The 72,089-nt window shown below is 38.9% G+C and overlaps 1 protein-coding gene across 1 annotated transcript; it reads left to right on the plus strand.

Moving 5' to 3' along the window:
* Positions 1–15,041: 15,041 nt before the first annotated feature.
* On the plus strand, positions 15,042–54,034 carry TNS4 (tensin 4). The gene is made up of 13 exons (XM_081932881.1): positions 15,042–15,092; positions 21,998–22,585; positions 30,631–31,033; positions 32,713–33,137; positions 34,817–34,903; positions 38,118–38,225; positions 40,579–40,671; positions 42,004–42,081; positions 42,391–42,459; positions 47,312–47,480; positions 49,185–49,253; positions 52,485–52,511; positions 53,315–54,034. Exons 2-13 carry the CDS (start codon positions 22,114–22,116, stop codon positions 53,442–53,444), a joined length of 2,130 nt encoding a protein of 709 aa, XP_081789007.1. The 5' UTR covers positions 15,042–15,092; positions 21,998–22,113; the 3' UTR covers positions 53,445–54,034.
* Positions 54,035–72,089: the final 18,055 nt, after the last annotated feature.

The raw sequence follows: 72,089 nt of genomic DNA on the forward strand, positions 1-72,089 counted from the left end.
TCCAAATGGCTCCTTGAAGATATACAATTCCATGTGCTCCCGTTTATTTATTAGGCACAGCCTTGGTCTCCAAGGCCTTGGTATCTCACCTGTCCTATCTTCAGCTAGCGATATCAGATTGGATAGTTTGAGAAAGATAAGAGTTGTCATAAAACAGCAGATTCATTTTCTGGGTTTGGCTTCTAAATCATACAGTTTAACGATGTTGGCTGTCTGACTGTTTCTGGCTCAGCAAACTGGCTGAGGAACTCTGGGAGTTGAAGTCCACAAGTCTTAAAATTGCCAAGGTTGTAGACCCCTAGTCCAGATCACCCAGTCAGAACAGCTTTTTCAAGCATAAAGTTCTGTTCTGTTTTTACCTGTCCCAAAGTCCATCAAATGGTATTAGGCATTTTTTTTAAAAAAAAGATACATGCATGTTGATAAAGTTAACTAAAACTAACAAACATGTGAGCAATTCATACCAGTAGCTGGAATCAAGCTCACAAGTGACTCAGTTCCTGGCTTTCTTCCAACCATTGTTGTTTAGTAGTCAATTTTAGGGAAAGGCACTGCTGCTTTTGTTCATGGACTCTGAACCTCTGTAAATCCTCCTCAAACTTCAAACTCCCTACAGCAACCTTAGCAAATGGCTATCCAGACTGAGGAAATGCTTGCAATGGAGAATGTACCCATTCCCCCAAAAAAATCTGGCCCACAATTTAATATTTCATATACCTAGAAACATTCTCACGATGCTAACTCAAATCTCTATTTCTGTGCGATTTCCATTTACCGGTTTTTATCTTGTTCAAAGGAGAACAGTTCCATTTCATCCTCTATATCAGTATTTCACAATCTTGGGCACTTTAAGATATGAGGACTTCAACTCCCAGAATTCTCCAACTAACATGGCTGGCTGGGGAATTCTGGTAGTTGCAATCCATACAACTTAAAGTTCCAAGGATGAGAAACACTGATTTACATTATGATCCTCCTGATATTGGAATGCTGATTCACCTCTTAATCTTCTATTCTTCGGTCTAAGGATACTCTATTCTTTTAACCAGGCCTTTTGGTTAAAACAATGAGTAATCTATACTCTCCAATACAACCACTCCACTACTCTCTTGCTATGGAATGTGTGCCCAAGTCATTGTTGATTCTTGACTAATGCCCAGGCTAGTCTTTGCAGTTTTCGCAAGATTCTGGAAGTGGTTAGTCCTTTCCTTCTTAGAACTGAAACAAATTGAGCTGACATGCAGTGATGCAACTGTTGGAAGAAATGACTATCTGGGTTCAGTTCTAAGTGGGAAGAAAGATACTGGAAAGATGATGGCTGTTTGGAAAGATGGTTTAGTGATGAACAGGATCACATGGTTTGAGGCAAAAAAAGGAAGAGAAGAGATGCTGAGAGTGCCTGGGTTTTATGTCCTCTCTGGGCTTTTGAATTTGAGCTTGTATTCTGATTGGTTGTCAGACTCCCATGGAGTCATGCAGAGGTAACTTTGTCAGTTGTGTTTGTGTCCCAGCTTTGTTGAGCCTTGCTGGGTGATGATGTAATGAAGGGGCTTTGGGCAATTTCTCCTATGGCTCTGCCTGAAGGAGGTAGATCTTTGTTATGTAGAATAGACTGGCCCAGGCCTTGATGGCCCATTGACAAAGGTCGGGGGGGCTGAGTTTCTGCCTCCCTTATAAGGGACATATTCTGCCCTTTTAATATTTCTTAAAATATCTCATTTTTCTAGGAGAGGGGAGGGTGCTAGTTTCCTACACAACTTTATACCTAAAGTGGAATTGGAACTCACAGTCTCTTACTTTCTAACCTGATGGCTTTAAAGTGCTACACCAAACTCTTTTCCTTTAAGAATAATTCTTTTTTTGTCCCCAAGAAGATGTCCTCTTTGCTGCCAAAAAAATGGGAGTTATAATCATAGCAAATCTGAGGGCAACAGACTGTGCAAGACTGAATTATTCAGATACTTAATCATACTTCACAATGATTTTTAGGTCCTTCATTAAATAAGTTTATTTTTAAATATTGTTATGGTTGGTTGCTTCAAACAGGCAGCAATAAATTTTCATCAGATAATGAATATTACAGTTTCAAACTAACCCCTTTTTTCTTTGTGAATCATTAAAATAACTCCCTTTATGTTCCCGTAAAAAACTTTTTACTTCCTTTATAACCTAGATTTCCATGGAATAGGATGATTTGACTGGGAGCACAGAAATGGGCAAAAGACGGAAGCAGCTTCCAGTTTTTTTAAATTATGGAATTAACTCACTAATAAACTTTGACAGGAGGGGGAAAATCAGAGGAACAAATAAAACCATGTTGTTGAGACAGAGTCCTCCACCCATGCTGAGTCAACATGGGTTTTTCTTTTAATTATCCAGAGTAATGTGACTCACTTGAAGAAAAGAGATTAACAAGATTCCTAGGAACACCGTTTGTTAATTTATAGCAAAAAGGAGTTAAGGTATAAGAGAGACCTGCAGGATCTAACAAAAGCCTATCTAGTCCAGCATCCGGGTTCTGGAACAGTTAATTCAGTGCCTATATATAAAGACTTTGCCCTGGGATGGAGCACTGAATATCAGGATTTCATCAGAAACACAGAATTTCATGATGTAACAATGCAACTCCATACAAACACCTTCTTGGATCCTTCCAAAGCAAACTCCTCCCCTTTCGTATGATGGACCTTAACAAAGGGACTGAGCAATGCGCCAACTCCAGAACAATTTTAGGAAGCTTTTAAAAGTGTAAAACCAAGACAAAGAATAAGAATATCTGGACAGAGCACACTAGATACACCCCAAAACACAACCAAGAATACAACGTTACTTTCATTACATGTTCATGCTGAGTCCCCCTGCAGCATGCCTCCTTATATATGTGCATGCAATGTTTCTGCGCACGTACCACAGAAGCAGAGTCTATATCTTGTATACAATGCTGCTATTCAGTGAAGGGACTGACTTAAAGTATGGCTCCTTAAAGAAAGGCTGAACCAACTTTCAGCCCTTAGCTATCAAGCAATGTAGGGCTGTGTCTTGAAAAGAAGTGGGAGGAAAGAGAGGGGTAGGGTGGAGAACAGTCAATTCTCTATCCCATGGAGAGATCATAAGTGAAGTAGCACCAGAGGAGCCATTCTACTTTCGCCTTTCTACTGCTTCCCAAAGCAGCAAAGGAGATGGAAGATAAGATATGCACTCTTCCCTTCTTTCTTCCAATTTCTCCTTTCATCCATAGCAAGATTTCCTAGCTTGTTTCTGCCACCAACATCAGAGAAGGACTGACTTGATGTTATCATTTCTTCAACAGGGCTTAGTGGGGGAATTCCATAAAGGGGTGCCATGGGGCTTGAATCTTTCCCCTACCCTTTTTATCTTCTGCATGAAATTATTGGAAGAAGTCCCAAAGGTGCTTTTTCCAAAAGGCAACTGGACTTTCTTGGTTTGGTATTTGAGAATGATTTGCTTCTCATTCAAGAAGCTTCTTCGGTTCTTCAGAAGCGAATCATTTTCAAAGAAAAAAAACAAGAAAGTCCAGCTGTCTTTTGGAATAAGTGCCTTTGGGGCAACCATAACCTGGATGATTGAGAATCTCCATAGATATTGAAAGAAGTCATCTGCCAGTTAAGGATGAAGTATCGTTAATATACAGATAATACCCTATTGTGTATCTTCACCACTGGCTGAGAAACTCCAAATAACCCTTCCCTGATTTGTCTAGCATAAATGGAACAGAGAGAAATTTGGACATGCTTTCCAGATCCTGTTATTATACCCTAGAAAAATAAACTGGAATCCCTGTAGTATCTGTTTCTTGATCTGGCCAAGCTTGAAGGGCTGATGTCATCTTAAGAGCCTGTCCAAGTTTCTCTCTGTTCCATCTTATATCAGACAAATCAAGGCAGGTTTGTTGGAATTTCTTATTTCCATCTCTGGATTGCATAATTGCTTCTCTGCATCCCTCCTGAATAGCCCATTGCTTTTTATCCATTTGAATGGCTCTTTCATACCTTTCCCCAAGTCTATATTTCTTTACAAGCAAAACTGCTCAGGTGGTGTGTGAAGACTGCAAGTGGATCTGCATGGATTTGCATGTGAGAAATCAGGCTCAGGCTCAATTATTAATTTGGAGTGGCTTTTCATTCAAAAGCCTCTAGATTCTAGATTAGTAGCAACTTGGTTCTTCAGTATCAAATGTAGACTTGCAAGTTGGGTCTCCTTGGATTCACAACCATTGCTGGAAGAAAACCATGCTCAGGAGGCCTTTTACTTAGCACTGGGAAATGCACCAGGAAACTTATCTTGAGCTGAAGATACTAAAGAAGATCATTCATGCCTTGCATCTTGCATCTAGATTACTATAATTTGCTTTATGTAGAGCTGCTCTTGAAGACCACCCAAAAACTTCCAGTTGTACAGAACCACAGTCTGCATATTTAGGGATAGTTCAATCAGAATAGAACTGGAAGGGGCCTTGGAGGCCTTCTAGTCCAACCACCTGCTCAAACAGGAGACTCTATACAACTATTCCAGACAAATGGCTGTCCAGTCTCTTCTTTAAAACCTCCAGTGATGAAGCACCCACAACTTCTTGAGGCAAGTTGTTCCACTGATCTATTGTTCCTACAATTAGGAAATTTCTACTTAGTTTTAGGTTGCTTCCCTCAAGAAATTGTTTCCATTCATTTCTTCTTGTTCTGCCTTTAGGACAGGGGGTTGGAGAATAAATCAAATTAGTAGAGTTGGAAGGAATCTTGGAGGTCTTCTAGTCCAACCCTCTGGTCAAGCATACATGTGGCTGTACAGTCCCTTCTTTAAGTCTTCCAGTGTTGGAGCATTTACAACTTCTGGAGGCAAGTTGTTCCACTGATTAATTGCTCTCACTGTCAGGAAGTTTCTCCTTAATTGCTTCTCTCCTTTTTGTTACTGGCATACTGGTATCACTATTACAGGAACTGCACTGCTTGGCAAGATGCTGCTCTTTACCTATAATGGCAGCATATCTGCAAGACTGCCTTTCCCAAGTAGATTCTTCCTGCCCCAACCAAATGTGTATAGTATGACAAAAATCTTGCCAAGAAAACTGCAGTCCAGCTAATCCCACTGTCAGTAGTCAGTACTGACTCAAAGAAAAAGAAAAAGAAAGAGGGGCATTGCCCAACTGGAAACCATATAGCTGAGCCATGGTTTTGTTTTTCCTTATTATGTGTGGATTAGAGGTTTTAACTTGGACCAAGCATTTTTGTGCAATACCATTCTTGTGGCCTTTTGAAGACTTGATAAGGCCTGCTTGTTTCTAGTAGTCTCAGGAGCCTTGCTAAAGTTGGGATAGCTTGCTTCAATTCACACAACTTTCTGAAGATTTGTTAAGACTTAGGTGTTTCAAAAGGAATTTTATGGGTTATTTTATAAAAACTCTTATTTGTGTATTATGCATTGAATGTACAATTTTTATTAATATTACAGTAGTAAATGGTTACTATGCTCCTATTTATATCATTTACAAGTAGTCCTTGACTTCGACTGGTTGCTTAGCAACCATTCAAAATTGCAACGGATCCAGAAAGGGGATTTATGACCTGGATCCAAAGTTCTGATGCTGGTCTCCCCCCACCCATGGTCACATGACCACACTTCAGGCACTCAGCAGCATGGGTGCATTTATGGATGTTTGCATCATCCTGCTGTCATATGCCCTCAGTTTGCAATGGTTTTGGTGAAAACCAGCACTTACTTTCATTTTTCAGCAAAATGTACCCTAGTGAACAATGGGTTCACTTAATGACCACAGCATTCACTTTATGATCACTATGTTTGCTTAACCAAAACCATGAAAAAGGTAATAAAACTAGTTGGTCACATGACCAAACCATTTTGCAACTGTTACAGCTTACAACCATAATGGGCAGACTCTATTATAATCTTAACTTGTAGAGTACATGGGCAGCCATTCAGGCTGAAGTTGTACAGTATATATATATATAAATAGTGGGATGAAATGGTGGGATGGTGTGATGATGGTGGGATGAAACCGACAAATGGAACATACAGCTAGAAGGATTTAAATTATTTAAAAGAAATAGACCAAATAAAAGAGGAGGTGGAGTTGCACAATATATAAGAAATAACTACATCTCTACAGAAATAGAGCACAACAATGATGAGAACTATCTTGAATGCATTTGGGTCAATATTAAAGGTTGTGGAGGAAATGACATTGCCATAGGTCTATACTACAGGCCACCCAACCAAGCAGAGGAAGTAGATGAACTTTTTGCTAGTCAGCTAACTAAGGTATGTAGGAAGCGCACCACAATAGTAATGGGAGATTTTAACTACCCTGACATCAACTGGGAAACAAACTCTGCACCAAGTGGAAGATCCAACAGGTTCCTAACAAACCTAGCAGACAACTTTGTTTTCCAAAAAGTAGAGAGGGGAACAAGGGGATCGGCCACATTAGATTTAATTCTCACTAACAGAGAGGAAATGATAGAAGGTGTTGAAGCCACAGGAACCCTGGGGGCAAGTGACCATGCAATATTGCAATTCAACATTATGCAAACACAAGTAGTAGAACAAAATCAAACTAGAGTCTTGGACTTTAAGAAAGCTAATTTCAATAAACTTAGAGAGAGCATGGAAAAAATTCCATGGATGAGAATCCTCAAGGGGAAAACAACTCAAGAAGCTTGGGAAATTTTGAAAAATGAGATTACAAAAGCCCAGTCTAGCACAATACCAATGAAGAAGAAAAATAACAGCTCCCAAAAGAAACCAGCATGGCTGCATAAAGAACAATCTGACAAACTGAAAGACAAAAAAGTTAAGTATAAAAAGTGGAAGGAGGGGGACATAACTAAGGCAGAATATCAGCAAATAGCCCGAGCCTGTAAAGATGAAGTGAGGAAAGCTAAGGCTCATAATGAAGAAAGGCTTGCCACAAAAGTAAAAATTACCGTATATACTTGAGTATAAGCCGACTCGAGTATAAGCCGAGACCCCTTATTTTACCCCAAAAAACTGGAAAAAGTTATTGACTCGAGTATAAGCCGAGGCTGGGAAATGCAGCAGCTCACGGTAATATATATATATATATATATATATATATGTATGTATGTATGTATGTATGTATGTATGTATGTATGTATGTATGTATATATATATATATATATATATATATATATATATATATATATATATATATATATATATATATATATATATATATATATATATATATATATATATATATATATATATATATATATATATATATATATATATATATATATATTGCTCGTTTGCGTCCGGGTTTCATGCTAGTCTTTCATGCTATGAAACAGAGCATGCGCAGGCTCCTTACCTCTATTGCGTTTAAGCTGTACTGCACCTGCGCGGTAGGACTTTCTTCATTCGCAGCCCATCCGGATGACGTGTCACGCTGGGAGCTGCATCTTCTGTGAATGGCGATCCCGGAAGCACCGAAGCCTCGGCCACGCGCAAGTAAGTTTTTTTTTTTTTTTTTTGTTCACTGGAGTATAAGCCGAAGTGGATTTTTCAGCCCAAAAAGTGGGCTGAAAAATTCGGCTTATACTCAAGTATATACGGTAACAAAAAAAGCTTCTTCCAACATGTTAAAAACAAGAAAAAAGTTAAGGAAACAATTGGTCCATTGCTAGGAGAAAGTGGCAAAAAGGTGACAAGCAACAGGGAGAAAGCAGAACTATTTAACTCATGTTTTGCATCTGTCTTTACACAAAGGGATAAAACAGTCCAAACTATCAAAAGCAGCACCACAAAAATCAGATTAGGAACACAAATTGAAATAGGGAAGAAAATGGTAAGTGAGCACCTGTCTACCCTAGACGAGTTCAAATCACCAGGACCAGATGGATTACACCCCAGGGTTCTGAAGGAACTCACAGAGGAGATCTCAGAACCACTGAATTATATCTTTCAGAGATCCTGGAACACTGGGGAACTACCAGAAGACTGGAAAAGAGCTGACGTGGTTCCCATCTTCAAAAAAGGGAAAATAATAGATCCAGGAAACTACAGACCTATCAGCCTGACCTCAATACCAGGAAAGATTCTGCAAAAAATAATCAAGCAACAAATTTGCGAACACCTAGAAGCAAACAAAGTAATAGCCAAAAGCCAACATGGATTTGTCAAAAACAGATCATGCCAGACTAATCTTATTGCATTCTTTGATAATGTGACAAAATTAGTGGACCAGAGGAATACCGTCGATATAGTTTATTTGGACTTCAGTAAGGCTTTTGATAAGGTAGACCATAACCTACTACTAGATAAAGTAGAAGAATGTGGGTTAGACAGCATCACCACCAGATGGATTCGTAACTGGCTGACCAACCGCACTCAATGTGTAGTCCTCAATGGAACTGCATCTACATGGAAGGAAGTATGCAGTGGAGTACCCCAAGGCTCTGTTTTAGGCCCAGTACTCTTCAACATCTTCATCAATGATTTGGATGAGGGAATAAATGGGGAACTCATCAAATTTGCAGATGACACCAAGCTGGCAGGAATAGCCAACACTCCAGAAGATAGGCTTAAGATACAGAAGGATCTTAACAAACTTGAACATTGGGCACTATCTAATAAAATGAAATTCAATGGTGAAAATAGTAAGGTTCTACATTTAGGCAACAAAAATGGAATGCACAGGTACAGTATAGATGATACCTTGCTCAGTAGTAGTAACTATTAAATGGATCTTGGAGTCCTAGTGGACAACCATTTAAATATGAGCCAGCAGTGTGCAGCAGATGCCAAAAAAGCGAACACGGTTCTAGGCTACATAAACAGAGGGATAGAATCAAGATCACATGAAGTGTTAATACCACTTTATAATGCCTTGGTAAGGCCACATTTGGAATACTGCATTCAGTTCTGGTCGCCACGATGTAGAAAAGATGTGGAGACTCTAGAAAGAGTGCAGAGAAGAGCAACAAAGATTAATAGGGGACTCTAAACTAAAACATATGAAGAATGGTTACAGGAACTGGGTATGTCTAATTTAATGAAAAGAAGGACTAGGGGAGACATGATAGCAGTGTTCCAATATCTCAGAGGTTGCCACAAAGAAGAGGGAGTCAAACTACTCTCCAAGGCACCTGAGGGTAGAAAAAGAAGCAATGGGTGGAAACTAATCAAGGAGAGAAGCAACTTAGAACTGAGGGGAAATTTCCTGACAGTTAGAACAATTAATCAATGGAACAGCTTGCCTCCAGAAGTTGTGAATGCCCTGGAAGTCTTTAAGAAGATGTTGGATAGCCATTTCTCTGAAACGGTATAGGGTTTCCTGCCTAGGCAGGGGGTTGGACTAGAAGACCTCCAAGGTCCCTTCCAACTCTACTATTGTATTGTATTAAATAAATCTTATAAATAAACAAGATTTTGAAATTCCAAAACAATTTCTTGCCTTCAGAAATATCAGAATTTTGGTGCCAATATGACCAATATTTCTGCAAGTCCAAGGGCAACTGCTCTGGACTCATACATTGAGAAGGAGCTTATAAGTAATGCAGAAATAAATTTTGTTCAGCAGATTGCTCACATCTATTTCAAGCTGGACTCTACACTGAGAGTCAAGTATGTTGAGAATATTGAGGCTGGCATGCATCCAATTTTAATGGATGAGCTTCTTTTTGTTCAGTCTCATACTTTTAGACCTGTAATTATCTTAGTTTATAAAAGGTGCCAGAGGCAAATTGGTTGATTAAATTGCAGAGATTATAATCCATTCTTTGAAGGAGGATTATATTTCATTTCCACTGAAGGAAGCAATTATAAATTCTTTATTTTAAAACCTTCCACTGTCTCCTGATGACTAGACAACTATTGAACCATTTATTTATTTGTCTAAGGCCCACTTTTCTATTGAAATGAATTCTCAAAATGGCTTCAAATTTCCCTTTCATGAATGGTGATGGTGGCATAACTCCAGATTTATTGGATAAGGCTGATTATTTGAATCTTTATCAATCTAAATTTATATTAATTATCAGTCAGTTTTGGCTTTCTTTGCAGATGACCTACATTGAGAATTAGACATATGCTTCTCAACTGTATTTATAACATCAGCTAGAGAATAATAGAATAACAGAAAAACAGAGTTGGAAGGGACTTTATTTATTAGCACTTATATACCGCCCCCTCTCCCAAAAGGGACTTTGGACATCTTCTAGTCCAACCAAGTAAGAAACTGATATCATTTTAGATAAATAGCTGTCCAATCTCTTCTTAAGAACTTCCAGTACAATAATAATACAATACAATAGTAGAGTTGGAAGGGACCTTGGAGGTCTTCTAGTCCAACACCCTGCCTAGGCAGGAAACCCTATACCGTTTCAGACAAATAGCTATCCAACATCTTCTTAAAGACTTCCAGTGTTGGGGCATTCACAACTTCTGGAGGCAAGCTGTTCCACTGATTAATTGTTCTAACTGTCAGGAAATTTCTCCTCAGTTCTAAGTTGCTTCTCTCCTTGATTAGTTTCCACCCATTGCTTCTTTTTCTACCCTCAGGTGCCTTGGAGAATAGTTTGACTCCCTATTCTTTGTGGCAACCCCTGAGATATTGGAACAATGCTATCATGTCTCCCCTAGTCCTTCTTTCTCTTAAGGTGACATACCCAGTTCCTGCAACCGTTCTTCATATGTTTTAGTCTCCAGTCCCCTAATCATCTTTGTTGCTCTTCTCTGCACTCTTTCTAGAGTCTCCACATCTTTTTTACATCGTGGCGATCAGAACTGAATTCAGTATTCCAAGTGTGGCCTTACCAAGGCATTATAAAGTGGTATTAACACTTCACGTGATCTTGATTCTATCCCTCTGTTGATGCAGCCTAGAACTGAGTTGGTTTTTTTGGCAGCTGCTGCACACTGCTGGCTCATATTTAAATGGTTGTCCACTAGACTCTAAGATCCCTTTCACAGTTACTACTGTTGAGCAAGGTATCATCTATACTGTACCTGTGCATTCCGTTTTTGTTGCCTAAATGTAGAACCTTACTCTTTTCACTATTGAATTTCATTTTATTAGATAGTGCCCAATGTTCACGTTTGTCAAGATCCTTCTGTATCTTCTGGAGTGTTGGCTATTCCTGCCAGCTTGGTGTCATCTGCAAATTTGATGAGTTCCCCATTTATTCCCTCATCGAGGGGCGGCGCCTAGGAGTAGAGCCTTCTCTGTGGCGGGCCCAGCCCTGTGGAATGACCTCCTCCCGGATATTAGGAATACCTCTGACCTCCGCTCCTTTCGTGTAAAGCTCAAGACCCACCTTTTTCAAGTTGCTGGCCTGGCTCAACTTTGATCCAACTATATCGCTCCTGACGGGTTTTTTATTTGGGGTATTTTAATTGCATTCAATTTATTTAGGGGTTTTTAAACATTGTGTTTTTACTTGTTTTTATCTATCAGTTCACCTCCTCCTTGTATATGTCGTATATATGTCTTGGTATATGTTTTGTTATATGTATGTCGATATATTTATTTCCTATGTTTTGTTGTACGCCGCCCCGAGTCCTTCGGGAGAGGGTGCGGCTAAGAAATAAATATTTATTATTATTATTTTTTTATTATTATTATTATTATTATTATTATTATTATTATTATTATTATTATTATTATTATTATTATTATTATTATTATTATTATTATTATTATTATTATTATTATTATTATTATTATTATTATTATTATTATTATTATTATCCAAATCATTGATGAAGATGTTGAAGAGTACTGGGCCTAAAACAGAGCCTTGGGGTACTCCACTGCATACTTCCCTCCATGTAGATGCAGTTCCATTGAGGACTACACGTTGAGTGTGGTTGGTCAGCCAGTTACGAATCCATCTGGTGGTGATGCTGTCTAACCCACATTCTTCTACTTTATCTAGTAGTAGGTTATGGTCTACCTTAACAAAAGCCTTACTGAAGTCCAAGTAAACTATATTGACGGTATTCCTCTGGTCCACTAATTTTGTCACATTATCAAAGAATGCAATAAGATTAGTCTGGCATGATCTGTTTTTGACAAATCCATTTTGGCTTTTGGCTATTATTTTGTTTGCTTCTAGGTGTTCGCAAATTCGTTGCTTGATTATTTTTTGTAGAATCTTTCCTGGTATTGAGGTCAGGCTGATAGGTCTGTAGTTTCCTGGACCTTTTTTTTCCCTTTTTTGAAGATGGGAACCACATCAGCTCTTTTCCAGTCCTCTGGTAGTTCCCTGGTGTTCCAGGATCTCTGAAAGATATAATTCAGTGGTTCTGAGATCTCGTCTGTGAGTTCCTTCAGAGCCCTGGGGTGTAATCCATCTGGTCCTGGTGATTTGAACTCGTCTAGGGTAGACAGGTGCTCGCTTACCATTTTCTTCCCTATTTCAACTTGTGTTCCTAATATGATTTTTGTGGTGCTGCTTTTGATAGGTTGGACTGTTTTATCCCTTTGTGTAAAGACAGATGCAAAACATGAGTTAAATAGTTCTGCTTTCTCCCTGTTGCTTGTCACCTTCTTGCCGCTTTCTCCTAGCAATGGACCAATTGTTTCCTTAACCTTTTTTTTTGTTTTTAACATGTTGGAAGAAGCTTTTTTTGTTAATTTTTACTTTTGTGGCAAGCCTTTCTTCATTTTGAGCCTTAACTTTCCTTACTTCATCTTTACGGGCTTGGGTCTATTTGCTGATATTCTGCCTTAGTTATGACCCCCTCTTTCCACTTTTTATACTTAACTTTTTTGTCTTTCAGTTTGTCAGATCGTTCTTTATGCAGCCATGCTGGTTTCTTTTGGGAACTGTTATTTTTCTTCTTCATTGGTATTGTGCTAGACTGGGCTTTTGCAATCTCATTTTTCAAAATTTCCCAAGCTTCTTGAGTTGTTTTCCCCTTGAGGATTCTCATCCATGGAATTTTTCCCAAGCTCTCTCTAAGTTTATTGTGTTGGAGGACCCACAAATTCTGATGGCAAAACATTCCACTGATTAATAGTTCTATCGGGAAATTTCTCCTTAGTTCTAGGTGCTTCTCTTCTTGATTAATTTCCATCAATTACTTCTTGTCCTGCCTTCAGGTGCTTTAGTAGCAGCCCCTTAACTATTAGCTATTGCAACAATGTTATTATGTCACCCCAGTTTTTCATTTCGTTAAATTACACATACCCAATTTGTGCAGCTGTTCGCATGTTTTAGATCCCAGTCCCCTAAGAATCTTGTTGCTCTTCTCTGCACTCTTTCTAGAATCTCAACATATTTTTTTTGTATCACGGTGACCAAAACTGGGTGCAGTATTCCAAGTGTTGTATTGGATTATTTGGCATTATAAAGTGGTATTAACACTTCACACGATCTTGATTTTATCCCTCTATTAATTCAGCCTAGGACTACGTTGGGTTTTTGGTAACTATAGTACACTGCTGGCTCATATTTAAGTAATTGTCCACTAGGACTCCAAGATCCATCTTGCAGTTACTACATACTATTGATACTATTCTATACCTGTGCAATTGGTTTTTCTTGCCTAAATGTAGTACCTTACTTTTTCACCATTGAATTTCATTTTGTTAGATGATTTTGTCTTCTGTATCTTGAGCCTATTTGGAGTTTATTTTCTTGAGTGTTGGTTGTTCTTACCATCTTGGTCTCATCTGCAACTTTGATGAGTTTCCCATCTATCCCCTCATCCAAATCATTTGAGGTACCCTGCTGCATACGTCTCACCATGTAAATGCAGTTCCACTGAAGACTACAAGTTGAGTGTGGTTGGTCAGCCAGTTACAAATCTGGTGATGATGCTACATAACCCAGATGCTGAATTTAGATAGAGTTCAAATTTCATGATGGTTTTAGTCATATTTCACAGAATGTTTCCAGAATATTGATGGGTATATATTGCTCAAAGCCAATTTTTCTAATCCATGTGGATTCATCTGGGTTTTACGTTTGTCCTTTACCCAGATTCTATGGAGAATTCATCCACAATTTTTGGGTTCAGTTATATCACTATATTCATGGTATTATGTGTATATCTATATTCAAGATACTAAAATTCCTGAACCACTGTTGAATTCAACATTAAAGTGAATCTGAGTTGTTAAGTGAACATGGTTGTTAAGTGAATCTGGCTTCCCTATTGATTGTCAGAAGGTCGCAAAAGGTGATCACATGATCCTGGGACATTGCAACTGTCATAAATATATATCAGTTGCCAAGTACCGGAATTTGATCCCATGTCCATGGAGATGCTGAAAAACGGTCATAAGTCACTTTTTTTCATTGTCACTGTAACTTCAAATGGTCAGTAAACAAGTGATTATAAGTCAAGAATAGCTTGTAAACACAACATTTGTTTTCAGTACAATTTTCTGAAATTATAGACACTCTAGTGTGTTCTTTTATTTTTATACTTCTAATTACAATTGTGAATAGGTTGCTTTACTTTATTGTCATGCTGGTTTTAGTTCTGAGCACATTATGTAGAAGAATGATATATGACTACAGCATATTTGCGGAGGATTGCATGTGTGAAAAATAAAAGGTAGCACACTGCTTTATTGTTCCATTCAGTCTTCTAAAAATTCCAAGCCTTTGTTATAATAAACAAACACTCTATACATGTTAAGGAGAAATTTATGCCTGTCAGGGAACTGAACAGAAAATTGTTTTCTTTCCTCCTCTCCTCATCAGAAATCCAGATAAGATTCTCACTCTTCTTCCAACTATTCAGATTCACTGCTATATTGCTCTCGGTTCATTTTTCTTTGTGTGGAAAGATTTATGTTTTCCTGCCTGCTTAAGGTATGAGCTACGAAGGACAGACTCTGCCTGGCTAATAGCCAGGTCCACAATCAACACTTTCAGTTTTTCCATCACTCCTGGATATAAGCCTAGAGACACACCTAACAAAAATCCAGGTGTGGTTGCCATGAGTTCACCTGGCATAGGCGGGACAGCTCTACCATTAAAGGAATAGCACCCTCAAGGCACTGAGATTTGTTCACACTTTCTTTTTGCCACACTTTGGAGGCTAAGGGCATCAGAGAAAACAGCAGCCACTGAGTTTAGGTAATGGAGAAAATAATTTTCTTTTTCTTTTCTTTCTGCTTGCAACCTGCTTTCTCCTGTTCTTCACAGTGACTTGTCACATCTCACTTTTGCATTTAACAGACTGTATACCACTTCTGTCTAGTAATGATATAAATTCAGGTTAAATGAATTGTAATCTGCAATATCCCTTATTTAAAGTGTTAGCCTTTGCTGTTCAGTATGGAAAAGCATATGATATTTTCTTTGTGAGGGATGTTTTGAATTCAGAGATTTAACAAAACACACTAAAATAAACCTTAGCTGAATGTTTCTCCTTGGAGAAGATCCTGCATTAAATCTATATTGTACAAAAGCAGTACATAAATACTGCTTTTATATTTACTAGACCTAGACATTTTCTGAACATGCAGGTGCCATTCACATGGGGTCAGAGGAGTAATTTTTTTGCTGGACAGTACTTGTAAAACATCTGGATAATACTGACTCATATGCATAAAAAAGTTACCGTATGCCAGTTTCAATGTATATGTTGAATGTGTGAAGAGGACAAGTGAAATCTTAATGCCAGTTCTATCTCTTTTAATGTGGGTTCATTTAACACCAGACATTTAATGAGTGTTTCTGCTCTAGCAATTTGTAGTATCATCCAGCCTTCACTGTAGCATTGTACCACATATGTTGTCAGTCCTAACAACTAATACAAATTATATAATTTGTTCTTTCACAGGATAACATAAAAGTCTTAGATGGCATCACTTGCCCACTTTGATTTTATCATATAATCACTGATTCCCTTACTAAATTCGCAAAGGTAGAAATTGGAGTTTGGTTTATTTTAAAGCATTTTGTTATTATAGGTAGAATATATTCATTCCAATTCATTCAGTGGCAAATTATTTTTTTCTTTAATCATAACTTCAAAATATTTTAGCACCAATTAAAAGATCAGTTTGAAAAGTGGTAAAATGATGCTCTGCAAAGCCATTGGTGAATGTATACCAGTCATACCGATCAATCATACCCTTCCTTTTCCTTCATCATGCATCAACACCAAAAGACTAGTTGGTGGGCAAACTTCATACAAACTTTTGATGATACTAAGCAAAGTTTCTCTATGTGTGTACTTGTCTCTGTTTAACATATAATTCAATTGAGAACATTTGTTCAGGTTCTAATTCTAGTGCAACCTTTTCAAACCAGGTGATTTTCCAAATACATTAGCATATGGACCAGAAGATGCTGAGAAGTGAAGCCCATCTGGAGATAGCATTTAAGGAAATTCGTATTGGTAGTTCCATTTTCCCCTTATTCTCCTGAAACTGGAGCTGCAGAGTTGCACAGATGCATTTCTCAATAGCATAAAAAGAAACTGAATTGGGGGTGGGGTGGGGGATGACTATCAGATTCCTTTGTGGCTCATCTTGCTGGAGAGGTGTGGTGGTGAAATTGAAGAATGTTAGTTACCACAGCTACCAAACCTTGTTTATGTTTTAATAGAAATAATAACTCTGTATGTTATCAAGGATATAGTTTAATTATATAAGCCTTAGAGTCTCACATATTTGGGAATTCAAAGAATATTGAAGTATATGTGTGTGTGTGTTTGTGTAACTGGATGCCAAACTTCTTGCCTGTCTGCCTGCAGATAAAAATATGTTGAGCTAGATTGATTTGTAAGGTAGTCCTGCCATTAAAAACAGGGAGGCTATTGCCTCACTGGGATAATTTGGGTGGTGTAGAAAGGTATCAAATTATCATTGTTTCATTTATTTGGCTTCCTTAGAGGAAGTATCATTTGCTGGACCTCAACTAGTATGAATATGAACAAAAAGCCCTTGGATCTGAAAATACGCATGAAGTGTGTGAAAGTCATGGACGCTGGCTGCCTATGTGTGTCTATCTACTAGATTCCATTGTGCAATTAAATTAAGAACATGTCATCATGAGAATTACAATAAGTATCACCATATCCTCACTGAAATTACTCCACTTTCTTCACACGAATCACTAAAAGCCAGATAGTCAAACATTACAAGTTATAGATAAGTAAAGTAATAGATAAGAATATGAACAAGGGGTGTCTAACTCAAACTTCACCTCATGCTGCAGAAAAAAAATCTGCTCTTCCAACTCAGTCCCCCTATTGCAATATAGAGATAATATTGTAATATTGTGGAGATATCTGTATAGTATAAGCTCCTTGCTTGCATTAAGGAAACTGACCCAACCCATTCCCACCATGGTCCAGACTTCTTCCCATGGAGCCTGTCTGTAAGTATAAAGGGCTGGTAAATTCTTAACTAGAGAAAAATCGTTTCTGATGTTTTTCTAGTTGCTTTTGCCTTCTGCATGAGGGAGGCACCCCAAATGTGATCAGAATTTGGTCTCCATTCATAATGTCTAAAGTGTGAATGATGACATTGAAAATTAGGAATGCTTGGTCCTTTGGTACAATATATTTGCTTTGTTTTCACCTGGAAGGCCACATTCTTCCTGGTACCACTCAAACAACTTAACCACTGCCTCAGACTGAATCTTTTGGGGATCCCATGAGAAAGAGGAAGAAATAGATATCAAAAGTTGTGAGGCCTTCCTTTTTCAACAGCCATATCTGAATGGAGTGAATGTCTAATTAACTGTGCTCTCTTATCTACATATAAAAACTTCAAAAGCAAATTCTTTTATTCCCAAAATGAGATAACCTACAATTAGTCTTTCCCTTGCCTAGCTCCTTCTCCCAAACATGTTTTGATAAAAAAAATAGGAGACATTTCCCAAGGACAAGAATTATCTACACTGTTATGAAGAATGGTGGTTTCCTTTATTAGAGGCATTTTAATGAGGTTGCATAGCCAGCTTGGAGTGTTTCATTATGCATTTAGCATTGGGTTGGACTAGATGCCTCCAAGCGTAACATTCCACAATTTTGTGGTTGCAAAACAGCCATTTCCCATCAATATCTTTCTTCCCCCTCTTTTAAAAAAGCATGTATTCCTTAAGCTTTATTTGCTCTGAAAAATAATACAAAAGTTTCCAAGTAATGATCATTTTCGGTCATTTCTTTTGACCCTTGTATATAAAAAAAAACATTAACCTGGAATTTATAACATGTAGACTAATAAATGTAGTCTCCTTCCAAAATCAAGCTTGACCCCTGGACAGATCAATACAATATTTTTGGCTCCCATTCAGTCTTCTTCTGGAATATTTTTTACTTCCCAGTCTAGCCTAGAGCCTTGGGGTGATCTCCTGTCTAAATGCAAACCAAATCCAGACCTGCTTAGCTTTTCCAGACCTGCTTAGCTTTTTCAAGAACAGCCAAGGACAGTTAAATGCTGCCACCTCTATTCTATTGCCAGGATCTGATCAAAATTCTCAGACAGTTCAGTCTGAAGCAAGTTATTGCATGCGACTCTATACATAAAGCAGATGATCAATTGTTGAGGGGTTGGCAGGGGGGGGGGGGGAAAGAAAGCATAAATTGGAAAGGAGCAAGTTTAAAAGTTTGGACCTCTCCCACCATCACCTCAACTCTTACCTGTTTAGCACTACATACGTAAAAAGGCATGAGGATTATGGACAGCCCTGGAAATGTACAGATTAGCTTTGCAGAGGAAGAGAACAAAAAGGAATTGTTTGTTCGTGGCCAACTGTTATATAATTCCTGGGACATCATGTTCTGGCTGTTTCTCAAAACTTTACATTTACCTCATCTATCAGCCTTCAAAGCAGTTATTCAACTACTGCTAGTCATAACATGTCTATCAAGAGCTTCTCCACCATGGAGGAACTATACCCAATCCATCACTAATTCATCTGCTCCTAAAGAACATACTTAAGTATCTGATTTTTTTTTAAAAAAATCCCTAAATATCATCATTAGATTCCTCTGACATTATAATGAAGATATTTCAAAGATCAAGGGGGTGAAGCAGTAAAGCAATAATGCATACTATGGAAATTGATTAGGGAAATTGATCAGGATAGGAAATTGATTCAGGCTAGTTGTGCTTCTGTCTTTGTCTATTGATGCATCCGCTTTATTTTATTTTATTTTATTTTATGCTGTTTATGCACTTCTATTTTTTTTTCTTTCTGTAAGTATTATTTTATAAACTTTCCAGATCTACTTTTTGCTTACATGACAATTATACATTAAACTCTGAGGTTGAATGTTTAAATTTTGATCTGTCCATCAAGACCTGTCTTGATTCCTCTGAGGCCCTTTATGGTTCCCTTGGGTTTTGATTAACAGTGTTATCTAATGTCTTTGAAATACAGCAATTCTATTGACTCCAGATAATTCCCCTGTGAAGTCAGGATACAATAATTAAGAGATTTTTTTTGTCTATAATAATGGAAAACAGCTGCTTGTTTCCTTATTTCCATTTCTCTTAAGAACTTATATAGATGCAATAACTATAAAACAAAAGCAATATAAAACATAAAACAGCAATAGTTAAAAGCCCAAATAAATAGGTTTTGAGCATTTTTCTTATTTTGAGAATTTTTAAAAAATTCTTCCTAAGCGTCGTAACTTCTTTTATGTATACACTTAAGATAGAATCCCAATAGTAGTTTGTTCCGTAATACTAGCCTTGATATGAATAAAGTAAAATAAAATAAACGGTCACATTAATGATCAGTGGATCTATGGCAAGCAATGAGATGCCCCACCTGACAGCAGGGAGTAGACAGTAGAAGAACAGACAGTCCCCAAAATAACTTGGACCTAAGCCTTACAAGAGTTTATACATCCCGAATTGAATTGGAAGGCCACCAATTATGAAGGAAGCTGTTTGAATACATGGGTGATTTAGGACCCTAAAGAAGCAGTACTTATCGCATGTGATGCAGTGTTCTTGGCTGACTGCAGTTTTCAGAGTATCTTGAAGTGCCACCTTAAGGGTGTATTTCCATAGATCTATCCTACAAACAGCAGTGTTTGAGTTCTTAGAGTGAGGTTTCTCTCTTTCAGGTACAGAAATCTGAAAGCTTGGGAAAGGTTCTCCTGCCTTTGAAAGTATGTGACTGTCCACTGAATTGGGATCTGGATCCAGGAGGTTCTTTGACAAACAAGCTTGTTCCATAACAGGAATTGTAACTCCATGGTGAACAGATTTATCTCTCAAATTGCACACCAGTTCCCAGAATGAATCCCAATTTTGTCTTACTGGAGTTATTGCTAATGTTGCTGTGGCAGTCCTTTCCTGCTCAATATATTCATGACTTAGATATCCTGAACTAGACATAGAAAAATTGCACAGCAGTCATTCAAAATCTAAAACAACCTAAATTAAAATGCAATTAAAAGTTATTTTAGAAGCTTGGGGAAATAGGAAGTCATTCACCTAGTGCTAAAATGATGCTAGTTGTTGCAGTTGACATCTTTGAGGAGGGAATTCCCTAAATGGTTGCCATCATAGAAAAGTTCTACCCTTTATAAAGTCCATCTCATCTCCTTTGGTGCAAGGACCTGGAGAGGGCCTCAGCAGAGGATCTCAAAATCCAAATAGAATATATAGAAGAAGGCACTTCTTCAGGTATCATAGCCCTAAGCTGTTTATAGGTTAATTTTGGTTAAAATCAGCACTTTGAATTGGGTCTGAAAATATAAATGAAAAGCAAATAGTATAATATGTTTATTTTCCTCAGCCCCAATCATTCTAAACTAACAAACTATTTTCAAAAGTAGTCCCATGTATAGCACTTTGCAAAAATCTGCATGGGAAGATACCAGAGCATAAATGTTGTAAGTCTGCTTTTACTCCACATAATGTCACAATTAGTAAATCGGCCAAAGGTGATAAAAGGCACATGGTGCCACCAAGACCACCTGGGCCTCAGTTGACAATGGAGAATCTAGGGCCACTTTCAAAACTGCAAACTTGCTGCTTTCAGGAAATTGCAGACTCCTCTGGAACTCAGCTAGCATAATCCACAAACAGTATCTGTCTCTTTCGCCTGGGTTGAGCCTCAGTTTACAGACCATTTCTGTTCAGGTGCCAATTCTGGGCCTGAAACCAGACTACAAAGCATCAGGATCAGGGATGCCGTCCGGCTGCCATTACTACCGATTCGGTAGTAAACAAAATTGTGCACGCATGCACATTCTCATTTAAAACGATCTGCGCATGCGCACAACATTAAAGAATGAATAAAAATTACATTTTTAATGAAGATAGTTGTGCGCATGTGCAGAACAGAAAATCATAGAGCGGTACGGTCACGTAACCTCTGGAGTTACAACCTATTCGGCCAAACCGGACTGAATAGGTAGGAACCCACCTCTGATCAGGATAAATAATTTTGCCTAAGATCTCCTGAAGCCTCGCTACACTTCCCTTTCTATCAGCTTAGCAAAAAATTGAATACAGAAACAGTTGAAATAGACTGAGTCCAAAGATGGCTCCTTAAGCAAGAATGGATGACAGAGTCCTGACTCCTGACAGTCATCTCAGGCCAGTCACCTCAGGACACTATGAAGGAAACAGTTTCCTTCATAGTACACTCCACACCTCCTGACTTTTCCTTTTGTTGACTTCTCCTTCTGGTCTACATAGCTTCTGTTTTAACATCCTCCTACTTAACATAAGTGCAACAATAATGAGAGATCCTTCCTTTAAATTTTGAACAAAGGGCAGATAACATGCAATTTTAAAAATTTAAATAGCAAACACATAGTGGAATCTTAAACTCCCAAAACTGTAAGGGGAGGAAAAGAGAGAACTTTGACACTTTTTTTCCCCTGTACTTCATCATTAATTAAAAGTAATCTTTCAAATCCATTTTGGCAGAAAATGCATTGGTGCAAATAATTCCTACCCTTAGAATTTATTTGTGAACTATTTTCTTTCCCTCTCCCATCTCCCTTCTCTGAGACTAAAGTGCACTCCTTTCTTTCTTTCTTTCTTTTTTTAAAGGTCCTATGCACATGGGACTTCTCGGTGAATGAATCAGGACCCAACTAAAGTTTACAGGTATTGGCAAAATTGGAATCAATCACAACATAAAGACAAGAAGACTTAATAGCTTCAGGATGTCAAAAGTCATCCCAAATCATGTGGTACGGGTTGGGCAGACAGTATGCATTTCACCCAAAGAAGAACATGCCTGTTTGCAGCATCCAAATGATGGTTTGTCCTGTCACACATTGCCAATGCAGTGTTTTTATTATACAGTGGAAGGCTGGGACAGGAAGAACTTGTTGGCTCAAACCCAAGGATGTTCACCACCTAATAAAGCTGTTAAATCTACTGTAATAGCCACACCTGTGCCCTCTCAACATTGTGAGGACAAACATCAGCAGGAAAAACCAACAGAGCCAAATGAAGAAAGCTATCCAACCTCTCCTACTTTGGATATATCTATTGAGAACTTGAACCGTTTGATCTTGGAAATTGACCCAACTTTCAAGCCACTGCAACAGCCGACCCAGGCAGACAGTCCTCTCCAGGTTGCTCCACAAAGCAACACCAGTGTGGTGGCAAAGCCTGAACTTGATGCATCAGGTAAGATATGGAATCCCTCAAACCATAAGAGATCACTCTAAAAGTAATTCACTTTCCCACCATCTAGAGATTTTAAGCCCAGAGAGCTGAAATTGAGTGCAGAGAATTCAGAAAGCTGCACCCCTTGTTCTTAAGCCCTGAAAATGTATATGAACAATCAAGACCAGTTTCTAGAGGGTGGAGTGGAAGCCTTTCAAAAGCACCGCAACGAATGTACAATTTCTTGCATTAAAAATATGTGTGGAAATGATCTTGCAAGGGATGATCCCGGGGGCTCTTAGATGCCACTAATAAAAAGGCACCAAGGCATATACATTTTTTTCACTCTTAATGGATTTAGTCTTAAAATTATGGCAGATTGGTGAGGGAGGATTACAAATTAAGATTTTGTTGCTTTGGCAACCCATTGAATTCTACAGCTAACGTCTGGCAATCATGTAGTAAAAATTGTCATTCTACCAAAGACTATAAAAGAAGGACTCAAACCCTTCTACTCTTCCTTTAGTCATTTAATGAGACATAGAATGGTTGTTCAGTCATATGTTGGCAATCTTTTAATCCATCAGCTGCCACAAAGCTGTCTCGACTCTGGATGCTATCTGTCTACTTTCTGCCTTTTTAATTATTTTACAAAAGAAAGTGGAAGGAATCAGCAATAGTGTTTTTAGGGTTGTCAAAAGTATATTAGATAGGCATAGGGAAAGGAACTCTCTGTTCCTTTTTCAGGGAGCAGGGATGTCCATAGGTGAGTCAACATTTCACAATACTGTGAAATTCCAACCCCAACCCTTTCCATGGGGAGGTGAAAAGGCTCAGGATTTCAGCGGTTCAAATCTCTAGCACTACGTAATAGAGTGAGCTCCCATTATTTATCCCAGCTTCTGCCAACCTAGCAGTTGTAAAGCATGTAAAAAGTGCAAGTAGAAAAAATAGGGACCACTTTTGTGGGAAAATATCAGCACTCTGTGTGTCTTTGGCATTTAGTCATGCTGGCCAAATGACCATAGAGAAGTCTTCAGACAGCACTGGCTCTTCGGCTTAGAAATGGAGATAAGCACCGCCCCTAGAGCTGGAAACAACTAGTACGCATGTGCGGAGAAACTTTACCTTTACCTATCCCACCTTTATTATTTTCATCAACAACTTAAGGCAACTATATCCAACACACCTTCCTCCTCATGTTAAATTTAATTCGTTCTGGGTTGGCTAAGCAGGATTTTTTTTTACGGGTTAAAGAGTTCATTTGACATGCTGATACATTACATCTCTTGTGTATGACTTAGTCAAGTATTTATGCAAATAGGGCCAAAATGTTCCAAATAATGTGACTTTCTCATAAAAGTAACTCAATCAAATCTTCTCCAGGTGGTCCCATCCAAACTTTGTACTGTATTTGATGTGTTTGAGGGCTAGTTCTGTCGTGCAGTCTCACATGGTTTCCTGTTATGATTCTGTCTTACCCAACAGATTGATTTATTTCAATTCCAACAGATTGGATATGCCAGTTTCTTTGTGTCTTCCCCTTGGGGTTTGGCTGGCCTAAGGCAAGGATGTCAAACTCGTAGCCCATGGACCGGATGTGCATGCGCTGGCAACACCCACGCCTGGTTTAGTGAAGGAGGGAATGTTGCAATACATCACATGACAACGCTGTGACACCATGAGTTTGACACCTCTGCCCTAAGGGCTTGTTCAGACTGATCTTACACAATGAGATCCCAGTTATGCCTCACAGAGTGTTCCAAGTGGCAATTGCCAATGCCAGCAAAGAATTAACTCTTAACTTCCTCCATCATTTATCTATGCATGGACATATTGACATGTAATCCCACAGGTTGGGAAACTCTCCAGTTCATACAATATTTTTGGCTTTGCAGATACAAATATTGCATTAGTTTACTTTTTAAAAAAAAGAAATAGCTAATAAATGCTTCAGCCAAGCAAATTCCCTGTAATTATTCTAGAATGGACTTTGCAATACACCAGAAAAAGCAGAGATTCAGAAAGTGTAACATATTTTATGGCTCATGATTGTACTATTAGAATTTCATCCAAGTTTGGTCATCCTCAGGGTAAGCTCACTAAAACAATCTTGGTTTTCACAAATAAGCCTTACTGATTTCAATGACAATGCAGTAAATGTGATTTTCTTCTAATCAATTAAATTTTACCATTGTTGTTGATCATAATAACATTTAAGAATTTACTGCAGATAAGACAAAAGGTCCAGCTTTTGTCCAGATAAGCAATTCCCATCATCCATTTGTCATTAATAGCATACCAGGTACCCCCCCCCCGCTCCCAAGCAGCCACAAACAGGATATGAAAGCAATACAACCCCAGCTCAAGTACATAACACAGACTGTCAGTAAGATAGTTGCAATATTGCTTTTATTGTTTATCAAAAGGCAAGATGCTATACTTTTTACTTTGGTTTGGCCAGCGTAGGAAATTATTGTTGCATATACCTGAGGGTAGAACAAGAAGCAATGGGTGGAAACTAATCAAGGAGAGAAGCAACTTAGAACTGAGGAGAAATTTCCTGACAGTGAGAACAATTAATCAGTGGAACAGCTTGCCTCCAGAAGTTGTGAATGCCCCAACACTGGAAGTCTTTAAGAAGATGATGGATAGCTATTTGTCTGAAACGGTATAGGGTTTCCTGCCTAGGCAGGGGGTTGGACTAGAAGACCTCCAAGGTCCCTTCCAACTCTACTATTGTATTGTATTGTATACAGTACTTTAAAAGTCATTGTCATTAGGGAGTAATCAAATCTTCAATAACTTAAAGTTTCGTTATGTGCTTTCTCTAAGCAAAATCAATTTCCAATGCTGGAATCCAAGTTTCAGATGACTACAATTCTCATTCTAGTTATATATCAATCCTATCAATCCCCACAGGAGCCAAATCCTTAAGGCTAAGGCAGGAAGATAAACATGAATCATAATGCCATGTTAAAGTTTGTACTTTGGAATGCAGATTGCCTGTGGATCACATCATTTGCTAGGGTGTGCTCTTCTTATAAATAGCTAAGTTGGCCTGCACTGCAAATATATGCAGTGATTACCAAGAAAAGATCACGAACATAGCCACTTCTTTATAGGTGCTTCAGGCAATATATGTGCATACTATTTATAAAAGAATTTTAAAAACATCTTTATATTTTCAATTTAGGATTCTGTTCTCGAGGTTCCTAGCTAATATATGAAACAGATAAACTTAGAGAGGGCTTGGGAAGAATTCCATGGATGAGAATCCTCAAGGGGAAAACAACTCAAGAAGCTTGGGAAATTTTGAAAAATTAGATTACAAAAGCCCAGTCTAGCACAATACCAATGAAGAAGAAAAATAACAGCTGCCAAAAGAAACCAGCATGGCTGCATAAAGAACTCTCTGACAAATTGAAAGACAAAAAAGATTAAGTATAAAAAGTGGAAAGAGGGAGACATAACTAAGGCAGAATATCAGCAAATAGCCCGAGCCTGTAAAGATGAAGTGAGGAAAGCTAAGGCTCACAATGAAGAAAGGCTTGCCACAAAAGTAAAAAATAACAAAAAAAAAAGATTCTTCCAACATGTTAAAAACAAGAAAAAATTTAAGGAAACAATTATTCCATTGCTGGGAGAAAGTGGCAAGAAGGTGACAAGCAACAGGGAGAAAGCAGAACTATTTAACTCATTTTTTGCATCTGTCTTTACACAAAGGGATAAAACAGTCCAACCTATCAAAAACAGCACCACAAAAATCAGATTAGGAATACAAGTTGAAATAGGGAAGAAAATTATAAGCGAGCACCTGTCTACCCTAGACGAGTTCAAGTCACCAGGACCGGATGGGTTACACCCCAGGGTTCTGAAGGAACTGGCAGACGAGATCTCAGAACCACTGAACTATATCTTTCAGAGATCCTGGAGCACCGGGGAACTGCTAGAGGACTGGAAAAGAGCTGATGTGGTTCCCTTCTTCAAAAAAGGTAAAAAAAATACATCCAGGAAACTACAGACCTATCAGCCTGACCTCAATACCAGGAAAGATTCTGGAAAAGATAATCAAGCAATGAATTAGCGAACACCTAGAAGTAAACAAAGTAATAGTCAAAAGCCAACATGGGTTTGTCAAAAACAGACCATGCCAGACTAATCTTATTGCATTCTTTGACAAAATGACAAAATTAGTGGACCAGAGGAATACCATCGATATAGTTTATTTGGACTTCAGTAAGGCATTTGATAAGGTAGACCATAACCTACTACTAGATAAAGTAGAAGAATGTGGGTTAGACAGCATCACCACCAGATGGATTCGTAACTGGCTGACCAACCGCACTCAACATGTGGCCATCAATATAACTGCATCTACATGGAGGGAAATATGCAGTGGAGTACCCCAAGGCTCTGTTTTAGGCCCAGTACTCTTCAACATCTTCATCAATGATTTTGATGAGGGAATAAATGCGGAACTCATCAAATTTGCAGATGACACCAAGCTGGCAGGAATAGCCAACACTCCAGAAGATAGGCTTAAGATACAGAAGGATCTTGACAAACTTGAATATTGGCAATATCTAATAAAATGAAATGCAATAGTGAAAAGAGTAAGGTTCTACATTTAGGCAAGAAAAACAAAATGCACAGGTACAGTATAGGTGGTACCTTGCTCAGTAGTAGTAACTGTGAAAGGGATCTTGGAGTCCCAGCGGACAACCATTTAAATTTGAGCCAGCAGTGTGCAGCAGCTGCCAAAAAAGCCAACACGGTTCTAGGCTACATAAACAGAGGGATAGAATCAAGATCACGTGAAGTGTTAATACCACTTTATTTTGCCTTGGTAAGGCCACACTTGGAATACTGCATTCAGTTCTGGTCGCCACAATGTAGAAAAGATGTGGAGACTCTAGAAGAACTGCAGAGAAGAGCAACAAAGATGATTAGGAGACTGGAGACTAAAACATATGAAGAACAGTTGCAGGAAATGGGTATGTCTAGTTTAATGAAAAGAAGGACTAGGAGAGACATGATAGCAGTGTTCCAATATCCCACAAAGAAGAGGGAGTCATGCTACTCTCCAAGGCACCTGAGGGTAGAACAAGAAGCAATGGGTCGAAACTGATCAAGGAGAGAAGCAACTTAGAATTGAAGAGAAATTTCCTGACAGTTAGAACAATTAATCAGTGAAACAGCTTGTCCCCAGAAATTGTAAATGCTCCAACACTGGAACTCTTTAAGAAGATGTTGGATAGCCATTTGTCTAGAACGGTGTAGGGTTTCCTGCCTAGGCAGGGGATTGGACTAGAAGACCTCCAAGGTCCTTCCGACTCTGCTATTGAATTGTAAGAACAAGTTTAACTGATGTCTTTTTGCAGGTTTTTGAAATCATCGTGTTTTAAAGCTGCCTGATTCCAAACTGAATTATTGATCTGAGTCAGTATTCACATACAGTCAGAGCAGTTGAGCAGATTTCCGACAGCAACTTTTGCCACTTCAAGCTGCAGCTGTTAGGGATTAACCTTGATCTTTTGCATGTACATAATGTGATCTACTGTTGAGCTATGATTCTTTTTTAATGTGGATGCTAAGTAATAAAGGAAAGAAGAGGGACAACATGTTCATGTGTTCTAACTGAATTACAGGTCATTTGTCCCTGGAAAAACAAAATGTCTCTTTGTAGATCAAAATGTGTAAAACCCACTTGGAAGAATTTGAACAGAAGAGCAATGCACTAGGAAAGTTACATATCCCTTATTTTTCTTCTTATTCTTTCTTCAAAATCGTATCCATATAAAAGCTTCTTATATGTATATTATATACATCTAGTATATTATATATTTATGTATATTATATACATCTAGTATAGTATACATTTTAAAATTTAACTGTGCAGTGTGGTGTGTCTTGTGGTATCAAATTTAAATGAAAAGTCTTTTGATGGTTTTTGCGGACTAGTGTTGGTTTTCTTTTCTAAAACTAAATGTTAGGGGAAGTATTGGCAGTATTAGTAGTAATATAAACTCACCTTTTTGCTTTGAAATGCAGTTCCATGTTAGAAAAAATTGAATGCAATATGTGTTATCCTAATTGTATTACACATATTGGTAAAGGTCAGCATGAGATCATTGCTTGGTTGGAGTCAAAACAGCACAGGGAGATGCCCTTGTGCAATCTCCTTTAACTTGTATCTGATATGTTCTTTGGGAGTAACCAGATGTTTCTCATTTGCTGTTAGAACGGGCAAGAAAGGAGAACAACTGAAGCTTGCATCCCCACCCTTTTATACAGGTGCCAACAAGTAATGCACTCATTGACATGAAGCTTGCTTGGATGACTCTACAAAACACATTGTGTTGGGAGGCTCTTTGACTTCCAAGTCTGGCTAAAAGGTTATCTGCACCTGGAAAAAAGAAGAGCTTGAAAATGGTGTTTATCCGCCTAGATAATCTGCCCTTTAGCTCCAGTATTCTTGTGCTGGAATGAATGACCAATCAGAAGCATATAAGATTGTCTCACAATGAATCAGACAAATGCAGTATCTGCATTTACCAGCTTTGTTCCCCCACTAATGATTGTTCTTTGGGGAAAAGGCAGGTTATAGAGTAACTTGAAATAATGTTAGTAGATGTTATAATAGAAATGGTAATAGGGTTTTACAACTCCCAGAATTCTTAGCCATATTTCTGCCATGTTGGAAAGGTGCCATACTATGGAAGTCTGATCTATGTACCAGCAATTATGATAGAGCTGGACCATTAAGCTCTGCCAGTCTGACCAACTGTCAATGCTAATGTGTATGATCCAAAATCTCTGTAAGGTTAGAGCTTCTCTCTTTCTTGGTCTGTCTTCAGTAGACAACCCAATATCCTTCAGCTGCTCCCGCTGCCATTGCCATTCTCACAGTCCCAGCCAGCAAGGTCATGGATAATTGAAATGCAGAACATTTATTTATTATTCCATTTTTAATACCACCATATATTACTGATATATGATTAGTGTAGTGTAGTGTAGTATAAAGGTAAATGTTCCCCTCGCACATATGTGCTAGTTGTTCCCAACTCTAGGGGGCAGTGCCCATCTCCATTTCAAACCCAAAGAGCCAGTGCTGTTCGAAGATGTCTCTGTGGTCATATGGCCGGCATTTCTTAAGTGCCAAAAGCACACAGAATACTGTTATCTTCGCACTTGCATTTTTATGTGCCTTCGAACTGCTAGTTGGCAGAAGCTGGGACAAGTAACGGGAGCTCACTCCATTACGCAGTGTTAGGGATTCGAACTGCCAAACTGTCAACCTTTCTGATTGACAAGCTCAGCGTCTTAGCCACTGAGCTACCACATCCCTGGTATAGCATAGCATACCATAGCATAGCATAGCAGTATACTAATATAAAGTTAGGCAATGCAATACAATATAATACAATGAGTGGTATGCATCTTCTTCAATCTCAAGCCCTCTTCCAGAGGCCTGCAAGCTTGAGGGTTCAGCACAATATCTTAGCTGTTCTCTACCCTCTTCTTGATAGAAAGGTCTAATGCTTTTCCTGGGATCTGTTGGAGCCACTTTCCCAACTTAGGAGTCATAGCTCTGAGTTCTCCTACCACCACTGGGATGACAATTGTCTCTACTTTCCATATCTTCTCCAATACTGCAGCAGGCCCTGGTACTTCTCTGCTAATATCCTTTTTTCCCTACTGGATACTAAGATTTCCAGCATTCTTTTCACGGCGGACTTTTCATCAATTCCACAAGTAAAATCTCTCATCACTTTTGTAGTCATCATATAAAGGGTATATTTTCTAAAGGCTTCTATCATATTAGTTCATTTGTTAATTTTGATTGCTACCCCTCCCCATCCATGTGCTGCTGGTTATAAGGTATTGACACACATTAAATACTATTATTTAAAATCTGCTTTTAAATATCTGTTGCTTCGTAAATGTAGTAAAGAACTTTACGTATGTCTACGGAGAACGATTTAGGACTGTTGAACTTAAGGGTTCTGATTGATTTTGTGGCTCTTGCAATTTGTCTTATTTTCTCTTGTTATTTTTACCAGATATAAAATATATTGAAATGTCACCAGGCAAAACCAAGTATCAAGAGTCTTGGCAGAGCTCAATAAGTCCTTCCAGCGCTCAATTTTCTGTGTCTTCGCCAAATCGGGGGCATTTATTTCCACGTGGAGGCAACCTTGGCTATAACTGTGATGCTGTTGGTAATATTTCTGGAAGTGCACAGCATTTCTCCCCTACAGGAAGGCAGTCACCAACTTGCATCCAAGTATCAGAAAGTATTTCCATTCCACAACGAGATCAGAAGAACTTTGCATCCTATGGTTCAAATTCTTCCCTAGCTTCCTCTCCAGGCATCCTGCAACTCATGAGGATGGCCCAGCGATGCAGTGAGGCTTCAATGCTTTCAACAAGTCCTGGATCAGACACCAGTTACATTTTTGGAAGGTAAATGCATTATATAAAAGGGATTATCCTGTGTGATTATTTGACATTTCTCTGTAGTTAAGTATCATTGCCTGAGCTACTTTGCGGTTACTTGCTTACAAAAATACTATCAGGCAGTAAGGTGAAAAGAGGAAGAAAAAATGTATAGCAATGATGGCAGGAGAAAATGGTAGCAGTAATGAAAAACTCTGTCAGAGCAGAATAGTGCCCTCAACCGACACCTTGGCCTGGTCACACTATCTCTAAGCCAGTAACAATTGTGCACATTTAAAGATGGTGGGTGGAAAAGATGAACTGGAACTGGGAAGTGACAGGATAAAGTAGGTTTCACCTATTGACTTGTTTGGTAAGGGAAAGTGTACCATATTTCAAGGTAGCTGCTATGTTATTTTCTTTGGGCATAGCCAAACTTTTTAGTTCCTCTGCACCCCTCACTATGTCAAAATAACTAAGAATCACTTTTGTAGAATCAAGGCTAGGAAATGCCTGGAGCCAAATCAATACACACCTAAGAAAAATCCATCAAGAATCATAAGGAATAACACTTAATGATATTCATAGGGTACGAATAAGCAATCAAATCATATTATGAAACAATCAATATAAATCGTAAGATACAAGCAACAAAGTTGCAGTCATACAGTCATAAGTGGGAGGAGATGGGTGATAGGAATGATGAGAAGATTAATAGTAGTGCAGACTTAGTAAATAGTTCGACAGTGTTAATTCTGTTCAAGGGCCTTCTCCTTCAGAACGCTGATGGTCAGAAATCCCACTTTGTCCGCATTCACTATGGAATAGAAAGATGTGGTTAAAGCCTAGATCATTTGCACATTAAATGTCATTGGCCAAATCCAGATTGGTTCATCTGTTTTAGGACTGTTTTTCTCACCCCAGGACAAGAGAGTGCTTAGAGACTTATTTGCGCAACTTGCTATTGAACATATTTTTTTGTTTCCTGTACTGAGTTATTTAGTCTTCATAGAAGTCCATAGTGCCTATTACAGCAGAGTCTTTAGAAAAGGTCACAGGAAGTAAATCAGAAACATGAGTTTGATTTTCTACACTGGATTCAAATAAAAGCATTTCCTGTAGATTTAGTAAGCATATCCACTGTGGAGGAGCATATCCACTTCTCTAGGCATTTATTTCTATAGCCAAACACTTCAACTGTTTGGGTTTCTTTCCTAATGTCCAAATGGAATACGAATAATGGTCTTCGTATAACTTAAGACCATTATTTGGTTTCTCACATTCTGGAATAATACAAACTATATGTTTTGTTGATATATTTTCCTGCTTGAATGGGGGGGGGAGGGGAACTCCCTTCCCGCTCTATTCTCGTTGAATCTGATTGATTGATGATGCCCCATTAGTTCAGCAATATCGTAAAAACATGCCCTCCCCAAAGAAATATCATCTACCTCCACTTTCTTCCATTTCTGAAAAGATGGATGTTTAAAAAAAACACTAATTAGCTGGTCACAGGGAGATGGTTTTATCTAGGTGAGTTTCAATTATTCTTTTAGACATGTTTAGCAAAACTGGACACCATCAGAGAGTCCTAAAATCTTGTGTACTTAGCATGCATGATTTGCTCCCATATGGATGTTTAGAACTAACAGTAGTACAACCCTAGTCTTCTCTAACTTTTCTGCATGTTTTTTTCTCTTTTGCAGCAGCAGCAGCCAATCATTATCCAACCATGAATTTGACACACCTCTAACTAGGTCAATAGGCAGTCCCCCCTCCATTGAATCCCTGACAGGGTGTTATGTTACATCCAACAGCCCTGGTTCTTTCTTCCCCAAGGCCACAAGCTCCCAGAAAGAGAATTCTCCTCTAACTCTGCCATACCAGAAGGGACAAACCCACACCTACACCCATTCTCTTTCATCTGTTACAAACCCCCCACTCCCAATTCCTATAGTGCTCATCAATGGTCTCCCAGAAGAGAGTGGGACACCTACTCAACTTTCCAGGGGCTGCTCCAGTTCCTTCAAAGATAAGATGCCTAAGACCAATTCCAACAGTTTTTCAGGAGTTAATGGTCTAAACAATTCCTATTCTGACAACTCAAGTTCCTCCACTTCATCTCTGGATGGTAAGTTGTTCTATCCCCATGACTGGAAGCTCACATCTTTGTTTCTTTATTTCCAATTGAGTGGAATTTTTATTTGAAAAATTGGGAAAGAGGAATACAACTTTTTGGAATAAATGACGTTTTCCAGATCACGTAATATGTGGTTTACACATTCTGAATTGCAACTCCTTATCCAGACGACATGGATGTTGATAAGAATTCTGAAAGCTGAAGTCTACATATCTAAAAAGTACCAATCTAGAGGATGGGTGAAATAAAATTTCTCTGCTGTGAGAAGTAGAGGAAGTAATTCAAATTTAAAAATGGCAGTGTGTCTGCTTATACAAAAATCAGGGAATAAGGCCAATCTGTATATTATACAAGCAAAACATCTATACAATCAGCCTAGTAAAATTTCCTAAATTGATCACATATTTCCTATTTGTTAATTCACTACCCTCCCTCCCCTTTGCCTGTGGGCCTTTTGAAGTATTTCAAGAAACTTAGTGAAGGAAAAAGTACAAATCCAGATGAAGTAAATTCATTCCACTGCCCTTTTTCCTTATATCTTCCATCTGACAATCAGCTTGAGAAAGAAGCTAGTGGGGAACACCAGTATGAAAAATGGATTTTCCTTGCTTTCTCATTCTCATACATGCTTCTGTCTGCTACCATCTGAACAATACTACCTCAATCAAGGAGGAAGGGGTAGTTCCAGACTTGCAGGTTCAGTCTATATCCTCTTTCCAGAAAGTAGGACTATCAGAAAAACAAAGTGGCTGATCAGGGACATCCAATCAATAATTCATCTAGAATGGCATATTGTTGCTTAACAGTAGCCAGATGTTCTAGGAAAATGTAGTCACTCTGTTAATATTAAATCCTGACATGTAATGTTGGAGTTTTGAATGTTTGCTAGGAAATCTAATTGAACAATGTTTACTTTTAAAGGAGAGGAGGGCAATGCAAAATCCAGAAGCTGGGTCCAAAACAGCAAAATTGATTTAAAATTTTGGCATGCAATTTGAGGAGATTCAGTTTGGGGATTCATTAAAGTTCCTGAATATGAAATTGTGTTTTTAGGTTTCACAACTAAGCAGTCACTTTTAAAATTAGTTGTGTGTCATCATGTAAAAGAAAAAAAACTTTGCTAGCCTTATAAAAGTCCAATATGATGACAGCTACCCTCTGGACATTTGTAAAGGATGTCAAAAAAAATCCCTCAAAATGAAAGCTATAGAAAGCTATAATGAAGCAATGGAAGCAAACATAGGGTGTGGTTTTCATTATATATTCATTGCACCATCTTGATTATTTTAACCCCTTCTCCAGATACTCTTGTGTTAATTGCAAAAGAAAATCCAAGGAATTTCAATTAAGTCATTTCTAACGTGCTGTCTGGATTTCAGTGAACCTAGAATCCTGGGAATTTGGAAGGAATTTGGATGTCTCCCATTATCTCAGTGTGGTCCATCCATTTCAGTATTTGTAGACTGAAACAGATGGAAAACAGTGAGATAATCTCTTTTTCCTTTCCAGCTTGCCTTCATTTGTTTTATAAAACCTCCCTTATATGCAGATTCTTTTCTAAAATTAAAAAAATCCTCTATGATGAAAAAAAATCTTTCTGATTTTTCTAATCACTTTTCCTTAACCTTCTTTTTTACTTAGATATATGTATGACTTTTTTTTTCATGCAGGGTATTCCAAAGAAGCCCAGACAACTATGAAGTTTGTGATGGACACCTCTAAATCTTGGTTCAAACCTAGCATCACAAGAGACCAAGGTAATCTAAGGAACAGCGGGCAACAGTATCCAAAATGAAGGAAAGGCAAGAAAGCTAAAAGTCTAAGAATGTGGCCTGATTCAGACACAGAGATAAATATGATTGTTATATGAATGAGCTGCATGAACTGATATCTCTTCCCATCTCTGAGGAAGGTGTTTTATCAGTTTTTATGGATCTATGGTATTGTCCAGCTTTTTAATACATATTATTCCCCTTGGAAAGCAGGCTAGAAATACTTACTTCAAAGATCCATTTCAGGAAAAAAAAGTTGCTGGCAGCTCCATTAAAGGCTTTGCTTTACAGTATTGGACTAAACAGTGCTGCAGGCATCTTCTATCCTAATACACATATGCTTTTGAGGGGGAAACTAAAAAGGGATGACTATTCTGTCCTTTTGTGGCTGTTGCTGTTAAATGATACACCTTTCTGGGATGCCCCATGGGATTCTTGGAGAGCACTTAATTCACAACAACTTCAAATCCAATAACCATCTATTGACTTCTTCACCACAGGTGTGATTCACGTGCACATTGAAACACACACCTTTATCTTCCTTCTAAGAGCACAGGCATCTAGCCTTGGAAAGATTGACTTCCAAGCTTGCTTCAGATGTTTAAAAAAAAGGGGGGGGGGGAAGCAGAAATTGTGGTTGCAGGAGAGAAAAAAACAACTGATAGAAGTTGGCTTCCCTGTGCTTTTTCTCCCTTTATTTTTATACTTTTTCTTGCCATTTTCTTCATTTGGCTCAGAACAGGGGTATAGTGAAAGAGTTGTGCGCCAAAATAATTTCAGAGAAGTGTGTTTAAAAGAGATTTCTTTTAGCATTTGGGCTAACAATCAGGTACATTACGGAAGTTGTGCACAAATGCTCCGTATAAGTTATTAATAAAGTTTTTTAACTGATCTATTAAACTAAAATCTGTAAAAAACAAACAAACCCTGAATCGATTCCCAGATAGATACAGAAAGGAAAATGTACCAGATTTATATTGATTTACATGTCCATTTTGAAGAAGAGTCAAGTTACAGAATGAAGTGATAAAAGGATTTATACAATACAATAATACAATAGTAGAGTTGGAAGGGACCTTGGAGGTCTTCTAGTCCAACCCCCTGCCTAGGCAGGAAACCCTATACCGTTTCAGACAAATAGCTATCCATCATCTTCTTAAAGACTTCCAGTGTTGGGGCATTCACAACTTCTGGAGGCAAGCTGTTCCACTGATTAATTGTTCTCACTGTCAGGAAATTTCTCCTCAGTTCTAAGTTGCTTCTCTCCTTGATTAGTTTCCACCCATTGCTTCTTGTTCTACCCTCAGGTGCTTTGGAGAATAGTTTGACTCCCTCTTCTTTGTGGCAACCTCTGAGATATTGGAATAATGCTATCATGTCTCCCCTAGTCCTTCTTTCTCTTAAGCTAAACATACCCAGTTCCTGCAACCGTTCTTCATATGTTTTAGTCTCCAGTCCCCTAATCATCTTTGTTGCTCTTCTCTGCACTCTTTCTAGAGTCTCCACATCTTTTTTACATCGTGGCGACCAGAACTGAATGCAGTATTCCAAGTGTGGCCTTACCAAGGCATTATAAAGTGGTATTAACACTTCACGTGATCTTGATTCTATCCCTCTGTTGATGCAGCCTAGAACTGTGTTGGCTTTTTTGGCAGCTGCTGCACACTGCTGGCTCATATTTAAATGGTTGTCCACTAGGACTCCAAGATCCCTTTCACAGTTACTACTACTGAGTAAGGTATCACCTATACTGTACCTGTGCATTCCGTTTTTGTTGCCTAAATGTAGAACCTTACTCTTTTCACCATTGAATTTCATTTTATTAGATAGTGCCCAATGTTCAAGTTTGTCAAGATCCTTCTGTATCTTAAGCCTATCTTCTGGAGTGTTGGCTATTCCTGCCAGCTTGGTATCATCTGCAAATTTGATGAGTTCCCCATTTATTCCCTCATCCAAATCATTGATGAAGATGTTGAAGAGTACTGGGCCTAAAACAGAGCCTTGGGGTACTCCACTGCATACTTCCCTCCATGTAGATGCAGTTCCATTGAGAACTACACGTTGAGTGCGGTTGGTCAGCCAGTTACCAATCCATCTGGTGGTGAGGCTGTCTAACCCACATTCTTCTGCTTTATCTAGTAGTAGGTTATGGTCTACCTTATCAAAAGCCTTACTGAAGTCCAAGTAAACTATATCAATCCTTTCCCTCCCTTCCTCATTAGGAACACGGAAGCTTTTGAAAATGCAAATGAATGTTTGGAGCATTAAAAAATTGGTAGAATTATTAGATGAGGCAAAATAAATGTTTCTCAGTTACTTTTCCCTGCCTCAATTTACTGACTATTTATCTACCTATTTACCTACTTCCTTATGTTTTGAAACTCCAAAGTTTGGGACAACCTATTTCTGTAGTACGATGTATGTTACAGCATTGCATCTACGTATTTGCTGCATTCAAATTGAGTTGATATCATTGCTCAAAATAATTATACCATTTGTCATCTACTTTCTTATTTGTAAAACAAAGCTCCCTTGATAAAGACTGGTATCCAATCACACTACCCTGCCCTGAAATGTTAAGAGATGTTGTCCATTTGCTCACAACTATTGTTTAAGCTTTTGTTGCACATATTCATGCTAAATAAGGTGTTTTATTTGTTCTTTCAGATAATTCCCACATATAAAGCCAGTAGTACCAGGCCATACCTGAGAAAGGAAATTTTTCCCAGATATGGTTCTGGTACTACTGGTTTTGTGTGTAGCTGGTTTATTCCTGTAGGGCTCTGAAAGGGAGAGCTTACAAACTGATGAGCATGAAATAGATCAAGACATGCAATATTATTGAGGAACAGGGAGTATTTTCTTCCCAAGACCTTCAAGCTTCTCAATTCTTTCAAATATAGAGCCTTTTTAGTCTTATCTCAGGTAACGAAGAGCAAAGAGACTGAGCTGTAAATCAAAAAGCTGCCGAAACCAATCTGGCTTCTGTGTATCTTGGTCAAATAGCCTTAAGTAAGCCATTATCACTCTTTGCAACATATGATCACAATATTGGTTTACTGTGAAGGTTGCCAGCTAAGTAGTACACATGAAGTGCTTTGAACAGGAACCAGTGTTTGCAAAAGATACAAATGCTTAGTAATCTCTCTTTATTCTGTGATATGATGACACTTTGTTCTTTGGATGTATGTTTTAACAGCTATCCAACTACTAATGGATGAACCACCAGGTACATTTATTATGAGGGACAGCACATCTTATCCTGGCTCATTTGGCTTAGCCCTGAAAGTCTTCAGCAACAAAACAGGTACTCAGAATTCCTGCTTTAAACTGCAAAAAGGTAATAATAGAGAGGGGCCAACAGCAGCCTTCTCCTACTTGATACTTTCCAGATGTATTTTACTATAAATTGTAGAATTCCCAAGCAGAGGGCCAGTTGGCTTGGAAGTCTGGAAGTTGTAGCTCCATTATATTTGGAGGGCACTGCATTGAGAAAACCTGCTCTGTTGCTAAACTGTGCAGAAACCCTATTTAAAGGATTCTTTATTTAGGGTCCCACCTGCATGTTCCCAGTCTGAATACTGATGAGACCTAAAAAGGGAAAGATAGCAGACTCTCAAAAATGTGACAGTTGCAGTGTTGGGGGAAAAAAAGAGGCTATTGACTCTTGCAGAGAGGCAGCACATTCACTTCTCCTGATGATGCAACTGCAGCTAATGCAGAGAGGTGATAGTTCCCTGCATGGCCAAATGCTCCAAAGTCATGGCTGTAGTTAATCATTCAACATATTGCTCACTGCATGTTCCCAGTTGCCTAGTGGCACACAGTTAAGGAAATTCTGCAAAAATGAAAAAACAGAGCTCTATAATTGGTAGAGCACAGCATCTCCATAAAAGCAACCAATCGTCATTACATGTTTTAGAAATCAAAACCGAACTCAAGTTTTTTCACACAGGAAAGCAATGGTGGGGAAAACCCCAGAGGGTAAACCAGCAGAGAAGTGAAAGAGGAGAGGAGAGATGACTGATGAGGCGTCTAAAGGAACTGCGAATAAATAAAAAAGAAAAGCAATAGAAAGTTGGCAAATGACTATATTCAGAGTCTTTCTGAATCAAGGGCAGTGTGAAGTTCAAGTCAGAGCAAACCTAGCTTCTCACATTGGAAGCAGCCTGCAAGATGTCGCAGGGGAAATGAAAGAGAAACAAAGCAAATCTAATATACTGGAGCCTGTCCATGCAAGGATTTCAGGGTAAAGTAGTTGCAAGCCAGGACAAGCAAGCCTTCTGTGACTTCAGCATGGATCAGCTTCAGGGAGGGGAATGCAGCTGAAGAGAAATGTAAACTTCTCTATTAATTAACTATGTGTGCCCCAGTTGGGTTATGAAGCACAGAAGAGATGGAAGCTAATGATCATTAAGGGGAGCCGAGCAGAATGTTCCATGCCATTCTACACAACTTTAAGAGTTTCTCCAATTTGGCTCAAATAGCAAATGTTGCTGGGTGGTAGTAATAATCTATTTAAAAGAAAAAGAGAGCAATGAGAGATTGTAAATAATGTGAGCAAATATTGCAACCTTTGTTTTAATGTTAAAAAATAATATTTATTTCTAGCATTTAAACTTTGCCCTTCAACTTTCCTAGGTTTTGAAAGTTGGGAAAGGGTTTATCATTATTTTAAAAAAAAACCATTAGAGTAAAACTATGCCATGCCACATTGATGCGTTCTAAATACCTTCAACTATAATTCCCATTAGTCCTACCCAACATGGTCATTGGGAATTATGGAATTTGTATTCCAACCCATCTGAGGACTCTGCTGGAAAAAGCTGCAAAAAACGCACATGTCCCTGTACACCGAGAGAGGAGGAACAGGTTAAAGAAAATCTGCTCATTTGCTTCTTCTCAATTTTGTTTGGTTTACATTACATTTGCAGGCCAAAAACAATATTTTCTCTGTGATTATTTGTATGGGTGAAGTTTATAGAAGGCATTTTCTGCTGTTGTCGTATACTGAAAAAGTTCTTGATTATGATAAAGGGTCAAGGATGTCATTGTGGTTCCAAATTCTATGGTTTGTGGTAAATTATCTTATGTGTAGGACTCCAACTCATTAACTTTCATTTGAAATTCAATCCAATTCTCACAGTACTGGATTTGCAATCGCATAATATTTTTTTAAATAGAGGATTTTAGACACATGAATTGCTGGGTGACTGTGCACCGTTTCATGAGACATTGAGTTTAGTTTTTTTAAGTTTTAACTTTCACATCTCTGGAAGAATTCCACTATGAGTCCATCAGTGATTTATATTCAGAAACACTTTGTTTCATGAGCTGAAACTATTCTCAAAACAATTCTGCTCCTTCATCTGGTTTAGATTTATAGCAAAAAAATTCCATAGAATTAAAGGATGATAATAGCATCGGAAAATCAGAAAAAATATGTGTATTACCTATTTCTGTATACAAAACTGGGTTCAGGAATTACTGTATGTTTTCATTGTCACATATCATATCCAATATTAAACATAAACAGCACCAAAATCAGAATTAGAAAGAAAGAGTTTAAAATCCAATTTTAAAGCTTTTTGGAAAACTTCCAATGTAAAGTATTGGTTTTTTATAGGTTACATTTCAGTTTGTTTTGTTTTGTTTTAAAGGAGAAGATGCTGGTAACCACATTAGACACTTCCTCATTGAGTCTTCTCCCAAAGGAGTGCATCTTAAGGGAGCGGAAGAAGAACCCTATTTTGGTAAGATTGTTGGTCTAGTTGCTTTCAGATACTTATGCTTAAGTTGTGACTGTCGTATATTCATGCATTTAGTTATTAGTTGAGGTTGCAATTAGCTGAGGTTGAGGCAGTTGCATCTGTGTTGTTTTTTGCTCCTTAAAAAAAGTGCCCTGCCCATCTGATTCAACAAGGTAAAGAGAAAAGTTTTCTCTTTCCAGCCATGCCCAACTCTAAGGGGCACTATTCATTTTCATTTCTTAGCCGGGGGAGCCAGCAGTCATGTGGTTAGCATGACTATACCCTGATGTGTATGGAATGCTGTTACTTTTCCCAGCAAAGTGATGCCTATTTATCTACTTGCATGTGCATGCTTTCAAACTGCTAGGTGATACAAGCGCCTGGAATTCACACATCATACAGCACTCAGGTCTCGAACCTGGGCTGTCAGACTAGTTCAGCAGCCATTGTACACACACACACACACACACACACACACACACACACACCTTTGAAATAAACTCGGCATTCTATTTCAATTAAGTGGGACCAGCTATCTATGGAAAGTCATAAATGTGGCAGTCTTGGAAGGTAGTGGACCTTTTCACATGGTCTACAATCCTAAACCAATAAACAGAGAGGCACACTACCTGAGATAGCTAACCTTTTACTAGTAATATCTTATGCAGGAAGAACATCTCCAATCTCTTCCTTTATCATGAAGAGTGAATCTGACCATTTCAGCTTGGATCGCTGATATTCAACTGGCTTACTCACAAATCAGTGTAGCTTCTTAAAAATCTTCCAGAAAGTTGGTACTTATTTGGGGAAATATTTTCTAAACCATCAGAAATGCACACACTGTGCAAATGATATTTTCCTAATATGTGTAAATTTTTTGTATAAACCTTTTGCTTATATATTGATTTTGGTATACATATCTTCAAAAAAAAGTATGGACTTTTGCAAAATTTAATAAATATATAGTGTTTTACAGAGTGTGTTCTAGTTTGGAATTAGATTTAGCAAGTGAATTTGCATCAAACATTTTTACCATTTTCATTCATCCATTATCGTTCCATTCAAAATAACAAGGGAGGGAGGGAGCATCCAAATAATGGCAAACTCAAGAATTGCCTTCCAGTTACTCAAAATCCCCCATCCCATTCTTTCCAGACCCACAAATGGATCTGTTGGTCTCATAAATCCCCAGTTTCTTACCTCTGCTACCCTAGTTGTTGATTACCTGAAAATGAATAATTTAGACATGTAGTGAAGGATGAGAAGTAATAATGTGGACTATAGATGTGTTAAGAACACTTTGTACAAACCTCATCCATTTGTTCTTTATTACAGGAAGTCTCTCAGCATTTGTATATCAACACACCATTATGCCATTAGCACTACCCTGCAAACTGATTATTCCTAGCCAAGGTATGTTTAGAATCTTGGACCAAGAGTTCCTGCAATGATCAGAAGAATAATACACAAATTCTTACAAATCTTATAGATACTAGCTAACAACAATTCCTTTTTAAACCCAAATATATTTGCTAATGATTAAAAAAACCAATGAAAAGGATAAGCAAACAACTATTAATGTATTAAATCAAACTCTGCATCATATTGGAATTGCAGATTTACAGAGCTCTTTCCAGTAGAGGATATAGTTGTGCAGCAAGACTTTAATTTAATATGTTTTGTAATGTGGTTGTAACTGGTGTGCTGTTATGCCTATCTTAGCTTTTCTCAGTGGTGAAAATCCAGCCCTTAATTCAGAAGCTGCTCTTCTTTTGTCTCAGAAAGCTGCTGGTGAGTATAATGAGGATTTTTCTTCAATTAACCAGGCCATTTTATATCCTAAAGGTTAAGGTAATAAATAATGACCTGTAGTTTGGTCTACATGTTTTGCCTCCTTTCAGTGTTGTCACTTTTCTAGGAAGATGTCACATTTTGCTACCATTCAGACCACAATATCCTGTATCTACACAGAGATATTTTTTTGGCACAGTGATTACATAATAGATTTTAATCCTCTGTGGTTTGTGTATAGGTAGGGGGGCAGAGAGAGGGGGAGGGGGGAGGGAAGAAGGAAGGAAGGAATTTGAGAAGTAGTTTTTAAGTCTGACTGGTTTTGACTATGGTTTGAGGGAAGGGTTAAGAGAGGCATTTTGCCCATTCATCACTAGTGACAACTGGTCAAAGAAAGGCCTTCCAGCAGGATCAGCTAAGAAGCCTTCATCACATATTGTAAAACTGAGCTACCAGATAACATTCACTTGTTTCATTAGGGGGCATTAGGGGGCCCCAAATACCTTGGAACAGGAAGCACATTTGAGAGAGATGGGGGGAGGGAGAGAGAGAGAGAGAGAGAGTAACAGAGGACAAAACTTCTCAAAGTTTCCTGCTTTTTGAGTTGCTTGTATGAAAAGTCAGGATTTATGGTTTCATGGTCACTTTCATGCTTCCTTCTGTTGCACACATTAATTTCCTCTCTGTGTGATTTTTCTTTCTTTCTTTCTCTGCCTATGCAAATCCATCACTGGCAATTAGAGCAACTTCTAGCACAGCTAGGGTTATTACGGAGTTAGTTTCATGTTGTGCAGATCATTGGTTAATTTCAGAAGTGCCGTTCTGCTCAGCTTTCAATGGGACTTGGTGGACAACCTGGAAGGCCAAAGGGGCAGCGATAGGGTCCTGTCAAAGATACTTGGCAGTGCCAGCCCAGAAGCACAGAGACTAAGCATGACACTGAATGGGAGGAGGGGGTGACTCTCTCATTTCACTGCAGCAGAAAATGGTCTCTGAGCTTATTGGTCCAGCACTGCTTGGCTTGCCAGGCCCCTTACCTACTCAGGAACTTGTTGCCAATTTAGTTAATGTATCTGCACCAAGAAATCACTTAAATGATATAAAGTACTGTACTTACTATAAGATGCACCAAGATTTTGAAGAGGTAATTTAAAAAAAAAAAAAAAAAGGTTGTGCACTCTGCAGACTTCCCAAACCTTCTGCATGCCTCATTTTTTGAGAAAAACAGGGCATGCAGAGAGTTTGAAAGGCCTGCAAAGTGCTCCTGGGGGGTGTTGGGCAAAAACGAGCAAAAAAATGGCCCATTTTTCATGAAAATGGGCCCGTTTTTTGCCCCCCAAAAGGGCATGCATAGCCTTTAAGAGGCTTATGGACTGTTCTGGGGGCTTGTATAGTGCTTCTTGGGGCTGCCCTCCCCAGCCCCCAGGAGCACTTTGCAGGCCTCCCAAACCCTCTGCATATCCATTTTTGTGAAGAGGGTGGGGCTTCGGGAGGCCAAAAATGCTGTATTCAGTGTATAAGATGCCCCCAGATTGTCACTGTCTTTTGGGGGTTGGGGGAAAGGTGTGTCTTATACACCAAAAAATATGGTATATCTTCATTCTTCATGCTGTACTAAAACATTAACATCTGCTACAAAGCACATCAGATTTGTAATTAATACAAATTATTACCTAATCTCACTTACCACAAAAGTTTGCTAAGTCTTCTTCCTTGTTCAAATGATGAAGAGACAAATTCTGACAAGTGAGGGGCATATTTTGATGATCATTTCGTGTTTCAGGGTTTGTTTGTTTTTTGCAAAAGCTCATAATTACTTTTGTGAACAGGGTTAAAAAATGAGAAAATGAACCCTGCTAAGTTTTATATGTAAATGTTTTGTTTCCATTATAATTTTTCATATCACTGTTAGTAACATTCAGATAGTGCTGCAGTTCAGTGTTTATATATATTTAATAGTAGTTAAGAAAATATATACATTTTAAAAAACTATGGAAAGATGAAGCAGAAAGGAGCTCAAGATCTTGTAGCCATTGCTAACTTCCAGACTTTTAAGGTGCCAGAAATCAAAAACCTTGCAACAATGGCAGAGGCAAATGCAAATGGGGTACTTTCACTACTGCATCTGTGTAAGATTATGCAGCAACATTTTTATGAGTAGCCAAAAATATCATGATATGATCACAAAGAATGTTAATCAACAATCCACTCCCTTCTAAAGCACATATCAGTTCCTTCTTGATTAGCTCATTGAAACCCAATATCTTCTCTCCTTAGTTAAAATGATTTGGGTTTTTTTTTAAAGCTATCATAATTACAGTTCCAAATAAAGCTTCATTCTTTCCAATATGACCTGGCAAAATGTGAATTTGTTTGATTAAACAAACAAATCTCCAGCCTGCCTTCAGCTTTTTCACAAGTTTTATTACATTTTTTAAATATGCTATGCAATCTTAGTGTAGAAATAGACTTTTGTTAATGTCCGTGCAAAATACAAAAGAAAAAGCCTTTTAGGCTGCACACAAAACACAAGTCTCCAACTCCACTAGGAACAACTTAGATGTGCAACCGTCAAGGACAGTTCCAATTAAACCCCCAACAACAAGCAAAGACCCATTCTATTCACTCCACAAGTCTTCCCACAATTGAAGCAGATGCTTCTCGGTCTATGTCAGTAATAGAGTAGACAGGATCAGAAAATCCTCAAACCCAGAGCAATGGTGATATGTACGGACAGATCAGAACCCAGCAGACCACGCCATGCTCTCTCTTCTTGCATCTCAGTTGGCAGAATCAACCTGGTAGAAAGGTCCAGAGTTCCTGGCTTGCCCAGACATCCTGATGTCACAGAGATCAGAACAATACAAGCTTCAAGACCCAGATAGTGATGATGACGTACAACCGGAGGTTCCCAACAAATCTCCCAAACAGGACATGAAGCCCACTGTTTTGGCTCACAAGCTTGTCGACAGCAATAAAGGAGACAAAAAACTGATCCTTAATCATCCCTTTGCCATAGTTCGCTTTGAACGCTTCTCCAGATGGAGACTTCTCATATCAGGGGTGGCAATGATCGTTTTCTGCATCACAAGATGGGTTCCCCAGCCCACCGTACCCAACCAGAGAGAGCCATTCTGCAGAGTGTACAACGAGATGCGTACCCGGCAGAATTTGAGTGCCTACAGGCTAAGAAACCCTTCCGAAACCCAGCTTACTTCTAAAACTGAGTCCATTTCTTGACTGCCACGGCTTACTGCAGGAGGAGAACATTTAGATAAGGCTGAAATAACCTCAAATCAAAGCATCCTATCATCCTTCCTGCCCCCCAACATGTGACAAAAATGCTGGTCCAGGACCACCATGAAAACATCCAGCATCAAGGCAGACACTTCACAGAAGGAGCCATTAGGGCTGCCAGAATCTGGATCGTAGGCGCCAAGAGGCTCGTCACCACTGTCTTAGTGCCTGCACTGTCGTAAGCAATGAGGTGCGACACCATGCCAGTGATGGCCGACCTGCCGCTCAAACATCTTAGCACTGAACCTCCTTTAACCAACATAGGTTTAGAATTTTTGGGCCCTGGTCCGTGTCTGCCCATCGGACCAGAGGAGGGCAAGCTAACAGCAAACGCTGGGCTGTACTTTTCACCTGTCTCAGCATTCGAGCCGTCCACATCGAAGTCATAGAATCCATGGACAGTTCCTGCTTCATCAATGCTCTAAGGCGGTTTCTGGTGCACAGAGGACCTATCAAGGTGTTTAGATCTGACCACGGCCCAAACTTTGCAAGGAATTGAAACTTGCAAACTTTACAAGGAATTGAAGATAAGTGAAAATGATCGCCTAGATGCAGCAATCGAAGGCTACTTGAAGGCCTGTGACTGTGTATGGACATTCAACCCCCCCCCATCCCCCCCCCATGCATCCCATATGCGAGGAGTGTGGGAGCAATTGATAGACATAGCCCGCAGAATCTTAGACTTCATGTTGACAAAGGCGCCTACACTGACACATGAGATCCTCACCACCCTCATGGCAGAGGTGGCAGCTATTATCAACTCCTGCCCTTTGGGTCCAGTTTTTACAGATCTTGAAAACCCAATTATCCTCATCCCAGCCACCTTGCTGACCCAGAAGACAGGCGGCTGGCAACCTCCTGTCCTGGTTCCCAAGGACATACAGTATATAAACAACAATGGAGACAAGTTCAACTGCTTGCCCACACATTCTGATGTTATGCCTCTGCTATCTTAGTTAATTAGATAATCAAATTTGCATTGTTTCATGCCATGCCTTTGTTTGCCTTTAGTTAAAAGTTAGTTGGTAGTGGAATTTATAATTCCAGGCAGGGAGAGTGCTGTCCCAGCAGTATATAGCTAGTATAGAAATTAAGAACTGTCTTCTTTAAGAAACTACCTTATGGGAAATGTAGTTCCATAACATGTGATCACATCTCTGTTTCTGATTGGCCATTGGAGCATTCAGCCCACATGCAAGTTTATAGCGGTCAGTTTAAATGCTTTTGTGAACTGAATAGTAGTTTTTGTATCTCCGCTCAGCATGGGAGTGAAATCATCATCTTTTTACACCACATGATGGGACAGATTATGGAAAGTCAGAAGTATCTTAACACTGAACTGTAAATTTTGCTGTTAAGAATGCCTGTTCATAAACCTGATCTGAAAGAGATTCCTAAGCGTGGAGTTAACTGCATGCCCCGAGCAAGCCTACAACGCCCGAGACAGAACACTTGGTTTCTTTCCATATTTTTTGAAAGTGTTTCATGGTTTTTAATTTCTCAATGATAGCCACCAGGGATAACTTTTTTCTTCTTTTTTTTTTTTGCCTTATAGTATGTAATCTCCTGTATCTGCACTCGGTGACTATGGAAACCCTCACTGGCAAAGCTGCAGTTCAAAAAGCTGTATCTTCCACTTTTGAACAAGAAATGCTGCCTACGGCCACCATCGTCCACTTCAAAGTTACTGCATTAGGAGTAACTTTGACTGACATCCAGAGAAAGTAAGAAAGATGCCCTGAGGGTGGGGAGCCATTTTCTGTAGCCATCCTTATTGGGGGGGGGGGGGATATTCAATTTGAAAAGATGGCATATTTTTTTTCAAAATTTATGGGAAAAAAATTGATATACTTTTGTATGGCAGTGCAATAGCTCAGATATTAAAGACCTTCAACTTGTCAGCTAGCAAATTAACAGCCTGGGTTTGAGACCTGAGGACCATGCAATGGGGTGAGCTCCAGTCACTTGTCCCATCTTCTGCCCACTGAAGAGCAATTCAAAAGCATGCAAATGCTAATAGATAAATAGACACCACTTTGGTGGGAAAGTAACATTGTTCTGTATGCCTTGATGTAAAATTGTGGTGGCCACATGACCATCGAAATGTTTTCAAACAACGCTGGCTCCCTCAGCTAAGAAACAAAGATGAGCATCAGTCTTAGAGCAGGGTTCAACAACCCGTGGCTCTGAAGCCACATGTGGCTCTTTCTTTCCTGCTGTGCTCCCTGTTGCCAGTCGGATCCACAATTGAGAGGGCTTTTGATTAGGACAGGTAGAGGAAAAAGGACTCCACACTAGGAGGAGACTCTATGTGGGGAAACCAGACTTCCGGTTGGCTTTAGAATTGAACAGGGGGCTTCCGGTTAGGACCTTTGTGGCTCTTTTGAGTGTTTAAGGTTGCCAACCCTTTCCCTACAGTAAGACACGACTGGGCAGGGGAAATCTTTACCTTTTCCTTTATTTTTGTGTATTTTCCCTGTGAAGTGGCCAGGTTGGTCCATTGCATCCAAAACATTCAGTGGAAAGCTGCTCCCTTATAACTCCAGCTCCTATCACCAATATAAATACAGGTTTGGGGGACTGGTTCACACACCACATTAACCCAAATGTGATTTGTTTACTTTGGTTTTAGTACAGAATGTGAGCCCAGCCATTATCTGTTTTCACATTGTATATGAAATAGGCCACTATGAATTATTTAGCAATTCATAACTTAAATTTTTTGGCTTGGCACTATGTTTGAACACAACGTCTGCCTGAATCAGTGATCAGCTTTATGTGTCATGCTATTATGGCATTTGGGGTTTGGTTTAACTTATATAGACTACAGTCTTGAATAAAGAGATCAGTCATGTTTTATTTCCATCGAAATCAATGGGACAATTAGTCATATTTCAATAATGAGCAATTTACTGTATTTCAATGAATTAAATCATGAGTCATTCATACTAGATCCAGCCCAGTCTGACCGACAGAAAAAAAAATTCCTGTGAAATAACAAACACTTTGAACAACTTAATCGCTAAGACTAAGTTGGTTGGTGTTATAGCCCAGTAATTTCACAATGATTTTACTGGAGCTAAATTACAACAATTAAGACTGCTGTCGTATAAACCCATACCTGGATTACTACACATATTCTACAAATTAAATATAAGTGGGATCATTGAAGTAGGTTTAAGAATTGTCTTTATTGAATTCATTCATTGATTTATCATTTTCAACATGTATTTTTCCTTATCTTCTCGACTAATTGCATACATTTTTAAAATGTGCATCCAATATAATATTTAGTGGTCATCTCATTGACTGGGGTCATTTCACAATAAGATGGAATGATAGTTCTTGCTGGTGGGGATACAAAAGTGTTCTCTATTCTTTGAATCTCTTCATTGCTTTCTTCACACACAAACACCCCTTTCCTACAGGATCTTTTTCAGACGGCACTATCCATTGGCTACCATCAGTTTTTGTGACATGGATCCTGAAAATCGAAAGTGAGTACTCTTCAACTTAAATCTTACAGCACGCATTGAAGGCTGGATTGATTTTCAGGCCATTTTAAGATATATTTTCAAAGAAATTTCAAGATGTTATACAGAAGAAAAACTAGGGACAAGAAACAACGAATGCCATTGCCATATCCTGAGCTGTAGCAAGCCCTTGTAAAAGAAAAAAAAAATCCCCTACCACAAGGGAAATTATAAAATGGATTGCATAATAGAGTCCATTCATGTCCTTATTTCATGTTACATGCATTTATTAAATTGTATGCAAAAAAAAATCAAAATGATTTCAATCTTGAGAAGCTGCCAAACTGCTAATTTATCATTCCCTTGAAAGGTCTTCTCCTCATATGGCTAATATCCAGGGATTAAGATGTAAAGGAAATCAAAAGTTCTAACAAATACTGAAATATAGGTAATCCTCAACTGACAACCATAACTGAGCCCAAAATTTATGTTGTTAAGTGAGACAGTTGTTAGGTGAGTTTTGCTTCATTTTATGACCTTTTTTGCCATGATTTTTAAGTGAATCACTGAAGTTAATAAATGTTAAGTGATCTGACTTCCCTGTTGACTTTACTGGTCAGAAGGTTGCAAAAGGTGATCGCGTAACCTTGGGACAAGGCAACGGTCATAAATATGAACCAGTTGCCTAGCATCTGAATTTTGATCACATCATCGTGAAGATGATGCAAAGGTTGTAACTTGTAAAAAAGGGCCATAAGTTACTTTTTTCAGTGCTGTTGTAACTTTCAGTGGTCACTAAATAAACTGTTGTAAGTCGAGGACTACCTGTAATTTTGTATAACTTTTATTATTTAAACATTTATTTATTTATAATTTTTTTATTAAGAGTTTTGAACAAAAAATAAAAAATTAGCAAGAAATACTAAAAAAAGGAAAAGAGGCAAAAAATGGAAAGTATAAGCAAAAAGAAATAGAAAGTAGTAGCTTCTATATTTCTTTGCAACAAATATAAGTACAATTAACTTTTACTCTATGATTATTTTTTTAAGTTTTTTACATTATCTTTTTCTAATACTCAAAGCCATAAACCATAAGCCAATTTTTTCTGCTTCATACAAAAAAAACTCCACAACCCCAAACTATAAAGGGTTTCCAGTCAGCAATAAATATGGTTTTCTTAGATAATATAAACACAGGCAAACAACAAACTCCACAGAACCTGAATCCTTTTTTTTTTTTAATGACTTGTTTTATGGGAGTTTCAAATATACCGCAGCCAATCCAGTATTTAATTCAATTGCTGAACCCAGATAACGGCAGTAAAGATACTGATTCTGGAGTAGTGTAAAAGCTTCAGAATGTTGAAGAATCTTCAGGTCCTCCCATGATTTATTTCCCCAAAATGTTTGTTTTATTAATGTATTCAAAATATTTTATCAAAGTTACTTCTTTTCTTCCCACATATATGGTCTTTGGAGGGGTAATGATACTATCTGTTATCTTTAAGTGGGACTATTTCCCAGCAACCTACTTTATCCTTTGCCTGCACCTGGAAATAGTTCCCAATGAATTGTTTTGTCAACATAACAACAGAGCTGAGGTCTCGATGGCATGTCTGGAATTCAAGAATTTATTGTGATGGTGTAGCTTTAAAAGCTTTTTTTTTTAAGCACTGCTGAAATGTTTGCTCTTAAACAAGTTTAAGAAAATATAGAATTTATTTTTATTGCACAATTTTTTCTATAGCAAATCTCTGGCACTTGTCACATGATAAAAACAAAAGTGTCTGAGTAATAATGAAATATAATTGCAAATCCTTGGTGCATTTAGATCTACTTTCTGGAAGCAAGAGAAACGTAATATATGTTATTCATTGTTTTTTTGGGGGGGGAGAAATCTATAGTAGTGGCATGGATCAAAGCAAGAAACTTAATTGAAGTTGGGATGGATCACAGCAAAATGATGGGGAAGCAAAAAGCTATAGCAATGACATTATGGCAGGTCTGTTCAAAAGCAACAAGATTAGTAGCTACATTTTATTGCCAAGATGGCAATAATGGGCAACATTGCCTGTATGAGATACAGATCATCCAAAATAGTATATTTAAATTAAGCCCTTTAAAAGGAAAATAGTTTCAATGATTTGGTAATAATATTATCTGCATTCTTCAATAACTGACTGAACCCATGGTATCAATTACAGCTTGAAGAGGCTTATATGAAAGAATCTTAAATCACTATCTAAACCACGTTCTCATTTTGTTAATTTTTTTCCATTTTTATTTAATTTTAAACTAATATATATATAGTATATATACTGTTACATGCTTCATACATACATACACATACACACACACACCAGTGGTGAGTTTCAAAAATTTTTAGAACCTCTTCTGTAGGTGTGGCCTGCTTTGTGGGAGTGACTTACCAGCCATGTGACTGAGTGGGAGTGGCTTGGCAGTCATGTGACTGGGTGGGCATGGTCAACTTGTAAAATGTGGTGAAACTCACCTAACAACGCTCTTGCTTAGCAACCAAAATGTTGGCTCAGAAACTCTGGCATTTGAAGCACGCAAGTCTTAAAGCTGTCAAGTTACAAGACCTTTGCACCCCTAACCCTTTAGAAAAAAAATCCCAGGGATGTTCAAACCTGACAGTTTTAAGACTTGTGGACTTCAACTCCCAGAATTCCTCCTCTTGCTCTTCATCTTGATGATGTGCAGACCGGTGGGGGGAGGGAGCTGGAACCGGTTCTAAACAGCACTGTAGATTTGTGGAACCTCTTTTATAGAATAGGTTAGAACTGGCAGGAACCCACCCCTCTCTCTCACACACACACACAGAGAGAGAAAGAGAGAGAGACACACATACACACATTTAGGGAAGGAAATGTGGGGTTATTCGTGGGTAGAATTATGTTGGAGATACAGAAAAAAAATCTTGATTGTTGAGAGGGGTTAGAAAGCTATTCTGAACACGTTAATTTTTTTACTGCAATTTAACATCAAAATTGCAAGGGAAAGGTGAAAATGTACAGAACAGAATTGTCTCAGTAAGAACGTATGATTTTTTTTTAAGTTCAAAACCTGGGACTATCACTTATGTTTCTCTTCATTCCATTTTTTTTCACCAGGCTTCAGCAACAGAAGCTAAGCCATTTCTTCTTGTATGAATTTAGTTATTTATTTGAAGTTACATTAAGAAAATGGTGGGAGTTCATCTTTATTAAATATAATATCTCTTTTTCATTTTAAGGTGGCAAAAGTTTTCCAAAACTTCAAGGTAAGTTATATGGATGGCATGAATCAAAGACTGTATAATCTATCCCTTTTTCCATCCCTTTTTCATACAGTATGTATTGTAGATGTAAGGCAGTTTAGATAAGGGTGGGGGGCCTTGATTGTATAGACATAGCTACCAACTAAACTTTTTTTTTTACTCATATCCCTTCCACGGTCTTTGCTGCATAAGATATTAGTCAGGGAGCTTTTTAAGCTGTTGGCCAAGTAAAAGTTAAAAAGAAAAAAACAGTTATACAAATAAAGTTTAAAGGCATTGAAGTTGTATAAATGCCTCCTTGTTAAGCCAACATCTAGATTCTAAGAATGTTTACTACTTAAATATAAATTCCATTAATTTCAAAGGAGTTGCTTGTACATACTTGATTAACATTACAACTCATGTCCCATTTTGTACTTACGCTCTTAATTAATTTTGGATCTAAGCTTTAATCTTTATTGTTGCACTCTGCTGCTTCTTAAATGGCTTACATAATAAATCAATGAAAGGAAAGGAAAATTGAGTGCATAAGATCAGTGAGTCAGTTTGGGTATTGCCTCTTCCTATTCCTTAAAAATTTCAAGCCCAGACCAGGTGCTATTTGAACAAAGGATTAAAATGCTTTTCATAGCATCCTGCCCCTCCTGTGAAATACCAGAAGCAAAATTCATGATGTAAAAGAAAAGTAGTGCAATATAAAACCTTCTCCACACTCTTGTCAAAGCAGTTTCATCATCATTAGTCATGACTATAAAGTGGTAAATCTGTTATTTCAACCACTGCTTCCTGTCCGTCTTCTACCATAGGATCTTTGGTGTTGTTTCCAAGAGCCCAGCTGATTCTGAGAATATTTGCCACCTCTTTGCAGAATATGATGCTGTGCATCCCGCTTCTCATGTAGTTGATTTCATCCAGAAACTTCTCCTTGATGTCTAAGGCTGCCACAGTACTGAAATGTCTGTTTCTAACAAATTCTTTGCCTTGTGCAGTGTGCCAAACTATGTTACCTCTTCAAGCTGCTGTGTTGTGTTTTGAGGCTGCAGATTGGTTTTTATCAATAGGATACTACTTAAGATTGATGGTATCAACCTTCATAATCTCCAGACCAAAAAAAAACAACAACCAATCACTGGCTGGGGATTCATCGATCTGAAAAAATAATCAATATCTGTTGATTTAATATCTGTTCCCTCTGTTACAATAGAATAGTTGCAATGAGAAATGAGAGGACTCTCATGGGGATGGTTTAACAGAGAACCAGAAGAATTATTCTGTCCTATTTGCAGATAGACTAGCATTGTATTGTCTGACCTTCTGTCTATCCTATTGGAAAAGATACTTTTTACCATTGATGTTGCTTTTTTTTAATTTAACAACTCAAGTACTGGGAATAAGAGTGCTAATAGTGATGTAATAGATTATTGACACCATTTCAATGCCTTTTTGATATACGGTATATTATGTTTCACTTCTTCATTTATTGTAACGGCCATTGGGGAAGTCCAATAAACTAAATTTGCAAGCTACTTTGTGCTGAAATGAAATTGAAATGTAATACACATGCAATTTTACCCTTTAAAAATCCAAACAGGAGTCCGTCATAGCAATACTTACTGTGACTTCATCATTAATGAATGAAACAACTCTTCAAGCTTATGTTTCCGCACTTTGTAAGGAGGTTTTAAATATTCAGGTTTTCAAAATCATTTTTGTTGTTGTTGTTTTGTTGTCAGAAAGTTATTTCCATCATTACACAAAAATACTCAGCCTTTTCTTATTGCTTCAGTCTTTGGGGTTTTCACATATACTCCCTTTTGTATGGCCATTGGCCTCAATAATGCAGCAAAAGAATTATAAGGACATGGGATGCAATGAAAGAACAATTCTTAAGCATTAAGAAAACCATGAATGTAAGAGTTTATCACTTCTTTCCATCCTGCATGAAACTTGCTATAATTGATTTGCATCAGGCATAGATGTACCATGAAAGCTGTTGGACAGAGAATGATAAGATGGGTAGTTTGAGAAGACCAGTTCAGAGCCTTGACAGAATGCTGCTTCAAGTCTACTTGCTCCCTGAGATAACAATTTTCATTACGTCCTATGGCATTATGAAAATAATTAATTAATACAATTATATTTCTTGGTTTCCCAAGAAATCAAGTTTGGTTTCTTGGTCATTTTAACTGCTGAACCATTCTTTGGATGGAATATTCTTCATTGCTTCCATCCATGACTGTCAGATCAATGGCGTTTTCTTAGGTGCACTAAATTGTTCTCCCTCCATGCTGTTAGACAGTCTTTCCACCTGCCCAACAGACCTGATTTTGGCTTGTGTCCTTGAAAGGAAAGCTGGAGTAGGATAAGAAGAAGAGGAGGAGAGGAAGGCTCTCAGAATGAGAGTGGATAAGCCAATTGTTTTCACTGTAGAGAGATAATCACCTATATACCACTACACTTATTTCATTTACGTTGAATTATTTTCCCGTGCAAGAAAACAAAATATTAAAAACATTTCTCGGGCTTGGAACACTTTTTAAGTCTTAAGCTAATACACTGTGTATGAATTATTTAAATAAAGAGCTGACTATACTCACACTTAGTTCTATGGCATCGCTTCATAAAGGTGCAAGAGGCCATCCTGATTAGTGAGGGAACTGAAATTAAAAGATCCCAAACAGAAAGCTATCTAGCCTCCAATGAAGGGATACCTATTTCTTTTTACTGTCAAACTGTTCTTGTCCTTAAAAAGCTTTTTTCAACACTCAATAAGACAATGACTTCCTGTCCCTGAAATCCAGTCCTCCATATCCTGCTTAAATAGGGTTTGCTCAATAACCCACAAGTGGCAGAGTTCACAAATCACACAAACAGCAAGCATAATTCAGAAACTTTTGTGAGTGGGTTCTCACAGAGCATTAAGTCAGGGGCAAGCAATCTTTTTGAGTTGAGTGTTATATTTGAAATGTGGAGACCATGTGGAAGATGGTCTACACCTAACCCAAAATTACTGACACAGGAAAGTGATTTGTTCACCGAAGGTTGCCTCAATGGTTGTGGCCAACTGGAAAACTGCCATATGCTGTCTATTCAGCTAAGTCATAGCTATCAATCAGAATAAAACTGGAAGGGACCTTGGAGGTCTTCTAATCCAAGACCTTGCTCAAGCAGGAAGCGCTACACCATTTCAGATAACTGGCTGTTCAGTCTCTTAAAAACCTCCAATGATGAAGCACCGACAACTTCTGAAGGCAAGCTCTTCCACTGGTTAATTGTTTTCAATGTTGGGAAGTTTTTCCTTAATTCCAGGTTGCTTCTATCCTTGATTACAGTAGTTTCCATCCATTGTTTTTTGTCCTTCCCCCTAGTGCTTTGGAAAATAAGTTGACCTCCTCCTCTTTGTGGCAACCTCTTAAATATTAGAACATTAGAACATATCCCCCCTAGCCCTTCTTTTCTTTAGACTAGCCAAACCCAAATCCTGCAACAGTTCTTCATATGTTTTTGTCTCCAGGCCTTTAATCACCTGTTTCGATTAGCTGGCCTGGCACATTCTTAGTTTTTACCTCCCGGTGGATATATTTTAATGGGTAATTTTGGGTAATATTTTAACTCCTGGGTTATTAGGATTATAGTATTAATGTACTATATTTATTATTCTATATACAGTCTTGCAACCTCCTCCACCTACGTATTTAATTATTTAACTGTTTTATGTATGTATTTTATAACGCATTTTAGTGACTGTACACCGCCCCGAGTCCCTTTCGGGAGAAGGGGCGGTCTATAAATACGAATAATAAATAAATAAATAAATAAAATCATCTTAGTTGCTCTTCTTTGCATTTTTTCTAAAGTCTTGACATTTTTTTTGTAATGTGGTGACCAAAACTGGATGCAGTATTCCTGATGTGGCCTTATTAAGGATTTATAAAGTGGTACTAATACTTCAAGTGATTTTGAATCTATGCCTCTGTTTATACAAACAAAGATTGTATTAGCTTTTTTGGCTGCTGCCATACACTGCTGGCTCATATTTAAGTGATCGTCTCCTAGGACTTCAAGGCTAAATAAACTCAAATTAAGTTAAATTAAAATTGAAAATAAATTCAAGTCTGTTGAAGTCCATTCAGAAGATCTTTCCAATTTCAGAAGCATGATAACTGGGAGCGGGGGTTGGTGGTGGTGGAAAATGCCTTTTCCTGATTTGTTTCCCAATTATAGGATGTGCTCTTTCATGAATTGTGCTTGACCATCAGCTCTCTCTGCCTTGAGAAGAGACATCAATATCCTCATCTTTTGCTAAATAGCAATAGCAATAGTACTTAAACTTCTAAACTACTTCACAATGCTTTACAGCCCTCTAGGTGGTTTACAGAGTCAGCTTATTGCCCTCAACAATCTGAGATCTCATTTTACAGACCTCGAAAGGATGGAAAGCTGAGCCAACGATGAGAATCGAACTGCCAAACTGCAGGCAGCCAACTGGCAGCAGAAGTAGCCTGCAGTACTGCATTCTAACCACTGCGCCACCAAGGCTCAGAGCTTATTAATTACATTGATCTGAAATCTATTGCTTCATTGAATTAATGAAAATATATTTACAAATGCAAGGTAAAGCTAAGGAAACCATATTATGGCTTTGCATGAGGCGTGATGGCTTCAATGAACTATGTTCAGCTCAGTTTAGATTAATGTCTGATCACGTACCTGCCATATTAACTTTTTATTCCATGACCACCAGTATGCAAATGCCCCCCATGGCTGCTCCTGAAGAGTCTTTAGAGGACTCCTTTCATGCAAAGGACAGTAGTTCTGATGGCTCCCAGCTCATTTATTTTTATGTCCAGTTCATATTGTTAGAGGTAACAAAATGTCATGGTCTATCTAGGAGAATTGGAGGAAGGAGAGCCTCTTTCCATTTACTGTATACCCAGAGGTGGGTTCCAGCAAGCTACTGCGCATGTGCATTGCAATTAAAATGGTTCTATGCATGCACAGAACTGAAAAACAAGAAGGTGACACTGATGGAACTGGCAGCAACCCAGGCCTGCCATGCCCCCGAACTGGGGAACCGGATCAGGGGGGGTGGCAGGCCTGGGTCGCTGCCTATTCCAGCGACCCAGGCTGCCAAACCACTACCGGTTCAGTCCAAACCAGTAGGAACCCACCACTGGGTATGCCTGAGATTGGTATGGAGGGTGTCTTCTGAACACCACGGCATGCTGAAGTACTGCAGTAGCTTATTTAGGAAGAGACAACTTTTCATTGATCATCTTGTGCTCCTTTTTCTCAGCTGTAAAACATGCTCTACAAGAGATGTCTGACATTTTGTTATCTTTGGGGTACTAGGCAAATTCCTCCTTTATCCTCAAAGAATTATCCTTCATAATTATTTTGTTCTGCTGTTGAATAATATTCTTAAAGAATCGTATCTCCCTCATATATTAGGATTTTTCTGGTGGTGCTTGTTTTAATCTCTTCTGGTTTTAAATTGCTATGTTAATTGATTTATTATTTTACTTTATGCATAGGGGATGTGTTTGTGTTTCATTATGCATTGCCCTTAGAGTTATCCAAGAATTTTAAAAAATAAACTGAATAAATACATTTTCCCCTCAACTTGAGCCCAACTTCCAGTGACTTCATGAACACGTCAATGTTGTTTTCTTGGCACCAATATGAAAGTCATTTGTTTCTTCTGGGAAAATAAACAAATATATGAACCAATAAAGTGTTTGGAATGAGCTATAATTTTCTGAGTTTCCTGTTATGCTTTCCTGTTTTGTGTGTGTTATCAGCCCATCTGGAGTTAGTTTCTCAGCTATCAATAAAACGAAGACTTCTTTATATTGCAAAAAATCCTTCTAAAAACTATTCTTTAGCTGCTTAGAAGCTGCAACACATGAATTGGAAGTGGAACAGGATATACCTTAATTTTATGTTCTATTAAACCACCTGGGCTGGGGTATATTTCCCAGGCAGATTCCATCCAGTTATGTCCCCAAGTCAGATGCAATTCATTCTTACTAGTCAAAAAGGATCCCCTCGCACATATGTGCTAGTCGTTCCCAGCTCTAGGGGGCAGTGCTCATCTCCGTTTCAAAGCCGAAGAGCCAGCACTGTCCAAAGACATCTTGATGGTCATGTGACCGGCATGATTAAACACCGAAGTTGCACAGAACGCTGTTACCTTCTCACCAAAGGTGGTTCCTATTTTTCTACTTGCATTTTTTACATGCTTTCGAACTGCTAGGTTGGCAGAAGCTGGGACAAGTAAATGGGAGCTCACTTCGTTACGTGGCGCTAGGGATTCAAATCACCGAACTGCTGACCTTTCTGATTGACAAGCTCAGCATATTAGCCACTGAGCCACCTTGACCCCTTGAACGCGGTGTACTATAGTATACTAGTCAATATACTTCATTAAAAGTGGCAATAATTTAATGAGAAGGAAAGAACTGTTTCCTTGGCTTCATTGATGAAATTTTTTTTTATAGAGTAAGAACTTAGTAAAATTTCAGCCACAAAGGAACAACACATGTTTATATAAAACTGCTCCACAGCCTTTTCTTCTTTCCCTCATTAAAACAATTTAGAAGATCACGGCTTCCTGCTGAGAAACTAAACTTACTATTCTTGTGCTGCAGAGGGTGCCAATGAGTTAGATTTCTGCTCCATCCTACTTTTACTCACTAGGTAGAACATTTAATAGGGGTTTAAGTTCCTGCTGAATGCAGACCGGTTTTGATTAAAATAAAACCTCTTGCTAATGTTCAAGTTTGCTATTTTTTTCCCTGGCAAATTGCAATCTATTTCTCCGAGGGAACCTGGAAAGCCATGACAAAGCTCTGCTTTTTAATTTACCCACATTTATGATAACTCCACCTCATTAAAACACATTTATAATAGTAAACACATTTATAATGAAGAGATGAACATTTTGATTTTCCAGATATCAATAAAATCAAAGGTTTTCTAGGCTGGCTCTTTTCCCTGTCTTTCATTTTGGTCTTTTTTATGACTTGAATTAGACTTCCTTTTTCTTGAAACTTCTTCCAAATTTGCAGAAGAGGAGAATCTAGCATCTATATTCAGGTTTCAGCCACAAAGGAAGGAGATATGTTTATATAAAAGTGCTCTGATCTTAGTTCAGTTTAGAAATAACTACTCATAAATTGAGAAGTGTAAAACAGATACAGTGTGTGTGTGTGTGTGTGTGTGTGTGTGTGTGTGCGTGCGTGCGTGTGTGTGTGACTTTTTCAAGTCTGAAAATTGATAATGGCTGGATAATGTTTTTCCAAAATGCTCCAAGGACATCATAAGCACTATTAGTGTAAATCTTTCCTAAAATAGAAACGAGGGTAGATGTAGAACTGTAATCACCCCATTACAGATATTTTGCAGAACTGGCCAGTAGAAATGCTGCTCTCCCCAACCTAAATGAAACTCCTAGAAATCCTCAGAGAACAATAGTTGGCAGTTGTTAAGAATTCTGGAAACTGAGGCCAATTTTTATAAAAGGAGCCTAAGGGAGGGGGAAATAGCACAAATGGTTACTTAAAGGTTTCTTCCTCATACAGGTAGTCCTTGACTTACAACAGTTCATTTAATGACCATTCAAAGTTACAACAGGACTGAAAAAGTGACTTATGACAATTTTTCAGTCTTAATAACCATTGCAGCATTCCTATGTTCATATGGTTAAAACTCAGACACTTGACAACTGACTTATATTTATGACAGTTGCAATGTCCCAGAGTCACAGGATCACCTTTTGCAACCGTCTCACAAGTAGAGTCAATGCGGAAGCCAGATTCATTTAACAACTGTGTTACTAACCTAACAACTGCAGTGATTCACTTAACATCTGTGTCAAGAAAAGTCATAAATGGGGCAAAATTCATTTATCAAATGCCTCACTCAGTAACAGCAATTTTGGGCTCCGTTGTGGTCATAAGTACTATCTGTATTGTGTTAAATGCAGACTCAAGATACCTTATAAACATCCCAGCCCACCATGAAGGTGAGATACTTAAGAACTTGGTAATTCCAGTTTACAAGTAATATTTTTCCTTGATCATCAGGCCAGTCTTGCTCTTTGAACAGTGAGTGTTACCTTTACTGTGATATGTTGGTTACATGGTCTGCCAGTTCCCATTAGTTACCTGAAGCTAAACAAGAAACAACACCTTCAAGTCTGGATACTGTTTCCAAGGATTGTTCTGCTTTTAACAATGCCAGAATCCAGCTCTTTCGAGCTCTTTTCCTCTATCAATAGCCACCTCTTCCCACTTTTCTTCCAGTCAAATCCCCAGGATGCAAGACCCCTTGGATGCAGGATGCATTTGGAATGAAATGATCTTAGTCAGTTCACCAATCCCAAGAATGGGGGGAAAGGGGCATAGGGGAGAGGGTAAGTGGCTCTTCAACCCCCAGTTCTCCTGGATCAGAAAAATGGGGGCTAAAACTGCTAAAATAGAGCCACTCCCACACACATATACACTTGCCAGCCAGTGGATACAGAACAGGCACATTTTTGACACATATCCAACAGTCTTTTAACTCATCTTAAGAGACATCTGGAAGACTGCTAGACATTTGTCACTACTCTACAGGCTTTTCCAAGGAGTTATTGGGCATGCCCAAAAAAGGACAGCTCTTATCTTGTGCTCTACCAAGAAGCAATCATACACACACACCCCACTCGTTCCTTTATCAAGTAGAGCCTACCTAACCAACACAGTTGGGAGTTCAATTCCCAGGGGAAGGGTTTTTGCTTGGGAAAGCATTGGGAGAATATAGCCAATTTTACTAGACAGAACCACACTCACATACACATCCATCCTACCTGAAGGATCAGCATTCGACCCATTGTCAACCCATCTGTTATGGCTTGCCTCTTGATGGCACTTTTCCCCCACCAATAAGCAATCTGGAAATCCAGTTGTGTGGACACAACAGCAGCAGCCAGCCTTCTTGTTAAAGCAGAACAGGGTTCAGCCATGAGAACATGATAAAGTATGCCAGCATATATTGATATCCTTTCATTGGATTGGAGAAAAATAGATTTACACTGCTTTAAGGAAGAACCCATCGATACAGGCATAAAGAAACCCATGGATCATCTGTGGTTAGATTTCTATTAGTTCACCATTTATGCTTTCAATAACTATCACTAATGCAAGCATAACTTTACACAAATGGATAGCCCCGAGGTATATCAAACCTGAAGTTCTCAGAATTTTCAGCAAACAGGGCCAGAATTTATGAAAAGCACTGAATGTTTATTTATCTGAGACTGTTCCTCAGTCAGTCCAGAGAGTTGTAGTTGGTAAAGTAAAGAGCTCCAAGAACAGTAACAGTGATGTATCAGGTAAGATTGAAATTACATGAATGTAGCATTCTTCCATTAATAGAGATAAGATTGGATTCTTTATGATCCCAAAACTATGAAAGTGGGTGAGAGAACCTGACATAAGCAAAAACACATTTAATTTTATTAGCCATTCATTCATTAGTGTTAGATCAGGTAATGGAAAGGCACATGCAGGCTAATGGTAACAACAGCTCTTTATTAAGTCAGTAGGAACTATGTACAATCCAGCGAAGGTTGAGTCTGACAGCAGCCCTTTTATAGGGAGCTATCAGACGCTTCGACCAATGAGATTAAACCTCTGTTCCCACTGGAACAGAGGACCTTGGTGGAAACCACTATAGTTGAAGCTAGTATGTAACAATTAGTATTTTAAATAGCACATTTTCCATTAAATATAGCTGATTGTACCAGTGCTTGCTTACTTAGAGGCTAATTTTGAATAAATACTTTACCTTTTCCTATTAGAAAATGGAATGAGTCCCTAATTAAAGACTAGGTTGGATGTGAAGGTGGCATAACTTTAATTGGCCCCAGAGAACTTTACCAGATATTCCAAAGTTGGGGAAATATATCAGTGCTGGCAAGCAGATTTACTGCATACTGTAAAACAGTGTGGCTGGACATGAGTTCTGTGAGTTGAGGTCCACACCTCTTAAAATGCCAAGATTGAGAAGTATTGCTGTTAAGCATGCAATAATAAGTGTAGGAGGGAAGAAAATGTAGGTTTGGAGTGGAGGCACCTAGGAAGGGTTAAGATAGAGAGGCAAATGATAAAATAAGCACTCCCCATCACTCTTTTTGTATATGCATTGCGTCCAACAGATCTTGCCTGTAGTGTGGACTTCACAACTTAAATGATATACATGCCTATTAAAATTCAAAGACTAAAACTACTTAAGTCCATCTCTGCACACAGAAGTGCTTAGAACTGCTGGACAAAGATACAAGTCCCTGGAAAAAGAATTAGAAGACATGGATAATAAAATACAAGGAAGTGGAAGGATGGATACTGAGAAGATAATTCAGGTTCTTTTTACTCCTGTATGAAATATCAAGAATACCAATTTAGCCAAATCCTGTTTCAAGAATGTTATTTGTTTCTTTAAAGTTTTCAGAGCACTGTTTTTACTTTGGGGGATCTCAAAATAGGGTGGTTTTTTGGGCTTGTGAAGAATAATTGTTTTTCTTAATCTTAATTTTGTTTTTCTTTTCTTTTACACTGAAGATTTCTGATACAACAGAAAAAATAGAATCAGGTAGCCAAATAAGCAGACGTAAGCCATATTATAGCATTCATCAATGTTTCTGCTGGTACTCCTTCAACTTACATCTTTGAATTGATTTGATAGCCAACTGAGCCTCAAGAAAAAGAATACTTGAGACCATATTTGACAAGTACCACAATGTTCTGCCACAAAAATAAATACAAATTCAAATCAGGGAAATCAAATCAGGAACACACCAATACACTAGGAAAATTTGGAAGGTCTTGGAAGATTAATGGAAACAACTTATTAGAGGGCAAACAACAATATCTTCAAAAATGAATCCCTGAAAAGTGTTCATGGAAATTATGACACACATCAACTCAGGAAATTTAGATTGTCCTCGGATTTGTTTGCTAAAGCTATTCATCTCAAGCAAGAACAAATAACCCTTCTCTCTCAGAACTCAAAACTGAACTTTCTCTCTAAGATAGATAGCAAGGTTTGAGTCAAGATTTGAAACTTAGCATTGTTCTGATCCTGTCTATAAGCCTTTCCTGCCTTTATGTAATTGTGGCACATCTGGCAACTTCTTTTTCTTTTGCAATATGCCCAGTGGCGGATTAAGGCTCACTGGCGCCCTAACCACTGACCAATCTTAGTTGCCCCCTCATTTGTACATACTGTACAAATCTTCATTGGGTTTTTTTCCTCAACTTTGTGATGCCCCTTTGGGGCTGGTGCCCTAAGCACGTGCTTAGCCTGCTTAATGGTTAATACATCACTGAATATGTCCTTGTTGTTGCCTGTATCTGATAAACAGATTGGTGAATGTTTTCCCACTGGCTGTTGATGCTTGGAGAAAAATAAATCCAGCAGAATCTAACATCCCTGTCCTCAGTGAGTCTTATATTGTATACTATAAATAAGGACAGCACCAGTGGTGGGATTCAGCCAGTTCGCACCCATTTGAGAGAACTGGTTGTTAATGTTCTAAGCAGTTCGGAGAACCGGTTGTTGGAAGAAATCTCATTTTGTTTTTTTCCCATTTTACAGGGCTAATCCTGTAAGGAAGGCAGGAAGGAGCTGCCTAAGCTTCTGGATGTGTTAGCCGGGCTGGCGATTGATTTCCCCAGGCTTATGGTCCTGGGGGATTTCAATCTGCCTTCCATTGGCGAGACATCTGATTTAACTCGGGAGTTCATGGCTTCCATGACTGCTATGGACCTAACTCAGTTAAATTGAGACCCACTCATAACAAGGGACACACGCTCGACCTGATATTTGTCTCTTGACAGTGGATGAATGATCTAGTTTATGGGGATATTGTTATTCAACCCTTGTCATGGTCTGATTTCCTCCTCAGGCATGACTTCCATACTGCTACCTCCCACCGCAGGGAGGCGGAACCGATTAGATGGTTCCACCCCAGGCGCCTGATGGACCCTGATAGGTTCCTGATGGAGCTTGGGACTTTTCCTGAATCCCTTGCTCACAGCTCGGCCAAGGCCCTAGTGGAATCCAGGGATAGGGCGGCCACTGGACCGCATTGTGCCTTTGCGGCCTCTGACTCGGTGCTGATCCTGGGTAGCTCCTTGGTTTACCGAGGAGCTCCAGGAGATAAAGTGCCAGAGAAGATGCCTAGAGAGTGGGTAGAGGGCCAGCCAGTCCGAATCTGACCGAACACTAGTAAGAACTCATATTAAGTCCTACTTAGTGGTGATAAAAGTGGCAAAATGGGAACATTTTTCCACTCTTATTGCATCTGTGAAGGTTGTATCGAAGGTTGTTGAGAGTATGGTAGCACGTCAACTTCCCCAGTACCTGGATGAAGCTGCCTACCTGGATCCATTTCAGTCGGGTTTCAGGCCCGGGTACAGCACGGAGACGGTTCGTGTTGACTAGAGGGTAGAGATCGACCCCAAGGCGCCTCACTTATGGGGTGCCCCAGGGGTAGGTTCTCTCACCCCTCCTGTTCAACATATATATGAAACCGCTGGGCGAGATCATTCGTGGTTTCGGGGTATGGTATCATCAATACGCTGATGATACCCAACTTTTCATCTCTACCCCAAACCACCCCAACGATGCCTTCGACGTGATGTTCCGGTGCCTGGAGGCTGTGCAAATCTGAGGGAGGTGAACAGGCTCCAGCTTAATCCCGCCAAGACTGAGTGGCTGTGGTTCCCGTCATCCCGATTTGTGCATCACGTACCATCTTTGATGATTGGGGGAGAAATTTTAGCCCCTCAGAGAGGGCTCGCAATCTGGGAGTCCTCCTGGATACGCGGCTTAGTTTAGCAGAACATCTTACGGCCGTGACCAGGGGGCCCTTTTACCAGGTTCACTGGTTCGCCAGTTGCGCCCCTTCCTGTATCGGGATGCCCTGTGCACAGTCACTAATGCCCTCATCTTTTCTCGCCTGGACTACTGTAATGCTCTCTACATGGGGCTACCCTTGAAGAGCACACAGAGGCTCCAGCTGGTCCAGAATGCGGCCACACGGGTTGTCATGGGGGCACCTAGGTGCTCCCATGTTACACCCCTTTTAGGCAGCCTGCACTGGTTGCCGGTTGTTTTCGGGGTGCGATTCAAGGTGTTAATTATGACCTTTAAAGTGCTCCATGGCTTAGGCCCAGGGTACTTGCGAGACGGCCTACTGCCACCGGTAGCCTCCCACCGTCCAGTATGATTCCACAGAGTTACCCTCCTCAGTGTGCCATCAGCCAGGCAGTGTCAGCTGGTGATCTCTATGGGGAGATCCTTCTCTGTGGGAGCGCCTTCCTTTTGGAATGAGCTGCCCCCGGAGCTTCGCATAACCCCTGACCTCCGGTCCTTCCAGCATGCCCTAAAAAGTTGACTTTTTCAGCAAACCGGCCTGGCCTGAATAGAATAAAACAAATTATTAATTTTAAATTGTCAATTTTAATTTAATCCTACATTTGATGTTAATTGTCAACTGAAGATTATTGGATTTCCTATTAATCTTTTTTAACTTTTGTCATATGTGTTTTTATGTTGTACGCCGCTCTGAGTCCTTTGGGAGAAGGGTGGCATATAAGTCCAATAAAATCAAACCAAACCAAGGAAGGAAACATTCTGGTGTTTCTAGCCTAATCTTTATTGCCTTGCTTACAGAAACTGATTCTCCAGTTAACCCTATTACATTGTAACACTAAGGCGAAGCACCCATCAACATGAGTGAGGTTGAGTTGGCCATGCTCACCCAGTCACATGACCACAGAGCCACATCTACCCAGCTGGTCATTAGGACAGAGAAGCGGTTGTTAGATTATTTGAATCCCACCACTGAACAGCACCATATTCCATATGCAAGGGTGTGTTGATATAATGATATAATTTTCTATCCATGCAAGCACTGATTGACAGCATTATTAGCTGAAGAACATCCCTCCCTCCTACCTGCTTAAAATTAAGAGCAGGTCACATCATATAAATTGATTCTGCATCAGCTTAAAAGCAGTTCTGAACCTCTTTGATTCCATAGCTCCAGCTATTTATAAGAGTGACGCCAATTCACTCCCAGCTCTGGTTTGTATATTACAACAAAGTTATGTTTTCTTTTGGAACACTAAACTTCTAGACAGTCTAGTTTCCCCCACTAGCAGGGACTCTTGTCTCACCCACCTCCCAGCTATTGACCTTCTCATACAGCATAAAATGTATCACCAGCATCTCACATTTCCAGAACTGGCTAAAAGAAATCTTAGTAAAAGCCTGGCATTTTCTTCCATGCAAGGAAAGAGGAAAATACAGAGAATTCCTTTCAAGTTCACACTGGTTTCTTTCATCTGCACTCCAGTACACCCAGAACATAGTTACAAGATTTGGATAAGTGGAAAGCAGTCCCAAATCATCCAGATTGTGTTTACTCTCTTCTGCTGCCACAGCAACAAATAAACATGGTTTCGAGCTGTTGTGATAAACTCCCAATTAGAAAAAAGAAATGCTGGCATGCTCTTCTTTCTGCTTCAAAACTCACAGAGATTTTTTTTAAACAGAAGAAAAGACACATTTGCAGCTGGATAAATTTTCATCATAGCAGCCACTCATATTCCACACAAAATCTGAACAGCTGAAGCTGTTTGAGATATGGGTACCTGACCAAAGACTCTCTTTTATTGGTCATTTCAAGGGAACACTTCATTCAGAGGTGGCATTCAGCAGGTTCTGACCAGTTCTGGAGAACGAGTAGTGGAAATTTTGAGTAGTTCAGAGAACCAGTAAATACCACCTGAGACTGGCCCCGCCCCCATCTATTCTTTGCCTCCCAAATCTCATCTGATTGAGAGGGAATGGGGATTTTGCAGTATCCTTCCCCTGGATTGAGGAAGGAATGGGGATTTTACAGTATCCTTCCCCCGCCACGCCCACCAAGCCACACCACACTCGCCAAGCCATGCCCACAGAACCAGTAGTAAAAACGTTTTAATCCACTACTGACTTCACTGCTTTGGAGAAATTGTTGTACAAAACATCGCAGCATAGAAGTACCCAACTGCCTTCCTCTCCTTCAACAGCATTCTGTGATACTTCAGTTTATATTAATTCTTATCATAATACCTTGTGACATGATTCTGATTGCACTGTGTTTCTCTACCTTCCAAAGTCTCTTTGAAAAGATTCAGAAAAAAAGTACTAGGTCTTAGCATGTTTTAGAGTTTTCTTTAAATGTAATCAAAGTCAAAGAGCAGACTATTGTTTTCCTCAGCTTTAGAGCAGTTTCCCACAAGTCTAAATTTTCCAAATGGCCTATTGATTGGAAGCTGAAGTTCCAGCAGATCAGATCTAGATAAGTTGGGAAAAACTGCTTGAGGGGATGTGTTCTTTCCTTCCTTACCTTTAAGCTTTCCATATGATAAATTAAAATGCAAATTTCAGCTTTGTTTTCCCTTCCCACCAATTGCAGTTAAATGCTATCTGATTCTGTAATTCTACCTGGCTGTGTCATTTGTCCCCAGGTGTCTCAGTAGACTTGCAAATCCAGGTACAAAGAATTTTACAATGTAATTAAATGAAGCTCAAAAGATTTTTAAAAGTGCATTGGCCACACTGAGGGAAGTTACACTTTCTGCTTGGCCCATTGCTACTATGGGCCATTCACTCCTTCCTGAGGTGATCTCTTTAACAGACGATCTCACTCTCTCATCCCCAATTCTTTTCAAATGTACCCGCAGCTATGTTTTTAACCTACAGTAAAACTGACAGTGTTGCAGAAAATGAACTACCAGAGGACTGGAAAAGAGCTGATGTGGTTCCCATCTTCAAAAAAGGGAAAAAAATAGATCCAGGAAACTACAGACCTATTAGCCTGACCTCAATACCAGGAAAGATTCTGGAAAAAATAATCAAGCAACGAATTTGTGAACACCTAGAAGAAAACAAAGTAATAGCCAAAAGCCAACATGGATTTGTCAAAAACAGATCATGCCAGACTAATCTTATTGCATTCTTTGATAATGTGACAAAATTAGTGGACCAGAGGAATACCATCGATATAGTTTACTTGGACTTCAGTAAGGCATTTGATAAGGTAGACCATAACCTACTACTAGATAAAGTAGAAGAATGTGGGTTAGACAGCATCACCACCAGATGGATTCCTAACTGGCTGACCAACCGCACTCAATGTGTAGTCCTCAATGGAACTGCATCTACATGGAAGGAAGTATGCAGTGGAGTACCCCAAGGCTCTGTTTTAGGCCCAGTACTCTTCAACATCTTCATCAATGATTTGGATGAGGGAATAAATGGGGAACTTATCAAATTTGCAGATGACACCAAGCTGGCAGGAATAGCCAACACTCCAGAAGATAGGCTTAAGATACAGAAGGATCTTGACAAACTTGAACATTGGGCACTATCTAATAAAATGAAATTCAATGGTGAAAAGAGTAAGGTTCTACATTTAGGCAACAAAAATGGAATGCACAGGTACAGTATAGATGATACCTTGCTCAGTAATAGTAACTATTAAATGGATCTTGGAGTCCTAGTGGACAACCATTTAAATATGAGCCAGCAGTGTGCAGCAGATGCCAAAAAAGCCAACACAGTTCTAGGCTGCATCAACAGAGGGATAGAATCAAGATCACGTGAAGTGTTAATACCACTTTATTATGCCTTGGTAAGGCCACACTTGGAATACTGCATTCAGTTCTGGTTGCCATGATGTAAAAAAGATGTGGAGACTCTAGAAAGAGTGCAGAGAAGAGCAACAAAGATGATTAGGGGACTGGAGACTAAAACATATGAAGAACGGTTGCAGGAACTGGGTATGTTTAGCTTAAGAGAAAGAAGGACTAGAGGAGACATGATAGCAGTGTTCCAATATCTCAGGGGTTGCCACAAAGAAGAGGGAGTCAAACTACTCTCCAAGGCACCTGAGGGTAGAACAAGAAGCAATGGGTGGAACCTAATCAAGGAGAGAAGCAACTTAGAACTGAGGAGAAATTTCCTGACAGTTAGAACAATTAATCAGTGGAACAGCTTGCTTCCAGAAGGTGTGAATGCCCCAACACTGGAAGTCTTTAAGAAGATGTTGGATAGCCATCTGTCTGAAACAATATAGGGTTTCCTTCCTAGGTAGAGGGTTGGACTAGAAGACCTCCAAGGTCCCTTCCAACTCTACTATTGTATTGTATTGTATTGTATTGTATTGTATTGTATTGTATTGTATTGTATTGTATTGTATTGTATGACAGACTTAGACTTCTCAGGATGCAGGAAAAGTTTATTTGGCAGCCAGGTTCAGAAAGCCAGCACATGGCTAACATTGCAATTTCTGAACAACCTTCATTCGAAGCATGCGTTCTTATACATTCTCAAAAGCAGCGCAACACGGAATTACTTAACTCATTTCTTATTGGTTATAAGTAGATGATCTTACTTCTCTTTTTGTTACAGGTATGGACTACGTTCATTAACAAACTTTATTTGAACCTTGTGGTTTGGACTTTTGACATAGGGACGTTGGCTAGAACATCTTGTGGTTAGAGGCTGATGACATTTTCCTGTCCCTTTAAGCAAACTTCTAACTGCCCCTTTTATGCCACGTCTTCATTCTTATCTTTTAATTCATATTTTATTCTACTTTAACAGGACATGATACTGCATACTGTATAAAAATTCAGTAAACCTCTTTTTCCATTGCACTGATGATGCTACCTATGCTTGAAATGAAACTTCTGGAAACCATTAAGCTCAGAGAACAAGCGGACCAATAAAGAACAAGAACCCAATAAAGTCTTTATCATTTAATCATTTGTTTTATCATTTGTACCTGTCCAACTTAACCAGTGGAACTGCTTGTCTCCAGAAGTTCTGGGTGCTCCATCACTGGAGGTTTTCAAGAGACCTGTTTGAAATGGTAAAGGGTCTCCTGCTTGAGCAGTGGCTTGGACTAGAAGACCATTCCAACTCTATTCGGATTAACTCCCAACAACTCTTGGTAGTTCACCAAAAGCAATGGGAAACAACTTAGCAATAAGAAACCCCAAGAACAAAAATGGCAAAACTAGGCAGCAACAAACACACACACTATCCTTGGGAGGGGCTATTTCCATCCTAGCAAAAGGCCTAGGTGAAGAGACAGACTTTCAAGACCCTCCAAAAGGCCAGTCAAGTGAGAGTCCCGTCCAGAACTGGGGTGGCGGGGGTACCCTCATTCCAAAGGGCAGGTGCTAAGACCAGTTACTTTAATTATTCTGCTCCAGGTCTGTTGTGGCTAGGAGGATGCAAGGTAAAGAGAAAAGAGATATCTCAGAAAATGAACCTGAAGCTCTTTGAATTCACGAGTGAAAAATGCTATGTAAATAAAGCTACCTGCGCATTTTGTTGGGAGAAGCTTCACTGAACACAAGAGGGCTGTCTTCTACAAAAACCACACAGGATCAGGTCGTGTATCTTCTAATTATCAGTCCACCAAAGTACAGGTGTACAGCTCATCAATGCACAGCCCACCAATTTATCAAGGTACTGTCAACTCTGAAGCAAACATGGCTGAAGCCATCTTGTGTTGCCATATGATTTTTGCACACTTTAATAAAAAGAGCAAAGCAAGAGGAATTTCTTCCATAGAAATATTAGTGTAAAACCCCAGTTTGGAGAGATGGTAAGCATGGTACCAGATTCTGGCATGTTAGGAAGGCTCTCTCACCCATGAGGTCTAATTTAAAAAAAAAGTGATGACAAAGAACAGGAAATTTGGAATGTGAAGTGGAGTCCGAGGGCTTTAAGGCTGGAATGTTTGCTCTTTCTTGGCTTTGTGCTCTCCTTAATCGCTTTTTGAAAAGAAAAGAAAACAGTTTAAAGATGAACTTAAAGATGGGAGGCCGGGCCAAGGCCCCACTCCATTATCACAGGCTGCAAAACCCAGCTAAGGAAAACATTCATAAGGGAAGGTTTTTGTGTGTATCTAATTTCAAGGGTCTATTGTAAAAATAGAAGTCCATATCAATTTGCAGCTTACCCTGCTTTTTCTTTTGTTACTGCTGTTTGCTGACACTTCTTAGATGTTTTAAAAATGGCCTGCACATACGCACACATGTCTATATGCTTGAGTTCAGCTTGGAACAATAAAAAAAGAAAGAAATCAAAATATGAGAGTTCAGGAGCTCTTATCCATCAAACAGCCTGAAGTAACTTCTGGGACTCAATGGAGTGAGTGGTCTTTTTGTTAACACCATGGCATTATCCCAATCCATACAAATAGCTTACTCTTCAACAAATCTTTACAGCCAAAAGAATTTATATTCAGAGTAAAGGTGAAAAAGAGGTATAATAAAAGTATCTATGGCTGTCCTGGAAACTTTTTCATAAAACTTTCATTTGCCTTGAAAGCTGAGTGTTTACTTTTCACAATCAGTCACTTTTATAGGAAAAGGGGGCAGAGAAAACTCCAGCAATGATAGGATACCTAGAAATGCTTTTGGTTATTTGCAACCTCCCCATCCTCCCCTTGTTTCTAAATCCAGA

This window comes from Natrix helvetica (assembly GCF_964273705.1).
Source record: "Natrix helvetica genome assembly, chromosome: Z".
Lineage (NCBI taxonomy): Eukaryota > Metazoa > Chordata > Lepidosauria > Squamata > Natricidae > Natrix > Natrix helvetica.

Coding starts and splice junctions, on each gene's coding strand:
- TNS4 (XM_081932881.1), top strand. CDS start 22,114: ATGTCAAAAGTCATCCCAAATCATGTGGTACGGGTTGGGCAGACAGTA. Junction 33,138..34,816: donor CTCCACTTCATCTCTGGATG/GTAAGTTGTTCT, acceptor TTTTTCATGCAG/GGTATTCCAAAGAAGCCCAG. Junction 42,082..42,390: donor ACTGATTATTCCTAGCCAAG/GTATGTTTAGAA, acceptor TGCCTATCTTAG/CTTTTCTCAGTGGTGAAAAT.